At 45.5% G+C, this 72,089-nt stretch overlaps 5 non-coding genes across 5 annotated transcripts; 2 read left to right on the top strand and 3 right to left on the bottom strand.

Annotated features, from left to right (window-relative positions):
- Positions 1-22,865: 22,865 nt before the first annotated feature.
- trnah-gug (transfer RNA histidin (anticodon GUG)) lies at positions 22,866-22,937 on the top strand. The gene has a single exon. It is a non-coding gene; the product is annotated as a tRNA-His (tRNA).
- Positions 22,938-26,528: 3,591 nt separating this feature from the next.
- trnah-gug (transfer RNA histidin (anticodon GUG)) lies at positions 26,529-26,600 on the top strand. The gene has a single exon. It is a non-coding gene; the product is annotated as a tRNA-His (tRNA).
- An 8,658-nt stretch (positions 26,601-35,258) lies between these two features.
- trnah-gug (transfer RNA histidin (anticodon GUG)) lies at positions 35,259-35,330 on the bottom strand. The gene has a single exon. It is a non-coding gene; the product is annotated as a tRNA-His (tRNA).
- A 4,615-nt stretch (positions 35,331-39,945) lies between these two features.
- On the bottom strand, positions 39,946-40,017 carry trnah-gug (transfer RNA histidin (anticodon GUG)). Its single transcript has one exon. It is a non-coding gene; the product is annotated as a tRNA-His (tRNA).
- Positions 40,018-71,288: 31,271 nt separating this feature from the next.
- Positions 71,289-71,362, bottom strand: trnat-agu (transfer RNA threonine (anticodon AGU)). The gene has a single exon. It is a non-coding gene; the product is annotated as a tRNA-Thr (tRNA).
- Positions 71,363-72,089: the final 727 nt, after the last annotated feature.

Genomic DNA, 72,089 nt, shown 5'->3' with positions numbered 1-72,089 from the left:
CTCAAACAAGACCACGTTTAATAATCAGAATTCCTAATTGGAAGAAAAGAAAAATTGTTTATTGAATAGACGTATAGATGACAATCGAAATACCATCGACTGTAAAAATTTTGCTACACCAATGATCGGACAAATGATGCAGTGTTAAGGGAAACATGTTACCTAAGCATTTTGGGATTGTAGTATTGGGGGTTGGCTTTGAAGATCAAAAGGGAAAGAAACAAATGCAGTTTATTATGCATCGAAGTGGGAACCGAAAACAGATTACTGCAATATGTGGCGATCAACATTAATCTTTGGTAAAATGGGTGTTCAACTCACTTGCCTCGTACAAACACTGCTGAGAGCCCGAACCATGAATAGAAACATAGAAACATAGAACATAGGTGCAGGAGTAGGCCATTCGGCCCTTCGAGCCTGCACCGCGATTGAATATGATCATAGCTGATCATCCAACTCAGTATCCTGTACCTGCCTTCTCTCCATACCCCCTGATCCCTTTAGCCACAAGGGTCACATCTAACTCACTCTTAAATATAGCAAGGGAGTTAGATGGGGGTCTTGAGGGCCACATCTAACTGAGGGGATGCAGTGGCGTTTGCTCGCAGGTTAGTGATTCCTTCGAAAGGAGAAGCAATAATCTTAATTCAGATTCAAATTCAAACTTTATTGTCATTGTGCAGTGTACAAGTACATAGACAACGAAATGCATTTAGCATCTCACCCAGAAGTGCGAATACAGAATAATGGAACAGTAATATATATATATATAACCTATCAAGAGAGGCAAAGTGTTAGCTCATTTAAAATCATTGAAAATAGATATAATATTTCTCCAGGAGACACATCTTAAAAAGGAAGCACAACACAGATTGAAAGCAAAATGGATTGCTAAAGCGTACCATTTCATTCTCACATAAATCTAGAGGTGTTGCAATATTAATTCGTAAAGGTATACCCTTTAAACATATATCAACGATAGAAGATATTGAAGGCAGATATATTGTAATAATAGGGGAGTTATACTTAAAAAAGGTGACTCTCCTCAATGTGTATGGACCAAATTTTGATAGCCCTCTGTTTTTAAGAGAATTCTTAACAATATCCCGGAATGCGCACAACAAAACTTAATAATCGGTGGAGATTTAAATTGTACATTGGATGCTTGTTTGGATAGATCATCAACTCAAAGAAAACTAAAATCTCGATCAAGTGAATTTTTAAACTCATTCATTAATACTACTAATATTAAGGATGTTTGGAGAATTGAAAATCCATCGGGCCGAGAATATTCATTTTCCTCACCAGTACATAAAACTTACTCAATGATAGACTATGTTTTAGTAGATTCAAAACTTATCCCATTTACCTATAACTCGCAATATCATAACATCATAATCTCAGACCACGCTCCACTAACATTTATGATCAAACTAAACGGAATGGTAGAGACGCAGTCACAATGGAGATTTAATCTCCAAATCTTAAAAGATAAGTTATGTAATGAATACCTAGTAAAACAAATTAAAATGTTTTTTGAAGCTAACGATAGCCCTGAAATCTCTGCTTCCCTTCTTTGGGAAACATTTAAAGCATTTGTACGAGGAGCATTAATTTCTTCCCAATCATTTTTTAATAAAGAGAATAGGGCCAAACAACAGAAACTGGAAATGGAAATAAAGCAATTAGACACAGAAAATGCAGCAGCACCATCCACGATAAAACACAATACAATTGCAATACTGAAATATAAATTAAACAAGATATATTCAGACCAAGTTATATAACTTTATCAACATACAAAACATTTAAATGTTGAATTTGGTGATAAACCACAAAAACTATTAGCGCGTCAACTTCGTAAATTGGATGGGGGAAAAACAAGATACAAAATTAGAACAGACAAGGGAGAAACATTAACACTGCCTAAAGATATTAATGATTTATTTCTACAATACTACCAAAAATTGTAGTTATCTAAAATAACAGAACAATCAACGGGAATGGAAACATTTTTGCAGAATTGTAAGCTTGCGGGTCTAGATCAGAAAGAGAGAGAATTACTAGGGACTGAAATTACGATAAAAGACATCGAAGAGTCAATCAAACCTTTAAAAAAAAGGAAAGGCTGCAGGCCCCGATGGTCTAAATTCTGAATTTTATTTAAAAAATATATGATTTGCTTCCCCCACGCCTACTGACAATGTACAAATACGCTTACACTCAACAGAAACTCCCAGAAACTCTAAATGAATCTACAATCATACTCATACCAAAAACGGACAAGGATCTTGAAGACCCAGGTTCATACAGAGCTGTAGCCCTCTTAAATACTGATCAGAAAATATTAACTAAAATTCTATCTAATAGATTGAGCTTAGTGATCAGCAAATTAATACATCCTGACCAAACAGGGTTTATCCCAAAGCGTTATTCATTTTATAATCTGAGAAGATTATTTAATATTATATACTCCAATAGAATTCCTAATGCAGATCTAGCAATTATTTCGTTAGATGCTGAAAAAGCATTTGACCAGGTAGAATGGCCATATTTATTTTCGGTGATGGAAATTTTTCAACTAGGAGAGAAGTACTGTACATGGTTTAAATTGTTATATTCTAATCCAACAGCCAGAATATTAACAAACAAAATGTTATCAACTAAATTTAATCTCTCTAGAGGCTGTAGACAAGGATGTAATTATCCGTACTATTATTTGCTCTTGCAATCGAACCCCTAGCATAAATCGTTAGGAACCATCCAGGAATATATGGATACAACACAAGAGACACAAGGAATACAATTTCCTTATATGCAGATGATGTACTAATATATATTACAAAGTTAGAAACTAGTATTCCAAACCTATTAAATCTAATAACTCAATTTGGTCAGTTTTCGGGATATAGAATTATTTGGAATACAAGTGAAATCATGCCATTAACAAAATTCAATTTACATACAATACAACAATCCCCTTTTAAAATAGTTAAAGATAAATTTAAATACTTAGGAATCTATGTAACTAAGACATATACCTTTTTATTTAAATTAAATTTCCCACCCCTACTGAATAAACTACATAAGAATATTCAATACTGCAAAACACTCCCCATTTCTATGCTTGGGAGAATTAATGCTATAAAAATGTTTTTTTTTTTACCGCAACTGCTGTAGCTATTTCAATTAATTCCGATATATATCCCAAAAACCTTTCTCGATTCCATTGTTACAAGTTTTGTCTGGGATTATAAGAATTATAGAATAAGTAAAAACATTTATGTAAGTCAAGGATAAATGGAGGTTTGGCTTTGCCAAGTTTCTTATTTTATTTTTTATTTTTGAATTTCTGGCTGGAAGAAATGGATCGACAGCCAGATTGGTTAATGATGGAAAAGGAAGACTCTCTACCGTTTGAAATAGGTCCGATCATATTTGCCACCACAAAACTGCACAAAAAAACCTATAAAGAAAACCCCATAATACATAGTGGTATACGAATTTGGAAACAAATAAAAAAAGATTTAAAATTGAATAACACCCCACTATGCCTTCCCATTGTAAATAATCCTTTGTTCAAATCATCCTTTATGGACAAAGGTTTCACACAATGGAAAAATTATGGAATCAAAAATATTGGACATCTTTATGGGAAAGGCACTTTTCTTTAATTTCAAGAGTTACAACAGAATTATGGACTGCACACAAATAATTTCTTTAGATATCTACAAATTAGAGATTATGTTAAATCTAATACACAAGTCTACAGGAGTAGGGAATCAGAAATTCTTGATGAATGTTTGAACAAGCATCCTAATACTGAAAAACTAATAGCTTATACTTATAACACCCTACTAAACAACGAAGTACCACCGACCGAACCATATAGATACAAATGGGGAAATGAAATAGGTCAACCTATAACGAAAGGTATGTGGGACGAAAGTTTACAACAAATACATCAATGTTCATTAAATGCCAGACATACTTTAATACAATTCAAGGTATTACATAGTATTACTACACTGCTCTAAAATAAAACTAAATAGAATCTTCCCACAAATCTCTCCTATTTGTGATAAATGTTTACATCTAGAGGCTAATTTAACACATACGTTTGCAAACTGTATGACACTTAAACATTTCTGGACTGATATTTTTGAAACAATTTCAGAAGTTATTAATACAAAACCGGACCCAGACACAAAATTAATAATACTTGGAATATCAGAACAAAGTTTAACACTCACAACAAACCAAAGAAATTTCCTCGACTACAGTATAATAATCGGGAAAAAAATAATATTAAAATTTTGGAAAGGCCCTACAACCCCCACAATTCAAATGTGGATTACGGAAATGTCGGAGACCCTATACTTAGAAAGAATTAGACTCGTCTTAGTGGAAAAACAAGATATTTTCGATAAAATCTGGGCTCCATTCATTAACTATCTGAAGGGATAGATTGGCACAGCACGAGGACCCAACTGAAACTTGAACTCAGGATTAGATGAAAAGCTATATTTTATAATCTACGAACCTATCTCCATTGACGTGTTATAGGCAACCCATTCCACCTCTTCCGTTTGTAACTTTCTACCGTCTCTTTCTCTCTCTTTCTATAAAAAATAAAAATACTAGAAGAAGAAGTAATTGATAATTGAAAATTTTAACAATGTATGATTGATGTAGGTGAAAAGTCTTTTAACTATAATATGTAACTATACTTTATAATATGTCTACTAATAAAAATATTAAAAAATAAAAAAATAAAAAAATATCACACACGTTACTAAATGGCATCACATAAAGTATTACATTAAAACATTATTGTAAGAGATTAATCTTATTTGATATTTTTCTACTTACAGAACTATAATGCATGTCTGCTAAATATATGAACATTCCAGCTTTTTAAAAATCACAGTTTGTCAGGACCATTCTCTGGAAAGTGAACCAAATGTCATACACGTTTCCAAATGGCACTACATAGTAATACATTAGAAAATTATTGTAAGATATTAATGCATTAATTCCTGTTTCCTACCATCAAAACTATAATGCTAAAAATATCTGCAAAAGATATGAACATTCTAGATTTTAAAAGTAAGAGCTTGAAAGATAAAACTGACATGAGAAAATGCTACTGTGTGAGTTGACACACGTGACCAGTCATGTTTGACATTTGACCCAAAACAAACCTTGTCAGCATAACATAAATATTTCACTTGATAAACAAAATTAGATCATATTTACAGGACAATAGCTATGACGAGATCCTGGAACATACACATCCTATGATATGGACGTAAAAAAAATGCAGTGCCAACAGCCCAGATTCCGACAGTAATCAGGACGATCCATAAATACATAGAAAATAGGTGCGGGAGTAGGCCATTCGGCCCTTCTAGCCTGCACCGCCATTCAATATGATCATGGCTGATCATCCAACTCAGTATCCCGTACCTGCCTTCTCTTCATACCCCCTGATCCCTTTAGCCAGAAGGGCCACATCTAACTCCCTCTTAAATACAGCCAATGAACTGGCCTGAACTACGCGCTGTGACAAGGTGTGGTCTCACCAAGACCCCGTACAACTGCAGTAGAGCCGCCCTCCTTCTATACTCAAACGATACGGGGACAAATTACACAGACAGAATGTGAAGAACTTAGACAGCCTCACAGAAACAGAAAATGTTAAATGAATGTTAGTTCAAAAGAAAAATGAGAAGTAATGCAGGCTCATGGGCCTCTAATGGTGATATCAGTAGGCCCCCACCTACAGTCAGGGGGCCTTTGCCAAATAATGACAGATGCAGGTCGTGGATTATACCACAAGGATAAACTAATGACCGGAAGTTTGAAGTTTTCCAGAAAACTGTAAAAATAGGCTTGGAATTGTGACACGAAATTGAGCCAATATAACTCTTGTTAAAAAGAAATCAAGGAGAAAATTAGAAGATTATGCAGAAACATAGTCCGCGGCTTACACTGAACATTCAGGAAAGGCAAATCCTAATCGATGAAAAATAAAAGACATTGATGTTTAAAAAATGGTGAGATTCTCTCTCCTGCCAATCACGCCATGAAGGCCACGCCCCTTCGGGTGGGAGGAGATGGGCTATAAAAGCCGGATGTGAGGGCGTTGGGGATAGGGGAGAGGGTCACGACTCTCAGTCTGAGCTGGAATTCGACAGAATACTGAGAATACTGACCAGTGAGTGCCCATTAGGTGTTTTAAACTGTGTATTTTCCATCTGTGCGGCTGTCGCAATGAATGCAGTTTGCCTTTCGCAATTGTGTGCCTTTTGTATTGGAGTGGATTCAATTTTATTGTCATTGCACTTTTCAGTGCAACGAAATGGTTCAGCCTGCAGTCATAACATAGAGTAATAACAAAACAAACACTCAACACAGTTTAAAGTCCCAAAGTCATGGCCTCTTCCCTCCTTGCTCTCCCTCTTCGCCGAGGCAATCCAAGCCTCCGATGTTGCGACCCCGCCGGGTGATGGTGTGCAGGTCCCGCGGCTGAATCCGAGCTCCGAAAACGGGCCGGTTCAAACTCCGCGGCCCAGGGCGGTCGAAGCTGCCGGGGTTGCCTTCTGCAACCGTGAGCCTTTAGAAACTGTGTGCCTTTTGCAACTGAAAAAAAAAGATGAAAATGTCTAAAAAATTGATTGTCCACCCTCTGCCCCTCCTCTCTCGCAATCTCTGACCGTTTTCGGCAGAATTTCAGGCAGCTTCTGATCTACCAGCCTGCCAGGCCTGAGTTATGAGCTGCCAGGCCTGAGTGACTGAGATACCAGCCCAAGAATCCATTCGGCCCGTAATGTCCATACTAGCCCTCTGGAAACCGGTCCCTTTGGTCCACAACACCCATGCTACCGCTCCTGAGAGCACCCCCCCCCCCACACCCACACACACACATACACTCACACTGACCATTTTGGAATTGGTGGAAAGGGGGAATATTGCGTTAGTGACAAGCCCTCCCGTGTGAACATGGGACCCAACGGGTAGGTATCTACATAATTAAAACTCTAATCTTGACAACATCCGGATTTCGCTCCATATTGATTTTTGAAGAAAGCTACCACTCACTGCTGTGCGTTTTGACCCATCTTACTGAAAGTCCGCTTCCGCTCATCAGGGCCAGAGGACTTTTCATATCGATGAAAATTAAAGACTTTTTAATGATTTAAAAATGTTGAGATTCTCTCTCCTATCAATCACGCCATGAAGGTCACGCCCTTCCGGTGGAAGTGGGAAGAACTACAAAAACCGGAGGTGTGAACGTGCCTCAGTCTCTGTAAGATGGAGAGGGAGAGGTCACGACTCTAAGTCTGAGCTGTGAATTTGGTTGCCTTGCACCCTGCTTGCAGTGGTAGGAAACTGCACCTCAATGTGGTGGCCTTGCACCCTGCTTGAAGTGGTAGGAAACTGCACTTGAATGTGTTGGCTTGCACCCTGCTTGCAGAATTAGGAAACTGCAGTTGAATTTGGTGGCCTTGCACCCTGCTTGAAGTGGTAGGAAACGGCACTTGAATACCGTGGCCTTACACTCTGCTTGAAATGGTATGAAACTGTACTTTAATTTGGGAGTCTTGCACCCTGCTTCAAATGGTATGAATCTGCACTTGAATTTGCTGCCCTTGCTCGCTGCTTCAAGTGCTATGAAACTGCACTTGAATTTGATGGCCTTGCACACTGCTTGAAGTGGTATGAAACTGCACTTGAATTTGATGCCCTTGCATCCTGCTTGAAATGGTATGAAACTCCATTTGAATTTGGTAGCCTTGCACCCTGCTTGAAATGGTTTGAAAATGCACTTATATTTGGTATTCTTGCACCCTGCTTAAAATGGTATCAAACTGCATTTGTATGAAACTGCACTTGAATTTGTTGGCCTTGCTCGCAGTTTCAAGTGCTATGACACTGCACTTGGAGTTGATGGCCATGCACACTGCTTGAAGTGGTATGAAACTACACTTGAATTTGGTGGTCTTGCCCCCTGCTTGAAGTGGTAGGAAACTGCACTTGAATTTGCTGGGTTTCGGCCTGAAACGTTGCCTATTTCCTTCGCTCCATAGATGCTGCTGCATCCGCTAAGTTTCTCCAGCTTTTTTGTGTACCTTGAATTTGCTGGCCTTGCTCGCAGTTTCAAGTGCTATGAAACTGCACTTGGATTTGATGGCCTTGCACACTTGAAATGGAATTTCAAGGAATAGCCGTTACTCAACTGCCAGCACACCAGCCGCGAATGAGTGAGCTGCCACCCGAAGAATCCACTCAGCACACAATGACCATACTTGCCCCCTGGAAATCAGTCCCTTCAGCCCCCAAACCCTATACTAGCGCTCCAGAAACCCCCCCCCCCCCCCTCCACCCAAACCACAGGCCACCAATATTGGAATTGGTGGAGAGGTGGAATATTGGGGAGCAACCCTCGTGTGAGCATGTGGCCCAACGGGTCGAGTTCACAGGACCCGATAGATTTCACTGGACCCTTGCCACAGTCACGAAATAGGATGTATTGTTTAGTGGCAGTTGATCGCTTTATCCGTTCGGTAGAATCTTTCACATGTCCGGATTTAACAGCCGGAAACTTGGCGCGAATTCCAGCCGATGAAATGATACCTAGATGGTGGGTTATCCTCGGGATAGATTTTAATAGAGGAAATGACGAGGAAAGCGTATCATGTTATGCATAAACCCGCGATTTCACATTCTAGAATGGAGGGTGGGGGCAAATGAACAAGACACGAATGAACAGTCTGACGGAAAGCTTGACCGAGATTGGACAGGGATGGGTTAATATGCTCCAGCCTTTCTGATGTGCTGAGCAACCCTAGATGGAAGAACAGGATTAACATTGTTTGTGCAGATGACAGGGCGAGTATTGGACCAACCAAAAGGTGTGATAAACGGAGGAGCCAACATCCCTAACGGAAGAGATAACGTTTTCAGGTGCATCCGGGAGTTAACAAGAGACATTGTTTGAACTTATGAATGGGGTAATTCATCGGTAAATGATCACAGATTGTGAAAAACTGAAAGCATTGTAGCTAATATGACGAAAGATGAAGATTAAAATTCTCCCGGAGTTGGACAGGCTAGATGCAGGAAGATTGTTCCCGATGTTGGGGAAGTCTTGAACAAGGGGTCACAGTTTAAGGATAAGGGGGGAATCTTTGAGGACCGAGATGAGAAAAACATTTTTCACACTGAGAGTGTTGAATCTCTGGAATTATCTGCCAAAGAAGGTAGTTGAGGCCAGTTCATTGGCTATATTTAAGAGGGAGTTAGATGTGGCCCTTGGGGCTAAAGGTATCAGGGAGTATGGAGAGAAGGCAGGTACAGGGTCCTGCATTTGATGATCAGGCATGATCATATTGAATGGCGGTGCAGGCTCGAAGGGCCGAATGGCCTACTCCTGCACCTATTTTCTATGTGTCTATGTTTCTATGTCTCCAGCCCGGATGGGTGAGACCATTATGCGCGCTCAAACGAGACCCTGTTTAATAATCAGAATCCCTAATTGGAAGAAAATAAAAAATGTTAATTGAATAGAAGTATAAATGATAATGGAAATACCATCGAATGTACAAATTTGGCTACACTAATGATCGGACAAATGGTGCAATGTTACTTAAGCATTATGGGATTGTAGTATTAGGGGTTGGCTCCGAAGATCAAAAGGGAAATAAAGAAATGCAGTTTATTATGCATCGAAGTGGGAAACGAAAACAGCTTACTGCAATATGTGGCGATCAACATTGATCGTTGGTTAAGTGGGTGTTCAACTCACTTGCCTCGTACAAACACTGCCGAGAGCCCGAACCATGAATGAAGGTATTGCAGTGGCGTTTGCTCGCAGCATAGTGATGACTTCGAAAGGAGAAGCAATAATCTTTATTCAGATTCAGATTCAAACTTTATTGTTATTGTGCCGTGTACAAGTACAGAGACAACGAAATGGAGTTAGCATCTCACCCAGAAGTGCGAACACAGAATAATTGAACAGTAATATATATATATATATATATATATATATATATATATATATATATATATATATATATATATATATATATATATATATATATAAGGATATACAGTAGCAGTAGTGCAATTTTCCGTCACATGCAGGTTATGTCTAACCTTAGAGGGTTGGACATTCTGGAATGGTGTTCCACACCCACAAGGGACTCATTAAAATATTTGCTACGGGACCAGTTACTGGGAAAAGGGTAAATGTAGAACTCGAAGATGATTTGCAGTAGGCATAGCCACAATAAATACCTAGATGTAGCAGCACTTAACACACATTGATTCTTCATTGAAATATTAGGAAATTGGCGACGAGGACGGAATAGTGTTTGTGAACTAATAATTTATAACCATATAACCATATAACAATTACAGCACGGAAACAGGCCATCTCGGCCCTACAAGTCCGCGCCGGACAATTATTTTCCCTTAGTCCCACCTGCTTGCAGTCATACCATAATCCTCCATTCCCTTCTCATCCATATGCCTATCCAATTTATTTTTAAATGATACCAACGAACCTGCCTCCACCACTTCCACTGGAAGCTCATTCCACACCGCTACCACTCTCTGAGTAAAGACGTTCCCCCTCATGTTACCCCTGAACTTCTGTCCCTTAATTCTGAAGTCATGTCCTCTTGTTTGAATCTTCCCTGTTCTCAAAGGGAAAAGCTTGTCCACGTCAACTCTGTCTATCCCTCTCATCATTTTAAAGACCTCCATCAAGTCCCCCCTTAAACTTCTGCGCTCCAAAGAATAAAGGCCTAACTTATTCAACCTTTCTCTGTAACTTAGTTGTTGAAACCCAGGCAACATTCTAGTAAATCTCCTCTGTAGGTTCCCTATTTTGTTGACATCCTTCCTATAATTGGGCGACCAAAATTGTACACCATACTGCCTTGTACAATTTTAACATTACATCCCAGCTTCTATACTCAATGCTCTGATTTATAAAGGCTAGCATACCAAAAGCTTTCTTTACCACCCTGTCTATATGAGATTCCACCTTCAAGGAACTATGCACGGTTATTCCCAGATCCCCCTGTTCAACTGCATTCTTCAATACCCTACCATTTACCATGTACGTCCTATTTTGATTTGCCCTGCCAAGGTGTAGCACCTCACATTTATCAGCATTAAACTCCATCTGCCATCTTTCAGCCCATCTTTCCAAATTGCCTATCACTGTAGTCTTTGGAAATCCTCTTCATTGTCCACAACACCCCCTGTCGTGGTATCATCTGCATACTTACTAATCCAATTCACCACACCTTCATCCAGATCATTGATGTACATGACAAACAACAAAGGACCCAACACAGATCCCTGAGTCACCCCAATAGTCACCTGCCTCCAGCCCGACAAACAGCCATCCGCCATTACCCTCTGGCGTCTCCCATTCACCCACTGTTACCATATAACCATATAACAATTACAGCACGGAAACAGGCCATCTGGGCCCAACTAGTCCGTGCCGAACAATTTTTCCCCTTAGTCCCACCTGCCTGCACTCATACCATAACCCTCCATTCCCTTCTCATCCATATGCCTATCCAATTTATTCTTAAATTATACCTATGAACCTGCCTCCACCACTTCCACTGGGAGCTCATTCCACACCGCTACCACTCTCTGCGTAAAGAAGTTCCCCCTCATACTACCCCTAAACTTCTGTCCCTTAATTCTGAAGTCATGTCCTCTTGTTTGAATCTTCCCTATTCTCAAAGGGAAAAGCTTGTCCACATCAACTCTGCCTATCCCTCTCATCATTTTAAAGACCTCTATCAGGTCCCCCCTTAACCTTCTGCGCTCCAGAGAATAAAGACATAACTTATTCAACCTATCTCTGTAACTTAGTTGTTGAAACCCAGGCAACTTTCTAGTAAATCTCCTCTGTACTCTCTCTATTTTGTTGACATCCTTCCTATAATTGGGCGACCAAAATTGTACACTATACTCCAGATTTAGTCTCACCAATGCCGTGTACAATTTTAACATTACATCCCAGCTTCTATACTCAATGCTCTGATTTATAAAGGCTAGAATACCAAAAGCTTTCTTTACCACCCTATCTATATGAGATTCCACCTTCAAGGAACTATGCACGGTTCTACCCAGATCCCTCTGTTCAACTGTATTCTTCAATTCCCTACCATTTACCATGTACGTCCTATTTTGATTTGTCCTGCCAAGGTGTAGCACCTCATTTATCAGCATTAAACTCCATCTGCCATCTTTCAGCCCATTCTTCCAAATGGCCTAAATCACTCTGTACACTTTGGAAATCCTCTTCATTATCCACAACGCCCCTTGGCCCCCTATCTTGGTATCATCTGCATACTTACTAATCCAATTTACCACACCTTCATCCAGATCATTGATGTACATGACAAACAACAAAGGACCCAACACAGATCCCTGAGGCACCCCACTAGTCACCTGCCTCCAACCCGATAAACAGCCATCCACCATTACCCTCTGGCTTCTCCCATTCAGCCACTGTTGAATCCATCTTGCTATTCCTGCATTTATACCCAACAGATGAACCTTCTTAACCAACCTTCCATGAGGAACCTTGTCAAAGGCCTTAGTAAAGTCCATATAGACAACATCCACTGCTTTACCCTCGTCAATTTCCCTAGTAACCTCTTCAAAAAATTAAAGAAGATTAGTCAAACATGACCTTCCAGGCACAAATCCATGTTGACTGTTCCTAATCAGACCCTGTTTATCTAGATGCTTATATATATTACCTCTAAGTATCTTTTCCATTAATTTGCCCACCACTGAAGTCAAACTAACTTCTGTTATTTGAATCTTTAATTCTGCTTCCCATTTTGTTTTTATGTAGAGCGTTGATTCTCCCCCGCATTCCACCAGAGCTTGGTAGGAAGCTGAGATGACCCGAGACACCTTCTGTTTATATGCAACCACAATCACCTTGATCACATTATTTGAAGTTTCATCTAGTTCTGGCCTTATCTCTTTGGTAAAGTAGTCTCTAAATTGCAAGTATCTAAAAAAAATCTTTGTTTTCGAGACCATACTTTGACTTGAAATCCTGGAAGCTCATAAACTCGCCATTTTTGAAACTGTATACATTGCCGTTATGCCTTATTGTGCCCATCCTTTGAATTTTGAATTATACACCCCCAGCTTAAACTTTGAGTGATATGCGAACCACTTCAATGCTTGCACCCCTCTTTTTAATTTATATTTTCCCACTATAACATTCCATATTTCTAACGTAAATGCTATTATTGGATCCATAGCATGTCTCAAAGCCCCTCTCAGATATTTGTCTCCCACCAAAATCTGGGTCTGGTAACCCTCTATCTCCCTTTCCATTTCTTTCCATCGAGATTCATAATCAGGTCTACACCAACAAGACAGGGGTCTGAGTTGACCTGCATAAAATTATTTCCTAAGATTTGGTAAAGCCATTCCACCCTTACTTTTCGGCAGTTGAAGTGTTGTTAGTTTTATTCTTGGTTTATTACTATTCTAAATGAATCTAGAGATCATTTTATCCCAGGCTATGAATTTATCTCGGGGGGCATTAATTGGGAGAGATTGGAATAAATATAGTAATTTAGGTAGGGTATTCATTTTTACCGTTTGTATTCTGGCACTGAAGTCTAGATGAAGGGTCGACCACCTCTCAACATCCCTTTTGATGTTTTCTTCAATTTTGTTATAATTAGTTTCAAACAAGTTGGAAAGTGTTTTGGTTATAGTTACACAAATATACTGGATCATTTTAGAGTTCCATTTCAGATTATATGCATCTCTGATTTGTTGAGATGGAGAATAATTGAATGAAAGAATTTGTGTTTTTGTTATATTCAATTTATACCCTGAGTAGTATCCATATGTTTCAAATAGGTCCATTAGATTTGGGAGACATATATCTGGTCGTTCAAGAAAAATAATGATATCATCAGCGAAAAGACCAATTATATGTTCTTTCCCCCCTATTTTGACCCCCTGCAGGTTTTCTCTCTGCCTTATTGCTTGTGCTAAGGGTTCAATATACAAAACGATGAGAGTAGGAGAAAGACAGCATCCTTGCCTTGTGCTCCTCTCTAACTGGATCCATTTTGATATGTTTCCATTTACCTTAATCCTAGCTGTAGGCTCCTGATATATTGTTTTAATACACCGAATTGCATCTTCATTGAAACCAACTCTCCTCAGTACTTCATATAAGAATACCCAACTAACACTATCAAAGGCTTTTTCTGCATCTAAACTGACCAGGACCATATTTGTATCCTTTTTTGGCATTATCCACAATGTGGAGGGTTCTTCTAATATTATCCTGTGTTTGACGCCCCCGAATAAATCCAGTTTTGTCTTCATTAATCAGATCTGGTACAAAAGTCTCTAGTCTTTTGCAAATGATTGAGGTAAATAGTTTGTAGTCTACCTTTAAAATTGAGATTGGCCTGAAATGTTTACATTGCTCTTTGTCTTTGCCTTCCTTGGGTAAAATTGTAATAATTGCTTCCTTCCATGATGGGGGACCCTGCCCTCTTTAAGGATCCAGTTAAAGCAAGACAGGAGCAGCGGTGTTAGCTCTTTCTTAAAAGCCTTGTACCATTCTGGTGGAAACCCATCGCTGCCTGGTGATTTACTAGCCTCGAGTCTACTGATTGCAGCTTCCAGCTCATTAACCGTAAATTTTGAACTAATGGTAATTAGTTTCGTGTCTCACCAATGGATGGCGGATCAAGTGAGTTAGGAAAACTTCTCATTGTCCTTTCGGCAGCTGATGGTGGTTTAGAATAGAGTTTCTTATAGTATTCTTCAAATATTCTTTCTATGTCATCTGGTTCATGTGATAATTTATTGGTTTTAGGATCTCTTATTTTATAAATTGTATTAGAGACCTGCTGTTTACGCAGGCGTCTGGCCATGAGTCTAGTTGCTTTTGAACCTGCTTCATAATAGGTCTGCTTTACGAATCTTGCCCTTTTTTCCATATCTCCCCTGAGGATCCCATCTATCTCCCCCATTTTTTCCTTAATCTGTTTTAGTCCCAACTGATCCTGTATGTTTCTATGTTTTTTCTCCAATTCTTTCAGTTTTTATACTTTATATTCATACGTAGCTAGCCGGGCCTTTTTTGTGAAGATGTCACGGCGATCAGCTATACATTGATCAGTGTCACGACTTTGTTTTCCAACTTTCCTTTAACTAATACATACCTTCCCTCTTTGTCCCGGACTTCTTTATGGCATTCAAATTGGACTGCATTTGTAATAAGGATAGCCACTCCCCTCTTTTGGCTAGTTTTATAGGAACAATAAAATGCATTTCTAAAGTCAAAGTGTTTTAATTTCTCATGTTCTTGTTGAGGCAGGTGAGTTTCTTATAAAACTAGTAACTGGGCCTTTTCTTTTTTTAGTTTAGCCAGGACATTGTTCCTTTTAACTGGAATATTCATCCCATTATCATTGAGTGACACCAATTTGATAGTATTACGTGACATTTAATGTATCTACTCCTGTCTTGCATTCATAAATCTCCACATAACTTGAACCTGTGCAGGTCTGAAAATCTGGACAACATGTGCCAAATAAAAAAAAGAAAAGAAAAGAAAAAAACAGTTGACTTCCAAGTAAGGGTGATTCCTTTCCACCCTGAGTCCCCGTTGGCAGGTATAGGGGAACGCCACCTGCCAGAGTCCCCCTCACTAGAGGTGAAACACCCCATTTCACGCATTCTAGTATCGTCCAACATCGTCCGATAGCACTTATTTTTTAGTCCAAAAGAATTTGTGACACAATAAAAGCTAGTTGGGTGGGGTCTGCTCAGACTCCTGTAGTCGCTTTCTTGCTGTCTCACTCCCATCTTCGCTCCTCTTTCCAACTCTCTGCCATGTCAAAGCCAGGAGAAGACGCTCCATCTCTGGGTCTGCTAGCTCCTCAGCGCTGTAATCAGGTGTCTCCACGGAGTAGCCTCTTCTCCTCAATTCCTGCGCTGCGTCTTGTGCACTATGATATGTGCATGTTCCTGAGTCCCAGTGAATACGTATCTTGTCCAGCGGTGTCTGGAAGCGGACACCTCTCTCCTTCAGGGCCCTCTTTATTCCCTTATATGCCTTGCGCTTCTGGACAACCTCCGTTGTATAGTCGTGGTCAAATGATAGACGTCGTCCGTCAATCATTATCTTCTTTCCCCAGGCCGTTTTCAATACCATTTCTTTGGTATTAAACTCCAGGAAATTTACCACTATAGACCTAGATGGTGAATTACCTTCCGGTTTGCGAGCCAAAGCTCTGTGCGCGCGCTGGATCCGTACGGTGGTGTACGTTGTTATTACGAGTTCAGTTTTTTAAAGATGCTCCACAAATTCAGACATAGATTTGCCTTCTTTCTCTTCAGGTACGCCGTAGATGCGAATGTTATTTCGTCTAAACCGTCCTTCCAAATCAGTCATTTTTTCTTGCATGGCTTTCTGTTTTTTCATACATTTAAAGAGCACGTTTCTCACAGCTATGTCTCAGCCTCTTCAATTCGTACTTCAGCTTTGTTTAGTCTAGTTTTATGGGCGTGGATTTGTTTGGCATTTGTAGACAGTTTATGATAAATTTCTTGCTTCAGTACTCTGAGTTCGGTTTGCATGTCTTCTTTGATTTCTTCTTTAAATTTATGCAAGTCAACTTTATATCCTGTCCTGAAGTCATGTATTTCCTTACTGATATTGTGGAGCAGTGAGCGCACGGTTTTTGCAGAGTCATCTTTTGGGCTTTGAGCTTTGTCCATCTCCGGTGAATTCTTTCTTTCTCGTCCGTCACGTTTCTTTTGACTTCTAGTTGTCGCTCTCCCACTCATTCCAAAACAGAAAACTGTAAATTATGTGGCAATTACTGAATTAAGGGAGGCTAGTTTTAAACTTGCTATCGGGAGCTCGAAATTAAGCAGCCATCTGCTCGCGTCGCCACCGGAAGTGGGGTTTGATACAATTTCAAGCAGGGTGCAAGACTACCAAAATCAAGTGATGTTTCATACCACTTCAAGCAGGGTGCATAGAAACATGGAAACATAGAAATTAGGTGCAGAAGTAGGCCACTCGGCCCTTCGAGTCTGTACCGACATTCAATATGATCATGGTTGATCATCCAACTCAGTATCCTGTACCTGCCTTCTCTCCATACCTCCTGATCCCTTTAGCCACAAGGGCCACATCTAACTCCCTCTTCAATATAGCCAATGAACTGGCCGCAACTACCTTCTGTGGCATAGAATTCCAGAGATTCCCTGTGTGAAAAATGTTTTCCTCATCTCGGTCCTAAAAGATTTCCCCCTTATCCATAAACTGTGACCCCTTGTTCTGGACTTCCCCAACATCGGGAACAAACTTCCTGCATCTAGCCTGTCCAACCCCTTAAGAATTTTGTAAATTTCTTCATATGAAAATCCTGACATCCCAGCAATCAGTCTGGTGAACTTCTCTGTACTCCCTCTATGGCAAGAATGTATTCCCTCAGATTAGGAGACCAAAACTGTACGCTACACTCCAGGTGTGGTCTCACCAAGACCCTGTACAACTGCAGTAGAACCTCCCTGCTCCTATACTCAAATACTTTTGCTATGAATGATAACATATCATTCGCTTTCTTCACTGCCTGCTGCACCTGCATTCCTACTTTTAATGACTGGTGTACCATGACCCCCAGGTCTCGTAGCATCTCCCCTTTTCCTAATCGGCCACCATTCAGATAAAAGTCTACTTTCCTGTTTTTGCCACCAAAGTGAATAACCTCACATTCACCCACATTATACTGCATCTGCCATGCATTTGCCCACTCACCCGGCTTATCCAAGTCACCTTGCAGCCTCCTAGCATCCTCCTCACAGCTAACACTGCCACCCAGCTTCGTGTCATCCGCAAACTTGGAGATGATGCATTCAATTCCCTCGTCCAAATCATTAATATATATTGTAAAAAGCTGGGGTCCCAGCACTGAGCCTTGCGGTACCCCACTAGTCACTGCCTGCCATTGTGAAAATGATCCGTTTACTCCTACACTTTGCTTCCTGTCTGCCAGGCAGTTCTCTAATCACATCAATACTGAACCCCCAATACCGTGTGCTTTAAGTTTGTATACTAATTTCTTATGTGGGACCTTGTCGAAAGCCTTCTGAAAGTCCAGATATAACACATCCACTGGTTCTCCATTATCCACTCTACTAGTTACATCCTCGAAAAATTATTTAAGATGCGTCAGACATGATTTACCTTTCATAAATCCATGTTGACTTTGTCCAATGATTTCACCACTTTCCAAATGTGCTGCTATCGCATATTTAGTAACTGATTCTAGCAGTTTCCCCACTACCGATGTTAGACTAATGGTTTGTAATTACGCGTTTTCTCTCTCCCTCCCTTTTGTGGGGTTACATTAGCTACCCTCCAATCCTCAGGAACTATTCCCGAATCTAAAGAGTTTTGAAAAATTATCACTAATGCAGCCACTATTTCTGGGGCTACTTCCTTAATTACTCTGGGATGCAGCCTATGTGGCCCTGGGGATGTATCGGCCTTTAATCCATTCAATTTACCTAACACCACTTCCCGGCTAACCTGGATTTCACTCAGTTCCTCCATCTCATTTGACCCCCGGTCCACTGCAATTTGCGGCAGATTATGTATGTCTTCCTTAGTGAAGACAGAACCAAAGTAGTTATTCAATTGGTCTGCCATGTGATTGTCCCCATTGTTCACCTGTTTCTGACAGCAAGGGACCTACATTTGGTTTAACTAACCTTTTTCTCTTCACATATCTATAAAAACATTTGCAGTCAGTTTTTACGTTCCCTGCCAGTTTCCTTTCATAATCTATTTCCATTTCCTAATTAACCCATTTGTCCTCCTCTTCGGGACTCTGAATTTCTCCCAGTTCTCTGGTAGGCTGCTCTTTCTGGCAACTTTTGTTTTGATACTATCCCTAATTTCTCCTGTCATCAACGGATGCACTACCTTCCCTGATTTATTATTTTTCCAAACTAGGACGAACAATTATTGTAGCTCATCCATGCAGTCTTTAAATGCTTCCATTGCATATCCACTGCCAACCCTTTAAGAATCAATTGCCAGTCTATCTTGGCCAAATCACATCATACCTTCAAAGTTACCTTTCTTTAAGTTCAGGACCCTTGTTTCTGAATTAACCATGTCCCTCTCCATCCTAATGAAGAACTCAACCATATTATGGTCACTCTTGCCCAAGGGGCCACGCACAACAAGAATGCTAACTAACCATTCCTCATTACTCAATACCCAGTCTAGAATAACCTGATCTCTCGTTGGTTAATCTACATGTTGGTTAAGAAAACTATCCCGCATACATTCCAAGAAATCCTCTTCCTCAGCACCCTTGCAAATTTGATTTACCCAATCTATATGTAGATTGAAGTCACCCATTATTACTGTTTTACCTTTGTTGCACGCATTTCTAATTTCCTGTTTGATGCCATCCCCAACGCCACTTCTACTGTTAGGTGGCCTGTACACAACTCCCACTAGCGTTTTCTGTGCCTTAGTGTTTCGCAGCTCTACCCATATCGATTCCACATCCTCCAACCTAATGTCCTTCCTTTCCATTGCGTTAATATCCTCTCTAACCAGCAACGCTGCCCCACCTCCTTTCCCTTTCTGTCTATCGCTCCTGAGTATTGAATATCCCTGGGTGTTCAGCTCCCAGCCTTGGTCACCCTGGAGCCATGTCTCCGTGATCCCAACTATATCTTAGTCATTAATAGCTATCTGCACATTCAACTCATCCACCTTATTATTTTTGCATTGAGATATAAAGCCTTCAGGCTTGTGTTTACAACACTCTCACCCCTTATACAATTATGTTGAAAAGTGGCCCTTTTTGATTTTTGCCCTGGATTTGTCTGCCTGCCACTTTTACTTTTCACCTTGCTACTCATTGCTTCTACCCTAATTTTACACCCCTCTGTCTCTCCACTCACACATTTAAGAAACCCTTTCCATTTAACTCCATCCTCGAATATCCCATTTGACACCCCACCCCCCTTATTAAATTTAAAACCACCCGTGTAGCAGTGGCAAATCTGCCTGACAGAATGCTGGTCCCCCACCTGTTAACATGCAATCCGTCTCTTTTGCACAGTCCCCCTTACTCCAAAACAGACCTCAGTGATCTAAAAATCTAAACCCCTTCCTCGTGCACCAGTTCCTCCGCCACACATTCAGGTCCCGTATCTCCCTGTTCCTGCTCTCGCCAGCACGAGGAACTGGAAGCAAACCGGTGATAACAACCCTGGAGGTCCTACTTCTCAGCATTTTTCCGAGCTCTCTGAAGTCTCGCTGCAGAATATTCATCCCCTTCTTTCCGATATCGTTAGTGCCGACATGCACTACCACTTCCGGATGTTCACCTTCGCCGTAGAGGATTTTCTGTACTCTGTCCGTGACATCCTGGATCCTGGCACCAGGAAGGCAGCACACCATCCTTAAATCCCGTCTGTTGCCGCAGAAACCCCTGTCCGTACCTATCACAATGGAGTCTCCAACTACAATGGCGTTGCCTGACGTTGGCCTCTTTGGTTTTGGCTCAACAGCCCTTTTTGCTTCGCAAGCCAGTCCGCCGCTCGGTGTAATAACGTCTTCTGTCCCGATAGCTTCTAAGTGGGCGGACCTGTTCACAAGAGGTACAAGACCCGGGGACGTTTGCATTCCATGTTTCCCTCCCTTTCTCAGCGTCACCCGCATTCTCTCTTCCAGTACCTTAGGTGTAACAATCTTACTGTAGGACTTGTCGAGGAACGACTCCGTTTCCCGGACGAACCCGAGGTCATCCACTTGCTTCTCCAGTTCCCCAACACAGTCCTTCAGGAGCTGTACCTGGATTCACTTCTCACATTTGCAGCAGCAAGATGCACCAGCAGTGTCCTTGACCTCCCACATACTGCAAGCATCACACTGAATCAGCTTGCCTGACATCTCCTTCTTTCGTCTCTCCTTCTCCAGCGTTTTGCGTAGTCTCCTCTCCACAGCCTCCTCGCCGAACACTCTCAAGATGGGTCTGTCATGGCGTTCGGATGAAAGGCCAGCGTCTACCAAAGCAAACCTTCTACTCCCTGCTTAAAGAAGGCAAAAGAGGCGGACAAAATAAGAGATTGAAAGACACCTTAAAAGCTAGCATGATGAAATGTGAAATCGACATCGGCAATTGGGAAACCAATGCCAAAGACAGGAAACTCTGGCGAACCATCATCCAAGAATATAGCACTCTGTATGGGGCTCTGGTAATCCACATCACGAGTATTGTGTACAGTTTTGATCTTCTAATTTGAGGAAGGACATCCTTGTGATTGAGGCAGTGCAGCGTAGTTTCATGAGATTGATTCCTGGGATGGCGGGACTGTCATATGAGGAAAGATTGAAAAGACTAAGCTTGTATTCACTGTAGTTTAGAAGGATGTGCATGGATCTTACAGAAACATATAAAATTACAAAAGGACTCGACAAGTTATATGCAGGAAAAATGTTCTCAAAGTTGGGCGAGTTGAGAACCAGGGGACAATAAAGGGAAAGCAATTTAAGACTGAGGTGAGAAAAACGTTTTCACCCAGAGAGTTTTGAATTGGAGGAATTCCCTGCCACATAGGGCAGTGAAGGGCAAATCAATGGATGGATTTAAGAGTGAGTTAGAGCTCTAGGGGACAGTGGAATCAAGGGATATGGGGATAAAGCAGGCACGGGTTATTGATTGGGGCATGACAACAATGAATTGCGGCGCTCCACCTGTACCTATTTGCTATGGTTCTATGTTTCTCAGAAGGAACAGCGACCTTCGACGCCAAGAGATGCGCAGAAATGGAAGGAACGATAGGAACACGGAAAGAGGGGAGGCAACACACAAAGTCCGATCTGCCATCTGGAATTACCTGTCCTGAATGTCGAAGAAACATCAAAGCCAGGATTTTGACTGCCTGAGAGTCCATAAAAACTACAGAACGTAGACCATCATCCTCGACCTCGAGGGTTAGCCACGACGAATTCCCTGTTTTCTCTTTCCCTCCTGTCATAAAAAAGAGTGGGATTACATTTGCCACTCCCCAGACCATTGGAACTGCTCCAGTGTCCAGGGAATATTGGGAAATGATTATCAATGCATCCACAATGTCTAGGACCGCCTCATTAAATACGCTGGAATGCACACCATCGAGTTCTGGGGATTTATCTGTCGTAAATCAAAACATTTTTCGAAACTAATGCGGATTTCCTTCATTTCCTCTCTCCCACTAAAACCTCGGTCCTCTAGTATTTCTAGGTAGTCATAGAATGGGAAAGAAAAGTGCTAAAATGGGAACATATCATAGCCACTACATGAATACAGGTGGCAGTCAATAGCCTCGAGGGAAGCCCCCAAGATAAAAACAGCAAAGGAGCAAATATTTGTATGGCCAACAGATTCGCGTTGAGGTGCTACATAATTATATGATGGCGTGGGGACGAAGGCGAAATGGTATCTCCACGATAAACATGGAACGTAGGGAAGTTAATGAAGGGGGCTTCAGGCTTGTCAGGAGCGAACTACGGATTCCCCAGCATCCACGAAGTTCTGGATTGATGGAGCCAACAAACAGAGCACGTAAGAAAAATATAGCAAAAGCGTTGATCAGAAAGGGATGTGTTCAGGTGCAGTTGATGGAGTTCAAATAACCTAGAGCGAGCCGCTACTTTGACTTTGACACAGGAGCTTCTATAGGTGAGTCATATGAGTTTTAGTGGTTTTGGCGGCACAGTTAGCACACAGCTGAAGTGTGTGGCCGTGATCGTATAGTGGTTAGTACTCTGCGTTGTGGTCGCAGCAACCTCGGTTCGAATCCGAGTCACGGCAGGCCGTATCTTATAAATTCATATATCAGCTGCTCAGGGATATTCAACTCTCTCCTTTTACTGAAACACAGGTTGCCGTAAGCGGTTGAAGGTTCTCTGTCGCCTCCGCTTTCCCCTCGAGACATTCCATCTCGCATTCGAACATATAGAACTGGTGTGAATTTCGAAATGAACCGGGTCTATTGATTAATAGGTACGATAAAATAATCGGGATCTTCAGTGGGTGTAAGAGAGGGAATCACCCGGGTTGCATCGAAACATATATTGGAGCTCCGTTTACAGAACCAGCAGCTGGCCATGGAGGAGACCCAGGACAGAAAGGTCTGGTGGGGAATGGAGGGGGAGTTGAAGTGCTGAGCCACCGGGAGGTCAGGTTGGTTATTGCGGACTGAGCGGAGGTGTTCGGCGAAGCGATCGCCCAGCATCCGCTTGGTCTCACCGATGTAGATCAGCTGAAATCTAGAGCAGCGGATGGAATATATGAGGTTGGAGGACATTCAGGTGAACCTCTGTCGCACCTGGAACGACCGCTTGGGTCCTTGAATGGAGTCGAGAGGGGAGGTGAAGGGGAAAGCGCTGTATCTCTTGCGGTTGCAACGGAAAGTGTCCGGGGAGGGGGTGGTACAGGAGGGAAGGGACGAATTGACAAGGGAGTTACGGAGGGAGCGGTATTTGCGGAACGCAGACATGGGGGGAGATGGGAAGATGCCGAGTGGTGGGGTCACGTTGGAGGTGGCGAAACTGACGGAGGATTAGTTGTTGTATGTGACGGCTGGTGGGGTGAAAGGTGAGGACTAGGGGGACGCTGCCCTTGTTGAGAGTGGGGGGGGGGGGGGAGAGAGAGAGCAGTGTTGCGGGGTATGGAAGAGACCCCGGTGCGAGCCTAATGTATGGTGGAGGAGAGGAACCCCCGTTCCCTGAAGAATGAGGACATTTCAGATGCCCTGGTGTGGAACGCCTCAACCTGGGAGCAAATGCGGCGTAGACGGAGGAATTGGGAGTAGGGGATGGAGTCCTTACAGAAAGCAGGGTGGGAAGAAGCACCGATATAGATCTGCTAACATCTAGAGCGACGGATGCAATAGATGAGGTTGGATGAGATGCAGGCGAACCTCTGTCGCACCTGGAACGACTTATTGGGTCCTTGAATGGAGTCGAGGGGAGAGGTAAATGGACAAGGGACAAATGTATAACAGTGAGTGTGGATGAGATCAAAGGAACGGCCCATGTTCTGGGAACAAAGGAAATAGCATGTTGTCAATCTAATAGCATATTGCCCATTAATTAACTGGGCGGCAACCCAGATTAATATTTTGTCGGCGTCCTCGGTTAATCTATCTGACTGAATGCCTCGCTCTCTGTTACCGAGTGTAGCCATTCACATCCAACCGACTGGCCAGCTACCGGTAACCATGGAACGTCAGGCTATTGCGCGGAGTAATCCGATTTTCTGATACCGTGCTACCGCGCGTTGCCCTGGGCTGTTGCGGTGTCCGGGTTGTTTATACAGTTCCACTCACCACATTCCTCCCGCTAGTAGTTGGCCCGAGCGTAGGCAGTCGATGCTGTCCACCGGCCAGTGAAACTTAGTACCCCCGCCCCCCCCCCCCCTCTCCATTGCCAAGTTCTAAACAAATTTCTCATGATCCCTGGCGCCTGGACCTGAACATCGCCTCAATAGCTCTCAATGTCAGTAGCTAGAGCCACCAAAATAGTTGACGCGCACTGTCTCCCGGAATGTTCGCAGGCTGGGGCCTGTGAAGCAGACGGTTCACACTTCTCCCAGGAAGATCCCTGGGCGGGGACTTTGACTTTCCAGCTCTTACATACTTCCCGGCCACACGCGGGTACGGGCCGCTGACTGCACCCGTCCTAATCGTCTTCCCTTGTGCCCCAGAATGGGGCCGCCGACTTACCATGATTCGTCAGCGCTCCCGGTCGCTTCCCAGATACTAGAACATTTGTGTTTTGCAGAGGCCTTGTCTTTGTATTCCTTCGTACACGTTTCGAGGTGTACAAAACCCGCCATAATTCGAACTCCGTCGCCTGTGTCTCTCGGCCACTGATCCTACTCGCCAAACCTACATCACCCACATAACCATCTCCACTGTACTCTCCTCCCCTCCCTCCCTCCCTCCCTCCCTCCCTCCCTCCCTCCCTCCTCCCTCCCTCCCTCCCTCCCTCCCTCCCTCCCTCCCTGCCCCACATGATATCTGACCAAGTCCTCCTGGCTGCCATTCGCAGAGCCTGGTTCTGACCCATGTCCCAACCCTGTTGTTTTCACCCCGCTATAATCTAATAGACTGTACACAAAATGCTGGAGAAACTCAGCGGGTGAGGCAGCGTCTATGGAGGGAAATAATGGGTGACGTTTCGGGTCGAGTCCCTTCTTCTGGCTGCTGTGGTGGTGGGGGATGGGGCAGAAGAAAAGAAGAGGTGGAGACAGTAGGCTGTGGGAGAGCTGGGAAGGGGAGGGGAAGGATGGAGAAAGCAAGGACCACCGGAAATTGGAGAAGTCAATATTGATACCGCTGGTGTGTAAACTACCCAAGCGAAATATGAGGTGCTGCTCGAACAATTTGCGGTGGGACTCACTCTGGCCATGGAGGAGGCCCAGGACAGAAAGGTCGGATTCGGAAAGGGAGGGTACGTTGATGTGTTGAGCCACTGGGAGATTATGTTTTTTAAAGCGAACTGAGCGGCGGTGTTGGGTGGACAGTGGATGCAATAGATGAGTTTGGAGGAGGTGCATGTGAACCTGTGCCTCGCCTTGAAAGAATGTTTGGGTCTTTGGATGAAGTTGAGGGGTCGGTAAAGCGACTAATGTAGCATTTCTTCCGGTTGCAAGGGGACGCACCAGGGGAGTGGTGGTTTGAGTGGGAAGGGATGAATTGACTAGAGAGTTCTGGAGGGAGCAGTCTGTACGGAAAGCCGAAAGTGGAGGAAATGGGAAGATGTGGCCAGTGGTGGGATCCAGTTGGAGGTGGCGAACATTTCCAAGGATTATCTGTTGTATGTGACGGCTGGTAGGGTGGAACGCGACGACAAACGGGACTTTGTCCTTGTTACGAGTTGGGTGGATGGGGAGTGAGAGCGGAGCAACGGGATATACATTCGTCTGATAGAATGACCTCTACCGCGCTGATGCCGGGAGCCATTCCTTAGACACCTTCGCCTAGTCCATTACCCCACGTACAATCACCACGACGTCTTCGCCGTGGCCGGGGAAGTTATACAAGACAAGTTAGAGGTGAGAGGTGGGAGAGGTCGTGGGGGAGCGATTTGGGGGTGTGTGGGGGGGGGGGGGGGGGGGGGGTGATGCGGGGACTCAGCGTCTACAGAGGAGCGAATGAAGGAGGCTTCTGGTTTGTCAGGAGAGGAATACCGATTTCCCATTCCCCAGCGTCCACGAAGTTTTGGACTGATGGAACCAATAAAAAGAACACTTAAGACATATTATTAAAGCTTTGATCGGATCTAGACCGGGATGGGTTCAGACGCTGATTTGACTCTGCAACAGCAGTTTCAGTGAGTGACTCATACAAGTGTTAGGGGTTTTGATGGCGCAGTTAGCACACAGCTGAAGTATGTGGCCGTGATCGTATAGTGGTTAGTACTCTGCGTTGTGGCCGCAGCAACCTCGGTTCGAATCCGAGTCACGGCAGGCCGTATTTTATAAATCCTTGTTTTAGCTGTTCAGGGATATTCAACTACCTCCTCTACTGACACAAATTTTGCCGCGAGCGGTTGCATGTTTACTGTCGGGCCATTCCATCTCGCATTGAAATATATAGATCTGCTGGTCAATTTCAAAACGAACCCTTTTCAAAACAAACGAAAGATAGCAGATTGAGTTTAATGCTGATAAATGTGAGGTGCTACACCTTGGCAGGACAAATCAAAATAGGACGTACGTGGTAAATGGTAGGGAATTGAAGAATACAGTTGAACAGAGGGAACTGGGAATAACCGTGCATAGTTCCTTGAAGGTGGAATCTCAAATAGATAGGGTGGTAAAGAAAGCTTTTGGTATGCTAGCCTTTATAAATCAGAGCATTGAGTATATAAGCTGGGATGTAATGTTAAAATTGTACAAGGCATTGGTGAGACCAAATCTGGACTATGGTGTACAATTTTTGGTCGCCCAATTATAGGAAGGATGTCAACAAAATAGAGAGAGTACAGAGGAGATTTACTAGAATTTTGCCTGGGTTTCAACAATTAAGTTACAGAGAAAGGTTGAATAAGTTAGGTCTTTATGGCCTTTAGGTCTATAGGTCTTTAGGACATGACTTCAGAATTAAGGGACATAAGTTTAGGGGAAAAATGAGGGGGAACTTCTTTACTCAGAGAGTGGTGACGGTGTGGATTAAACTTCCAGTGGAAGTGGTGGAGGCAGGGTCGTTGGTATCAATTAAAAATAAATTGGATAGGCATATGGATGAGAAGGGAATGGAGGGTTATGGTATGAGTGCAGGCAGGTGGGACTAAGGTGAAAAGGTTGGTCGGCACGGACTTGTAGGGCCGAGATGGCCTGTTTCCGTGCTGTGATTGTTAGATGGTTATATGGTTAACAGAGTGGGTACACAAAATCGCTGGTGAAATTCAGCGCGTGCAGCAGCATCTATGGTGCGAAAGAAATAGGTAACGTTTCGGGCCGCAACCCTTCTTCAGACAGAGTCAACAGAGTAGCATGCACGATTATATAAACCTCTTGCCTCAGATTATCTCACTAAACTGAAATTCAGATTAGTTCCTTGGCGATGATGATTCTAAGGAACTTAAAATACTCCACAGATGTGACTGTTGTGTTGTTGATGATGAGTGGGTGGAAGGGAGGGACAGTACAATGGAAGTATCCAATCAATTCCCCTGTCTTAAGAGCATTGAACTCCGGATTGTTACGGTGGCATCAGGACCCCAGCTGCGTCACTTCGTGTATGTAGCCAGATTCCTCCCCATCTTGGATCATTCCAATCAGGGTTGTTTCGTCCGCTCTTGTGAAGCTTGGAGAGGCGCTGCGGACGTGCAGTTATTGGTGTAGAGAGAGTAAAGATGAGGAGATAGTACGCAGCCTTTCGGTGCTCCTATGTTGAGGGTCTGAAAGTCACCTCAACAAACACAATCATTGCATAGGTCCACTAACGGTCTAGGTGCTGGAGGATGAAATTCAGTCCTAGGATGACTGCGTTATGTACCGATCTATTAGCCTGGTATGCAAACTGCATATGGTTCAGCGGGATGTTCGTGATATTTTTCAGTTTGGCCAGCACAAGTCCTTCAAGGGTTTTCATGATTACAAACGTCAGTGTGACACGTCCGTCGTCACAAAGTCCACTAATCCTTTTCTTTTTGGGTACAGGGACAATGGTGGAGACGTTGAAGCACGCAGGGACAGTGCAGATTGTCAGGGACTGATTGAAATTACCTGTGTAGACTAGCGTCATTAGTGCGGCACAGAGGTTGAGGGTGGGTGTGGGGGGGGGGATATTACCCCGTCCTGGAGCTTTTCTGTCTTCTGAAAAGCCTCTCCACCTCCATATATTATATAGTAGTCAAAAATGCTGGAGAAACTCAGCGGGTCAGGCAGCATCCATGGAGCGAAGGAACAGATGCCGTTTCGGGTCGATACACTTCTTCAATTTCTATTGTTAGTGATGGAGAAGCGGCCTGATTGATGTCGGGAAGCAAGGAGGGCGTGGGTGGTGGACGAAGACTCGGTCTTTTCAGACTTAAGTCAGGCTGTCGTTTGGTGTAAAGTGGCGATTGGAGAGTAGTGAGAGGGAGACTGCTGTCAATAGACAATAGACATTAGTCAATAGGCGCGGGAGCAGGCCATTTTGTCGCTTCGAGCCAACACCGCCATTCAATGGGAGTTTGGGTAATTATCCGCAATCAGTACCCCGTTCCTACCTTCTCCCAATATCCCCTGACTGCTATTTTAAGAGCTCCATCTAGCTCTCTCTTGTAAGCATCTAGAGAACCTGCCTCCACCGCCCTCCGAGACAGAGAATTCCACAGACTCACCACTCTCTGTGAGAAAAAGTATCTTCCTCGTCTCCATTCTAAATGTCTTACTCCTTTTTTCTTAAACTTTGCCCCCCTGGTTCTGCTCCCCCCCCCCCTGCCCCCCCCCCCCCCCCCCCCCCCCCCCCCCCCCCCCCCCCCCCCCCCCCCCCACCAACATCGGGAACATGTTTCCTGCCTCTAGTGTACCCAAGCCCTTAACAATCTTGTATGTTTCAATGAGATCTCCTCTCATCCTGCTAAACTCCGGAGTGCACAAGCCCTGCTGCTCCATTCTCTCAGCATATGACAGTTCCGCAATCCCGGCAATGAACTTGTAAACCTACGCTGCAATCCCTCAATAGCAATAATGTCCTTCCTCAAATTAGGGGACCAAAACTGCACATAATACTCCAGGCTTTAAGTAGGTATGCATTGGTGTTTGGGGAAGAGTGAGTTGGGAACGCTCCAGTCTTTGCAAACTGGAGTCAGGTTGTGAGTAGGTGCGAAGTGTTGGTTGGAGAGGGTGGGTGGGGGGGGGGGGGGGGGGGGGGGGGGGGGGGGTGGAGGCTTACCAGGATTCAGTATCTGTGTATCGTACCTGCAGTAGCACTCATTCAGGTCGTTGGTCGGTTGACGGGGCGAAAACCCAGATTCAGATTGTGTCGATGTCCACGGTTTATTCGTATGACTGAATGCCTGCGTCATTGTCCTGCTCACTGTCCCTGTCAAATCCATCATCCCACCGTGCCTGAAGTCTGCCACAATCATCCCACTACCAAAAAAATGCCTGCTTTCAGCGCCCTCAACGACTACCGACCGGTCGCTCTCACACCAGTCATCATGAAGTGTTTCGAGAGGCTGGTCCAGCAGCATATCAAAGCCAGCCTCCCGCCCACCTTCGATCCACACCAGTTTGCCTCCAGAGCAAATAGGTCCACTGAGGATGCCATCGCCACTGCTCTTCACACTGCACTGACCCACCTCGAACACCAGGGGAGCTATGTGAGGATGCTTTCCATTTACTTTAGCTTCGCCTTCAATACCATCATCCCCAGCAGACTGGTCACCAAACTCATGGATTTAGGATTCTCCCAACCCATCTGCCTCTGGATCAAGGACTTTCTGTCTAACCGCCCCCAGACCGTCAGACTGGGCCATCACCTCTCCACCCCCATCACACTCAGCACCGGCTCCCCACAGGGCTGTGTGTTGAGCCCCCTCCTCTACGCCCTCTACACCCACGATTGTGCCCCCCGCCCACTCCACCAACACCATCGTCAGGTTTGCGGACGACACGACTGTGGTTGGGCGTATCTCAGGAGGAGATGAGACAGCCTGCAGGGAGGACGTCCAAAGATTGGCAGCGTGGTGTTCAGACAACAACCTCATCCAAAACACCACAAAAACAAAGGAAATTATCATAGACTTCCGTAAGAACAGTGCCGCCCCCAAACCCCTATTCATCATTGGGGACTGTGTGGAAAGGGTCTCGGACTTCAGATTCCTGGGCACACAAAATGCGGAGGATCTCCCCTGGACTACAAACACCACCACAATAGTCAAGAAGGTCCAGCAGCGACTCTACTTTCTGAGGATCCTCAGGAAAAACAACCTGGAGGAGAAGCTGCTGGTGTCCTTCTACCGCTGCTCCATCGAGAGTGTGCTGGCGTACAGTATAACCACATGGTATGCCAGCTGCTCTGCAGCGGACAGGAGAGCCATTCAAAGGGTCATCAACAACGCACCAAAAAATCACTGGCTGCCCACTGCCCTCCTTGAAAGACATCTTCAGCTCTCGCTGCCTTGGCAGGGCAGCCAACATCCTGAAGGACCCTTCCCACCCTGGACACAACCTGTTCCACCTGCTGCCCTCTGGCAGACGGTACAGGTCTTTCAAACCTCGCACAAACAGACTCAGAGACAGCTTCTACCCCATAGCCTTACGTGAACTTAACAATGGAAAATAAGAAATAACACTCACATTCAACTGAATGGCTCTACCTCAGCTGCTATTGTTATTTATCTGTAATTTTGTTTTATATGTATATATTTTTACCTTTTCTTATATATTTAAAATTGCTCTTGTGAATCGCACCGTGGGATTGACTTTTACGTTTCGTTGTACCATGTGCAATGACAATAAAGAGATCCATTCATTCAAAACTCTTGGAATATGTAACATTTTCACCGTGTTTTCGAGGAGATGTGACGCAAATACACGAATAAATCCACGAATAAATCCACAACCAAGATTCCAGTTGTGATATCACGCGATTACCTTTTTTTTAACACTTGAGATATGAAAGTGAATTAGGTGTCAAATTAAACTTCTTTTTATGCTTTATCTGATGGAATAAATTGCAGACTTGATTTTAAAAATCTAAAAATGTTGTAACATTGCTAAACATAGGCCCTTCCTTTGACCTCATCCACACTCAGTGATATACACTTGCGTGCACTCCAATCAATATTGACCGGATCCACAGAACTGAGTGCTTTGCATTGGGAACGTGCAACAGGACGAAATATTTATTAATATGACGATGACGATATATTATTTACCAGCAGGCATGCACTTAGCTAATCAAGGTTTAACGTCGCGAGCGTGTGAGCAGACGAGTCTTGAGTCAGCATGTCAGCCGCCCCAACATTTTCAGTTTAATGAAGATAATCTGCGGCCGGCTGTTTCTATTAACCTGCCTGCTACTCTGTTGACACGGTTCACTTTGAAATTCACCACCAGTTCTAAATATTTGAATGCGAGATGGTATGTCCCGAGGGGAAAGCGGAAGCAACAGTGAACGTTCAACCGCTTACGGCAAACTTTGTGTCAGTAAAGGGAATGAGTTGAATATCCCTGAACAGCTAATATATGCATTTATAAAATACGGTCTGCCGTAACTCTGATTCGAACCGAGGTTGCTGCGGCCGCAACGCAGAGTACTAACCACTATACGATCACGGCCACACACTTCAGCTGTGTGCTAACTGCGCCGTCAAAACCCCGAGCACTCATATCAGCCACCCACTGAAGCTGCTGTTGCAGCGGCAAATCCGCGGCAGAACCAATCCCTATCTATATCCGATCAAGGCTTTAGCGCGGCACTTTGCAACAGTGAGCAGGACAATGACGCAGGCATTCAGTCATACGAATAAACCGTGGACATCGACACAATCTGAATCTGGGTTTTCGCCCCGTCACCTGACCAGCGACCTGAATGAGTGCTACTGCAGGTACGATACACAGATACTGAATCCTGGCAACCCTCCCCCCCACCCTCCCCCCCCCCCCCCCCCCCTCTCCAACCAACACTTCGCACCTACTCACAATCTGACTCCAGTTTGCAAAGACTGGAGCCTTCCCCACTCAATCTTTCCCAAACACCAATGCATACCTACTTAAAGCCTGGAGTATTGTGTGCAGTTTTGGTCCCCTAATTTGAGGAATGACATTGTTGCTATTGAGGGATTGCAGCGTAGGTTTTCAAGTTCATTGCCGGGATGGCGGAACTGTCATATGCTGAGAGAATGGAGCAGCTGGGCTTGTGCACTCTGGAGTTTAGAAGGATGAGAGGAGATCTCATTGAAACATACAAGATTGTTAAGGGCTTGGACACAATAGAGGCAGGAAACGTGTTCCCGATGTTGGGGGGGGGGGGGGGGGGGGGGCAGAACCAGGGGGTTGGGGGGGGGGGGCACAGTTTAAGAATGAGGAGTAAGACATTTAGAATAGAGACGAGGAAAGACTTTTTTCTCACAGAGAGTGGTGAGTCTGTGGAATTCTCTGCCTCGGAGGGCGGTGGAGGCAGGTTCTCTAGATGCTTACAAGAGAGAGCTAGATAGAGCTCTTAAAATAGCAGTCAGGGGATATTGGGAGAAGGTAGGAACGGGGTACTGATTGCGGATAATTAGCCAAACTCCCATTGAATGGCGGTGTTGGCTCGAAGCGACAAAATGGCCTGCTCCCGCGCCTATTGACTAATGTCTATTGTCTATTGACAGCAGTCTCCCTCTCACCACTCTCCAATCACCACTTTACACCAACCGACAGCCTGACTTAAGTCTGAAAAGACCGAGTCTTCGTCCACCACCCACGCCATCCTTGCTTCCCGACATCAATCAGGCCGCTTCTCCATCACTAACAATAGACATTGAAGAAGTGTATCGACCCGAAACGGCATCTGTTCCTTCGCTCCATGGATGCTGCCTGACCCGCTGAGTTTCTCCAGCATTTTTGACTACTATATAATATATGGAGGTGGAGAGGCTTTTCAGAAGACAGAAAAGTCGGAAAAGCTCCAGGACGGGGTAATCCCCCCCCCCCCCCCCCCCCCCCCCCCCCCCCCCCCCCCCCCCCCCCCCCCCCCCCCCCCCCCCCCCCCCCACCCCCCCCCCCCCCCCCCCCCCCCCCCCCCCCCCCCCCCCCCCCCCCCCCCCCCCACCCCCCCCCCCCCCCCCCCCCCCCCCCCCCCCCCCCCCCCCCCCCCCCCCCCCCCCCACCCACCCTCAACCTCTGTGCCGCACTAATGACGCTAGTCTACACAGATAATTTCAATCAGTCCCTGACAATCTGCACTGTCCCTGCGTGCTTCAACGTCTCCACCATTGTCCCTGTACCCAAAAAGAAAAGGATTAGTGGACTTTGTGACGACGGACGTGTCACACTGACGTTTGTGATCATGAAAACCCTTGAAGGACTTGTGCTGGCCAAACTGAAAAATATCACGAACATCCCGCTGAACCATATGCAGTTTGCATACCAGGCTAATAGATCGGTACATAACGCAGTCATCCTAGGACTGAATTTCATCCTCCAGCACCTAGACCGCTAGTGGACCTATGCAATGATTTTGTTTGTTGAGGTGTCTTTCAGACCCTCAACATAGGAGCACCGAAAGGCTGCGTACTATCTTCTCATCTTTACTCTCTCTACACCAATAACTGCACGTCCGCAGCGCCTCTCCAAGCTTCACACGAGCGGACGAAACAACCCTGATTGGAATGATCCAAGATGGGGAGGAATCTGGCTAGAGACACGAAGTGACGCAGCTGGCGTCCTGATGCCACCGTAACAATCCGGAGTTCAATGCTCTTAAGACAGGGGAATTGATTGGATACTTTCATTGTACTATCCCTCCCTTCCACCCACTCATCATCAACAACACAACAGTCACATCTGTGGAGTATTTTAAGTTCCTTAGAATCATCATCGCCAAAGAACTAAACTGAATTTCAGTTTAGTGAAGATAATCTGCGGCAAGAGGTTTATATAAACGTGCATGCTACTCTGTTGACTCTGTCTGAAGAAGGGTTGCGGCCCGAAACGTTACCTATTTCTTTCGCTCCATAGATGCTGCTGCACGCGCTGAGTTTCTCCAGCAATTTTGTGTACCCACTCTGTAAACCATATAACCATCTAACAATCACAGCACGGAAACAGGCCATCTCGGCCCTACAAGTCCGTGCCGACCAACTTTTTCACCTTAGTCCCACCTGCCTGCACTCATACCATAACCCTCCATTCCCTTCTCATCCATATGCCTATCCAATTTATTTTTAATTGATACCAACGACCCTGCCTCCACCACTTCCACTGGAAGTTTATTCCACACCGTCACCACTCTCTGGGTAAAGAAGTTCCCCCCTCATGTTACCCCTAAACTTCTGTCCCTTAAATCTGAAGTCATGTCCTAAAGACCTATAGACCTAAAGGCCATAAAGACCTAACTTTTTCAACCTTTCTCTGTAACTTAATTGTTGAAACCCAGGCAAAATTCTAGTACATCTCCTCTGTACTCTCTCTCTATTTTGTTGACATCCTTCCTATAATTGGGCGACCAAAATTGGGCGACCATAGTCCAGATTTCGTTTCACCAATGCCTTGTACAATTTTAACCTTACATCCCAGCTTCTATACTCAATGCTCTGATTTATAAAGGCTAGCATACCAAAAGCTTTCTTTACCGCCCTATATATTTGAGATTCCACCTTCAAGGAACTATGCACGGTTATTCCCAGTTCCCTCTGTTCAACTGTATTCTTCAATTCCCTACCATTTACCACGTACGTCCTATTTTGATTTGTCCTGCCAAGGTGTAGCACCTCACATTTATCAGCATTAAACTCAATCTGCTATCTTTCGTTTGTTTTGAAAAGGGTTCGTTTTGAAATTGACCACCAGATCTATATATTTCAATGCGAGATGGAATGGCCCGACAGTAAACATGCAACCGCTTGCGGCAAAATTTGTGTCAGTAGAGGAGGTAGTTGAATATCCCTGAACAGCCAAAACAAGGATTTATAAAATACGGCCTGCCGTGACTCGGATTCGAACCGAGGTTGCTGCGGCCACAACGCAGAGTACTAACCACTATACGATCACGGCCACACACTTCAGCTGTGTGCTAACTGCGCCATCAAAACCCCTAACACTTGTATGAGTCACTCACTGAAACTGCTGTTGCAGAGTCAAATCAGCGCCTGAACCCATCCCGGTCTAGATCCGATCAAAGCTTTAATAATATGTCTTAAATGTTCTGTTTATTGGCTCCATCAGTCCAAAACTTCGTGGACGCTGGGGAATGGGAAATCGGTATTCCTCTCCTGACAAACCAGAAGCCTCCTCTGTAGACGCTGAGTCCCCGCATCACCCCACCCCCCCACCTCACACACCCCCTCCCCCACGACCCTCCCCCACGCCCCCCCACCTCTCACCTCTAACTTGTCTTGTATAACTTCCCCGGCCACGGTTCCAGAAAATTAGTATGGGCATATGTAAATGCATCAGCCCAACGTGTAAGGTGGTCATTCGGTATTCAATAGTACCTTTTATTTTGTAAATACAGTAAGAGTCCAGTGTAATCTATCTGCAAACATCCACGCGGTCCCATTGATCGGTGTTGAGTCCCATTCGTATATGTGGCACTTTCCCCAGTTCGCATTGCGCACAATTTCTCAGCAGTTGGTATATTTCTGCCTAACACATTCCACCACCACCAAAGATTACCCTATCTCTTCCGACACATACTCTTGGGTGTTCGTTGGCTTCTCTACCAAATTGGTTATTTTACTGATGACAATCTGTGTCCATTTAATTTTCCCTCCGAGTTTGAAGCTCTACACTCTTTATCTGTACAAACATTCCCTATCTGATGTTGAGTCTGAATCCTTTTGTGGACAATTCCCGTGCAATGTAATTCCAGAGGGAAGGATATGGGGCGAAGACGTCGTGGTGATTGTACGTGGGGTAATGGACTAGGCGAAGGTGTCTAAGGAATGGCTCACGGCATCAGCGCGGTAGAGGTCATTCTATCAGACGAATGTATATCCCGTTGCACCGCTCTCACTCCCCATCCACCCAACTCGTAACAAGGACAACGTCCCGTTTGTCGTCGCGTTCCACCCTACCAGCCGTCACATACAACAGATAATCCTCGGAAATTTTCGCCACCTCCAACTGGATCCCACCACTGGCCACATCTTCCCATCTCCTCCACTTTCGGCTTTCAGTACAGACTGCTCCCTCTAGAACTCCCTAGTCAATTCATCCCTTCCCACTCAAACCACCACTCCCCTGGTGCGTCCCCTTGCAACCGGAGGAAATGCTACATTAGTCGCTTTACCGACCCCTCAACTTCATCCAAAGACCCAAACATTCTTTCAAGGCGAGGCACAGGTTCACATGCACCTCCTCCAAACTCATCTATTGCATCCACTGTCCACCCAACACCGCCGCTCAGTTCGCTTTAAAAAACATAATCTCCCAGTGGCTCAACACATCAACGTACCCTCCCTTTCCGAATCCGACCTTTCTGTCCTGGGCCTCCTCCATGGCCAGAGTGAGTTCCACCGCAAATTGTTCGAGCAGCACCTCATATTTCGCTTGGGTAGTTTACACACCAGCGGTATCAATATTGACCTCCAATTTCCGGTGGTCCTTGCTTTCTCCATCCTTCCCCTCCCCTTCCCAGCTCTCCCACAGCCTACTGTCTCCACCTCTTATTTTCTTCTGCCCCATCCCCCACCACCACAGCAGCCAGAAGAAGGGACTCGACCCGAAACGTCGCCCATTATTTCCCTCCATAGACGCTGCCTCACCCGCTGAGTTTCTCCAGCATTTTGTGTACAGTCTATTAGATTATAGCGGGGTGAAAACAACAGGGTTGGGACATGGGTCAGAACCAGGCTCTGAGAATGGCAGCCAGGAGGACCTGGTCAGATATCATGTGGGGAGGGAGGGAGGGAGGGAGGGAGGGAGGGGGAGGGAGAAGTACAGTGGAGATGGTTATGTGGGTGATGTAGGTTTGGCGAGTAGGAGCAGTGGCCCAGAGGCAGAGGCGACGGAGTTCGAATTATGGCGGGTTTTGAACACGTCGAAACGTGTACGAAGGAATACAAAGACAAGGCCTCGGCAAAACACAAATGTTCTAGTATCGTGGAAGCGACCGGGAGCGCTGACGAATCATGGTAAGTCGGCGGCCCCATTCTGCGGCACAAGGGAAGACGATTAGGACGGGTGCAGTCAGCGGCCCGTACCCGCGCGTGGCCGGGAAGTATGTAAGAGCTGGAAAGTCAAAGTCCCCGCCCAGAGAGCTTCCTGGGAGAAGTGTGAACCGTCTGCTTCACAGGCCCCAGCCTGCGAACATTCCGGGAGACAGTGCGCGTCAACTATTTTGGTGGCTCTAGCCACTGACATTGAGAGCTATTGAGGCGATGTTCAGGTCCAGGCGCCAGGGATCATGAGAAATTTGTTTAGAACTTGGCAATGGAGAGGGGGGGGTGACGGGGGTACTAAGTTTCACTGGCCGGTGGACAGCATCGACTGCCTACGCTCGGGCCAACTACTCGCGGGAGGGATGTGGTGAGTGCAACTGTGTAAACAACCCGGACACCGCAACAGCCCAGGGCAACGCGCGGTAGCACGGTATCAGAAAATCGGACTACTCCGCGCAATAGCCTGACGTTCAATGGTTACCGGTAGCTGGCCAGTCGGTTGGATGTGAATGGCTACACTCGGTAACAGAGAGCGAGGCATTCAGTCAGATAGATTAACCGAGGACGCCGACAAAATATTAATCTGGGTTGCCGCCCAGTTAATTAGATGGGCAATATGCTATTAGATTGACAACATGCTATTTCCTTTGTTCCCAGAACATGGGCCGTTCCTTTGATCTCATCCATACTCACTGTTATACATTTGTCCCTTGTCCATTTACCTCTCCCCTCGACTCCATTCAAGGACCCAATAAGTCGTTCCAGGTGCGACAGAGGTTCGCCTGCATCTCATCCAACCTCATCTATTGCATCCGCCGCTCTAGATGTCAGCAGATCTATATCGGTGCTTCTTCCCACACTGCTTTCTGTAAGGACTCCATCCCCTACTCCCAATTCCTCCGTCTACGCCGCATTTGCTCCCAGGTTGAGGCGTTCCACACCAGGGCATCTGAAATGTCCTCATTCTTCAGGGAACGGGGGTTCCTCTCCTCCACCATACATTATGCTCGCACCGGGGTCTCTTCCATACCCCGCAACACTGCTCTCTCTCCCCCCCCCTCCACTCTCAACAAGGACAGAGTCCCCCTAGTCCTCACCTTTCACCCCACCAGCCGTCACATACAACAACTAATCCTCCGTCAGTTTCGCCACCTCCAACGTGACCCCACCACTCGGCATCTTCCCATCTCCCCCCATGTCTGCGTTCCGCAAAGACCGCTCCCTCCGTAACTCCCTTGTCAATTAGTCCCTTCCCTCCTGTACCAAGCCCTCTCCGGCCACTTTCCGTTGCAACCGCAAGAGATACAACGCTTTCCCCTTCACCTCCCCTCTCGACTCCATTCACGGACCCAAGCAGTCGTTCCAGGTGCGACAGAGGTTCACCTGCATGTCCTCCAACCTCATATATTCCATCCGCTGCTCTAGATTTCAGCTGATCTACATCGGTGAGACCAAGCGGATGCTGGGCGATCGCTTCGCCGAACACCTCCGCTAGGTCTGCAATAACCAACCTGACCTCCCGGTGGCTCAGCACTTCAACTCCCCCTCCCATTCCCCACCCGACCTCTCTGTCCTGGGTCTCCTCCATGGCCAGCGGCTGGTTCTGTAAACGGAGATCCAATATATGTTTCGATGCAACCCGGGTGATTCCCTTTCTTACACCCACTGAAGATCCCGATTATTTTATCGTACCTATTAATCAATAGACCCGGTTCATTTCGAAATTCCCACCAGTTCTATATGTTCGAATGCGAGATGGAATATCTCGAGGGGAAAGCGGAGGCGACAGAGAACCTTCAACTGCTTACGGCAACCTGTGTTTCAGTAAAAGGAGAGAGTTGAATATCCTTGAGCAGCTGATATATGAATTTATAAGATACGGCCTGCCGTGACTCGGATTCGAACCGAGGTTGCTGAGACCTAACTTATTCAACCTTTCTCTGTAACTTAATTGTTGAAACCCAGGCAAAATTCTTGTAAATCTCCTCTGTACTCTCTCTATGTTGTTGACATCCTTCCTATAATTGGGCGACCAAAATTGTACACCATAGCCCAGATTTGGTCTCACCAATGCCTTGTACAATTTTAACATTACATCCCAGCTTCTATACTCAATGCTCTGATTTATAAAGGCTAGCATACCAAAAGCTTTCTTTACCACCCTATCTATTTGAGATTCCACCTTCAAGGAACTATGCACGGTTATTCCCAGTTCCCTCTGTTCAACTGTATTCTTCAATTCCCTACCATTTACCACGTACGTCCTATTTTGATTTGTCCTGCCAAGGTGTAGCACCTCACATTTATCAGCATTAAACTCAATCTGCTATCTTTCGTTTGTTTTGAAAACGGTTCGTTTTGAAATTGACCAGCAGATCTATATATTTCAATGCGAGATGGAATGGCCCGACAGTAAACATGCGACCGCTCGCGGCAAAATTTGTGTCAGTAGAGGAGGTAGTTGAATATCCCTGAACAGCTAAAACAATGATTTATAAAATACGGCCTGCCGTGACTCGGATTCGAACCGAGGTTGCTGCGGCCACAACGCAGAGTACTAACCACTATACGATCACGGCCACACACTTCAGCTGTGTGCTAACTGTGCCGCCAAAACCACTAAAACTCATATGACTCACCTATAGAAGCTCCTGTGTCAAAGTCAAAGTAGCGGCTCGCTCTAGGTTATTTGAACTTCATCAACTGCACCTGAACACATCCCTTTCTGATCAACGCTTTTGCTATATTTTTCTTACGTGCTCTGTTTATTGGCTCCATCAATCCAGAACTTCGTGGATGCTGGGGAATCCGTAGTTCACTCCTGACAAACCTGAAACCCCTTCATTAACTTCCCTACGTTCCATGTTTATCGTGGAGATACCATTTCGCCTTCGTCCCCACGCCATCATATAATTATGTAGCACCTCAACGCGAATCTATTGGCCATAGCACTATTTGCTCCTTTGCTGTTTTTAACTTGGGGGCTTCCCTCGAGGCTATTGACTGCCACCTGTATTCATGTAGTGGCTATGATATGTTCCCATTTTAGCACTTTTCTTTCCCCTTCTGTGACTACCTAGAAATACTAGAGGACCGAGGTTTTAGTGGGAGAGAGGAAATGAAGGAAATCCCCATTAGTTTCGAAAAATGTTTTGATTTACGACAGATAAATCCCCAGAACTCGATGGTGTGCATTCCAGCGTATTTAATGAGGCGGTCCTAGACATTGTGGATGCATTGATAATCATTTCCCAATATTCCCTAGACACTGGAGCAGTTCCAATGGTCTGGGGAGTGGCAAATGTAATCCCACTCTTTTTATGACAGGAGGGAAAGAGAAAACAGGGAATTCGTCGTGGCTAACCCTCGAGGTCGAGGATGATGGTCTACGTTCTGTAGTTTTTATGGACTCTCAGGCAGTCAAAATCCTGGCTTTGATGTTTCTTCGACATTCAGGACAGGTAATTCCAGATGGCAGGTCGGACTTTGTGTGTTGCCTCCCCTCTTTCCGTGTTCTTCTCGTTTCTTCCATTTCTGCGCATCTCTTGGCGTCGAAGGTCGCTGTTCCTTCTGAGAAACATAGAACCATAGCAAATAGGTACAGGAGGAGCGCCGCAATTCATTGTTGTCATGCCCCAATCAATACCCCGTGCCTGCTTTATCCCCATATCCCTTGATTCCACTGTCCCCTAGAGCTCTAACTCACTCTTAAATCCATCCATTGATTTGCCCTTCACTGCCCTATGTGGCAGGGAATTCCTCCAATTCAAAACTCTGGGTGAAAACGTTTTTCTCACCTCAGTCTTAAATTGCTTCCCCTTTATTGTCCCCTGGTTCTCAACTCGCCCAACTTTGAGAACATTTTTCCTGCATATAACTTGTCGAGTCCTTTTGTAATTTTATATGTTTCTATAAGATCCATGCACATCCTTCTAAACTACAGTGAATACAAGATTAGTCCTTTCAATCATTCCTCATATGACAGTCCCGCCATCCCAGGAATCAATCTCGTGAAACTACGTTGCACTGCCTCAATCACAAGGATGTCCTTCCTCAAATTAGAAGATCAAAACTGTACACAATACTCGAGATGTGGATTACCAGAGCCCCATACAGAGTGCTATATTCTTGGATGATGGTTCGCCAGAGTTTCCTGTCTTTGGCATTGGTTTCCCAATTGCCGATGTCGATTTCACATTTCATCATGCTAGCTTTTAAGGTGTCTTTGAATCTCTTATTTTGTCCGCCTCTTTTGCCTTCTTTAAGCAGGGAGTAGAAGGTTTGCTTTGGTAGACGCTGGTCTTAAATCCGAACGCCATGACAGACCCATCTTGAGAGTGTTCGGCGAGGAGGCTGTGGAGAGGAGATTACGCAAAACGCTGGAGAAGGAGAGACGAAAGAAGGAGATGTCAGGCAAGCTGATTCAGTGTGATGCTTGCAGTATGTGGGAGGTCAAGGACACTGCTGGTGCATCTGGCTGCTGCAAATGTGAGAAGTGCATCCAGGTACAGCTCCTCAAGGACTGTGTTGGGGAACTGGAGAAGCAAGTGGATGACCTCGGGTTCGTCCGGGAAACGGAGTCGTTCCTCAACAAGTCCTACAGTAAGATTGTTACACCTAAGATACTGGACGAGAGAATGCGGGTGACGCTGAGAAAGGGAGGGAAACATGGAATGCAAACGTCCCCGGGTGTTGCACCTCTTGTGAACAGGTCCGCCCACTTAGAAGCTGTCGGGACAGAAGACGTTGTTACACCGAGCGGCGGACTGGTTTGCGAAGCAAAAAGGGCCGTTGAGCTAAAACCAAAGAGGCCAACGTCAGGCAACGCCATTGTAGTTGGAGACTCCATTGTGAGAGGTACGGACAGGGGTTTCTGCGGCAACAGACGGGATTTGAGGATGGTGTGCTGCCTTCCTGGTGCCAGGATCCAGGATGTCACGGACAGAGTACAGAAAATCCTCAACGGCGAAGGTGAACATCCGGAAGTGGTAGTGCATGTCGGCACTAACGATATCGGAAAGAAGGGGATGAATATTCTGCAGCGAGACTTCAGAGAGCTCGGAAAAATGTTGAGAAGTAGGACCTCCAGGGTTGTTATCACCGGTTTGCTTCCAGTTCCTCGTGCTGGCGAGAGCAGGGACAGGGAGATACGGGACCTGAATGTGTGGCTGAGGAACTGGTGCACGAGGAAGGGGTTTAGATTTTTAGATCACTGAGGTCTGTTTTGGAGTAAGGGGGACTGTGCAAAAGAGACGGATTGCATGTTAACAGGTGGGGGACCAGCATTCTGTCAGGCAGATTTGCCACTGCTACAGGGTGGTTTTAAATTGAATAAGGGGGTGGGGTGTCAAATGGGATATTCGAGGATGGAGTTAAATGGAAAGGGTTTCTTAAATGTGTGAGTGGAGAGACAGAGGGGTGTAAAATGAGGGTAGAAGCAATAGATAGCAAGGTGAAAAGTAAAAGTGGCAGGCAGACAAATCCAGGGCAAAAATTAAAAAGGACCACATTTCAACATAATTGTATAAGGGGTGAGAGTGTTGTAAAAACAAGCCCGACGACTTTATATCTCAATGCAAAAATAATAAGGTGGATGAGTTGAATGTGCAGATAGTTATTAATGACTAAGATATAGTTGGGATCACGGAGACATGGCTCCAGGGTGACCAAGGCTGGGAACTGAACATCCAGAGATATTCAATATTCAGGAGCGATAGACAGAAAGGGAAAGGAGGTGGGGTAGCGTTCCTGGTTAGGGAGGATATTAACGTAATAGAAAGGAAGGACATTAGATTGGAGGATGTGGAATCGATATGGGTAGAGCTGCGAAACACTAAGGGACAGAAAACGCTAATGGGAGTTGTGTACAGGCCACCTAACAATAGAAGTGGCGTTGGGGATGGCATCGAACAGGAAATTAGAAATGCGTGCAACAAACGTAAAACAGTAATAATGGGTAACTTCAATCTACATATAGATTGGGTAAATTAAATTTGCAAGGGTGCTGAGGAAGAGGATTTCTTGGAATGTATGCGGGATAGTTTTCTTAACCAACATGTAGAGTAACCAACGAGAGAGCAGGTTATTCTAGACTGGGTATTGAGTAATGAGGAATGGTTAGTTAGCAGTCTTCTTGTGCGTGGCCCCTTGGACAAGAGTGACCATAATATGGTTGAGTTCTTCATTAGGATGGAGAGGGACATGGTTAATTCAGAAACAAGGGTCCTGAATTTAAAGAAAGGTGACTTTGAAGGTACGATGTGATTTTGCCAAGATAGACTGGCAATTGATTCTTAAAGGGTTGACAGTGGATATGCAATGGAAGCATTTAAAGACTGCAAGGATGAGCTACAACAATTGTTCGTCCTAGTTTGGAAAAATAATAAATCAGGGAAGGTAGTGCATCCGTTGATGACAGGAGAAATCAGGGATAGTATCAAGACAAAAGTTGCCAGAAAAGGCAGCCTACCAGAGAACTGGGAGAATTTCAGAGTCCCGCAGAGGAGGACAAAGGGGTTAATTAGGAAATGGAAATAGATTATGAAAGGAAACTGGCAGGGGACATAAAAACTGACTGCAAATGTTTTTATAGATATGTGAAGAGAAAAAGGTTAGTTAAAACAAATGTAGGTCCCTTGCTGTCAGAAGCAGGTGAACAATGGGGACAATCACATGGCAGACCAATTGAATAACTACTTTGGTTCTGTCTTCACTAAGGAAGACATAAATAATCTGCCGGAAATTGCAGTGGACCGGGGATCAAATGAGATGGAGGAACTGAGTGAAATCCAGGTTAGCCGGGAAGTGGTTTTAGGTAAATTGAATGGATTAAAGGCCGATACATCCCCAGGGCCACATAGGCTGCATCCCAGAGTAATTAAGGAAGTAGCCCCAGAAATAGTGGCTGCATTAGTGATAATTTTTCAAAACTCTTTAGATTCGGGAATAGTTCCTGAGGATTGGAGGGTAGCTAATGTAACCCCACAAAAGGGAGAGAGAGAGAAAACGCGTAATTACAAACCGTTAGTCTAACATCGGTAGTGGGGAAACTGCTAGAATCAGTTATTAAATATGCGATAGCAGCACATTTGGAAAGTGGTGAAATCATTGGACAAAGTCAACATGGATTTATGAAAGATAAATCATGTCTGACGAATCTTAAATATTTTTTTCGAGGATGTAACTAGTAGAGTGGATAATGGAGAACAAGTGGATGTGTTATATCTGGACTTTCAGAAGGCTTTCGACAAGGTCCCACATAAGAAATTAGTATACAAACTTAAAGCACACGGTATTGGGGGTTCAGTGTTGATGCGATTAGAGAACTGCCTGGCAGACAGGAAGCAAAGTGTAGGAGTAAACGGATCATTTTCACAATGGCAGGCAGTGACTAGTGGGGTAACGCAAGGCTCAGTGCTGGGACCCCAACTATTTACAATATATATTAATGATTTGGACGAGGGAATTGAATGCATCATCTCCAAGTTTGCGGATGACACGAAGCTGGGGGGCAGTGTTAGCTGCGAGGAGGATGCTAGGAGGCTGCAAGGTGACTTGGATAGGCCGGGTGAGTGGGCAAATGCATGGCAGATGCAGTATAACGTGGGTAAATGTGAGGTTATCCACTTTGGTGGCAAAAACAGGAAAGTAGACTATTATCTGAATGATGGCCGATTAGGAAAAGGGGAGATGCTACGAGACCTGGGGGTCATGGTACACCAGTCATTAAAATTAGGCATGCAGGTGCAGCAGGCAGTGAAGAAAGCGAATGATATGTTAGCATTCATAGCAAAATGATTTGAGTATAGGAGCAGGGAGGTTCTACTGCAGTTGTACAGGGTCTTGGTGAGACCACACCTGGAGTATAGCGTACAGTTTTGGTCTCCTAATCTGAGGAAAGACATTCTTGCCATAGAGGGAGTACAGAGACGTTCACCAGACTGATTGCTGGGATGTCAGGATTTTCATATGAAGAAATTTACAAAATTCTTAAGGGGTTGGACAGGCTAGATGCAGGAAGTTTGTTCCCGATGTTGGGGAAGTCCAGAACAAGGGGTCACAATTTATGGATAAGGGGGAAATCTTTTAGGACCGAGATGAGGAAAACATTTTTCACACAGGGAATCTCTGGAATTCTATGCCACAGAAGGTAGTTGCGGCCAGTTCATTGGCTATATTGAAGAGGGAGTTAGATGTGGCACTTGTGGCTAAAGGGATCAGGAGGTATGGAGAGAAGGCAGGTACAGGATACTGAGTTGGATGATCAACCATGATCATATTGAATGTCGGTACAGACTCGAAGGGCCGAATGGCCTACTTCTGCACCTAATTTCTATGTTTCCATGTTTCTATGCACCCTGCTTGAAGTGGTATGAAACATCACTTGATTTTGGTAGTCTTGCACCCTGCTTGAAATTGTATCAAACCACACTTCCGATGGTGACGCGAGCAGATGGCTGCTTAATTTCGAGCTCCCGATAGCAAGTTTAAAACTAGCCTCCCTTAATTCAGTAATTGCCACATAATTCACAGTTTTCTGTTGTGGAATGAGTGGGAGAGCGACAACTAGAAGTCAAAAGAAACGTGACGGACGAGAAAGAAAGAATTCACCGGAGATGGACAAAGCTCAAAGCCCAAAAGATGACTCTGCAGAAACCGTGCGCTCACTGCTCCACAATATCAGTAAAGAAATACATGACTTCAGGACAGGCTATAAAGTGGACTTGCATAAATTTAAAGAAGAAATCAAAGAAGACATGCAAACCGAACTCAGAGTACTGAAGCAAGAAATTTATCATAAACTGTCTACAAATTCCAAACATATCCACGCCCATAAAACTAGACTAAAGCTGAAGTACGAATTGAAGAGGCTGAGACATAGCTGTGAAAAACGTGCTCTTTAAATGTATGAAAAAAACAGAAAGCCATGCAAGAAAAACTGACTGATTTGGAGGACGGTCTAGACGAAATAACATTCGCATCTACGGCGTACCTGAAGAGAAAGAAGGCAAATCTATGTCTGAATTTGTGGAGCAACTTTAAAAAACTGAACTCGTAATAACAACGGACACCACCGTACGGATCCAGCGCGCGCACAGAGCTTTGGCTCGCAAACCGGAATGTAATTCACCATCTAGGTCTATAGTGGTAAATTTCCTGCAGTTTAATACCAAAGAAATGGTATTGAAAACGGCCTGGGGAAAGAAGATAATGATTGACGGACGACGTCTATCATTTGACCACGACTATACAACGGAGGTTGTCCAGAAGCGCAAGGCATATAAGGGAATAAAGATGGCCCTGAAGGAGAGAGGTGTCCGCTTCCAGACCCCGCTGGACAAGATGCGTATTCACTGGGACTCAGGAACATGCACATACCATAGTGCACAAGACGCAGCGCAGGAATTGAGGAGAAGAGGCTATTCCGTGTAGACACCTGATTACAGCGCTGAAGAGCTGGCGGACCCAGAGATGGAGCGTCTTCTCCAGGCTTTGACATGGCAAAGAGTTGGAAAGAGGAGCGAAGATGGGAGTGAGACAGCAAGAAAGCGACTACAGGAGTCTGAGCAGACCCCACCCAACTAGCTTTTATTATGTCACAAATTCTTTTGGACTAAAAAATAAGTGCTATCGGACGATGTTGGACGATACTAGGATGCGTGAAATGGGGTGTTTCACCTCTAGTGAGGGGGACTCTGGGAGGAGGCTTTCCCCTATAACCTGCCAACGGGGACTCAGGGTGGAAAGGAATCACCCTTACTTGGAGTGAACTGTTTTTTTCTTTTCTTTTCTTTTTTTTATTTGGCACATGTTGTCCAGATTTTCAGACCTGCACTGTTTCAAGTTATTTGGAGATTTATGAATGCAAGACAGTAGATAAATTAAATGTCACGTAATACAATCAAATTGGTGTCACTCAATGTAAATGGATGAATAATCCAGTTAAAAGGAGCAAGGTTCTTGCTAAACTAAAAAAAGAAAAAGCCCAGGTACTAGTTTTATAAGAAACCCACCTGCCTCAACAAGAACATGAGAAATACTTTGGCTTTAGAAATGCATTTTATATCATATCTATTAATATATAAAACTCAAATCAGTCCGCCTGCAGTACGGATCCCTTCCTGCCTTTCGATTCGTTCCCGTCGTGTGATGTCACAATGCCCAATGCTCGCAGATGTCCAATCGGGATGGATCATTTACATATGCCTTTGCACCAGCCCCAGCCCCTGGTGACCGTGTCATCGTGTGATGTCACAATGCCCCAAGACATTATTGCCATAGAGGGAGTACAGAGACGGTTCACCAGACTGACTCCTGGGATGGCAGGACTTTCATATGAAGAAAGACTGGATAAACTCGGCTTGTACTAGCTAGAATTTAGAAGATTGAGGGGTGATCTTATAGAATCTTATGTTTCTATGTTTCCCTCTCCTCACCCCTCTCCCTCTACCAACCACCCCTCTCTCTCCCCCACCCCCTTCACTCTCTACCCCACCCCCCTTCCCTCTCCCCCGCCCCCTTCCCCTATCCCTCTGTCCCTCTTCCATCACTCCCGCTACCCCTCTCCACCTCCCTCCCCACTCTTCCACTTCTCTCCCCCTTCACCTCCACTCTTCCTCCCGACTCTTTCCCCTCTTTCTAATCTGAATGGAGCTGTGTATTGCATGCTCATCAATTGAAATTATCAACAATAGGATTTAAAGTTTTGGAGTTATGCTGCAAGCAAACAGGGCCGTCGGCTGAACTTGCTTATGGCGACCAAGTTGCCCCGTTTACCCATATCCTACCTACCTGCATTTGGTTCATCTATCTATCTATCTATCTATCTATCTATCTATCTATCTATCTATCTATCTATCTATCTATCTATCTATCTATCTATCTATCTATCTATCTATCTATCTATCTATCTATCTATCTATCTATCTATCTATCTATCTATCTATCTATCTATCTATCTATCTATCTATCTATCTATCTGTCTATAGATATGCCATTTATTGTCACTATACATGTACAGTGAAACTGAAAGCTGCTCGTACTCAGTGCATACATACAATTTAGCACAAAAAAACAAGATGCAGAAAAAACAAAAAAACAGAAGGGAGATGGGGGGGGGGGGGCGGGGGGAATAGGTGCACAAATTCTGCGGCGCTACATACATATATACACATATACAGATGGAAGTCCGTGTTGGGCGGTGCAGTCAGTGCATGTGTGAATTTAACCATATAACCATATAACAATTACAGCACGGAAACAGGCCATCTCGGCCCTACAAGTCCATGCCGAACAATGTTTTTCCCCTTAGTCCCACCTGCCTGCACTCGTACCATAACCCTCCATTCCCTTCTCATCCATATGCCTATCCAATTTATTTTTAAATGATACCAATGTACCTGCCTCCACCACTTCCACTGGGAGCTCATTCCACACCGCCACCACTCTCTGCGTAAAGAAGTCCCCCCTCATATTACCCCTAAACTTCTGTCCCTTAATTCTGAAGTCATGTCCTCTTGTTTGAATCTTCCCTATTCTCAAAGGGAAAAGCTTGTCCACATCAACTCTGTCTATCCCTCTCATCATTTTAAAGACCTCTATCAGGTCCCCCCTTAACCTTCTGCGCGCCAGAGAATAAAGACCTAACTTATTCAACCTATCTCTGTAACTTAGTTGTTGAAACCCAGGCAACATTCTAGTAAATCTCCTCTGTACTCTCTCTATTTTGTTGACATCCTTCCTATAATTTGGCGACCAAAATTGTACCCCATACTCCAGATTTGGTCTCACCAATGCCTTGTACAATTTTAACATTACATCCCAGCTTATATACTCAATGCTCTGATTTATAAAGGCTAGCATACCAAAAGCTTTCTTTACCACCCTATCTATATGAGATTCCACCTTCAAGGAACTATGCACGGTTTTTATCCAGATCCCTCTGTTCAACTGTATTCTTCAATTCCCTACCATTTACCATGTACGTCCTATTTTGATTTGTCCTGCCAAGGTGTAGCACCTCACATTTATCAGCATTAAACTCCATCTGCCATCTTTCAGCCCATTTTTCCAAATGGCCTAAATCACTCTGTAGACTTTGCAAATCCTCTTCATTATCCACAACACCCCCTATCTTGGTATCATCTGCATACTTACTAATCCAATTTGCCACACCTTCATCCAGATCATTGATGTACATGACAAACAACAAAGGAATTTGAATTTATAGTAGTTATAATTCTCGGAAAGCAACTATTCCTGAGTCTGTTTGTCCTGGATTTGATGCACCTATAGCGCCTTCCAGAGGGCAGCAGGTCGAACAGTCCAAACGCAGGATGGGAGCTGTCTTTGATGATCTTCTTTGCCCTGCTAAGGCAGCGGGAGGTGTAGATGTCCATCAGGGAGGGGAGAGGGCAGCCTATGATCCTCTGCGCTGTCCTGGTTACCCTCTGAAGCCTCTCCCTGGCTGCCATGGTGCAGCTGCCATACCATGCTGTAATGCAGTATGTCAGCAGGCTCTCGATGGACGAGCGGTAGAAGGTCAGCAGCAGGTTAGAGTCCAGGTTGTGCTTCCTGAGGACCCTCAGGAAGTGCAGCCGCTGCTGAGCCTTCTTGATGACCGCTGTCGTGTTGTCCGTCCAGGAGATGTCAGCAGCGATATGGACGCCGAGAAACCGGAAGGTGTTGACCCTCTCCACACACTCGCCGTTGATGTGTAGGGGGGCTAAGTCGGTGCTGTGCCTCCTGAAGTCGACAATGAGCTCTTTTCTTTTCCTGGTGTTCAGAGCCAGATTGTTTTCTGAGCACCAGGTTGTCAACTTCAGGACTTCCTCTCTGTAGGCTGCCTCGTCTCCCCTCGAAATAAGTCCGTCCACAGTAGTGTCGTCAGCAAATTTGACGATGCGGTTGTTGTTGTGGGCCGGACTACAGTCGTAGGTGTAGAGACAGTATAAGAGGGGGCTTAGCACACAGCCCTGTGGGGAACCGATACTCAACCTGCGAGTGGAGGAGAGGTGGGGGCCGAGTCTCACAGTCTGGGGCCGGTTAGTGAGGAAATCCTTTATCCAGGCACATGTGACAGTGGGGAGGCCGAGAGTGACCAGTTTACCAATGAGAATGTCCGGAATGATTGTATTAAAGGCTGAACTAAAATCCACAAAGAACATCCGGACGTAGCTCTGCCCCTGCTCCAGATGGCTCAGCACAGAGTGGAGAGCTACGGTAATGGCGTCTTCTGTGGATCTGTTTTGGCGATAGGCGAATTGGTGGGGGTCGAAGTAGGTAGTCCTTGATGTGCTGGAGGACCAACCTCTCGAAGCACTTCGTGATTACCGGAGTGAGGGCCACAGGACGGTAGTCATTAAGGCTGGTGATGGTAGACATCTTCGGCACAGGGACGATTGTGACTGATTTTAGGCAGGACGGAATAACTGCCTGGGCCAGGGAGAGGTTGAAAATTCTGGTGAAGATGGCAGTGAGCTGGTGGGCGCACGCTTTGAGCACCTTACCAGGGACTCCATCTGCGCCGGTAGCCTTCTCGGGGTTCACTGCCAGGAGCACCCGTCTGACATCGTGTTCCCTGACAGTGAGTGGAGTAGTACAGGAGCCAGGTGAGGGTGGAAACAGGGCTGTAGCAGGTGAGTGCAGGTGGTCCAAGATGGCGGCGCGCACGGTCGCAGCGGCTCACGGCTCCCGGACTCGGTGCTCTTTTTTGTTGTTTGTGTACGTTGTGTTGTCCGTGTACGTCTTTGCAGTCGGTTCTGCGAACACCCGCTACACCCGCTACTCCCGACAGAACCTCGTGGATATCGGGGATATCGGTGACCAGCGCCAGACTGCGGTTTCGGGTGTCTTCCATCGCAAGTATAACATCCCGGGCGACATAGCAAGACCACCGGGGTCCCCGTGGATTGTTGTCGGGTCTAGGAGGCGGCGCAGACGGAGGAGGGAGAGGAAGCAGAAGCGAGGCCGCAGGTCCGGTGCTTTGCTAAGGCTAAGGAATCGACCACACAAGCCACCTCTACCGAGCCTGTATCTCTCCAACGCCAGATCCCTGGTTCACAAAATGGATGACCTGGAAGTACAACTCGCCGGAAATCGATATGTCCGCGACTGCTGTGTTATGATCATCACCGAAACCTGGCTTCACCCGGGGATACCTGATGCTAGCATGCAGCTAGCAGGTCGCTTTCTGCTCCGCGGGGACAGGACTATAGACTCCGGTAAGAGCAGGGGAGGGGGTCTCTGTATATACGTGCATGAGAATTGGTGCAACAACGGGACAATCATAGCCAATCATTGTTCCCCTGACCTCGAGTACATGTCCGAAAGATGCCGGCCTTTTTTTCTTCCGAGAGAACTAACAGTCGTGATTGTCACGGCTGTGTATATTCCACCTGACGCCAATGTAAACAAGGCCCTCTCTCTCCTGCTGAACACCATTAACGAACAGCAGCGGGATCACCCTGAAGGTGTTCACATAATCGCAGGGGACTTTAATAAGGCCAACTTGAAGACTGTACTGCCGACATTCTACCAACATGTCAAGTGTTCTACTTGGGGGGTGAACACGCTGGATCATGTCTACACCAATATCAAGCACGCGTATAGAGCCATCCCCCTCCCCCAACTCGGCCAGTCAGATCATCTCTCCCTCCTGCTCTCTCCAGCCCACACCCCCCTCAGACGCAGTGCCAGGCCCACTATAAGATCTGTTACAACCTGGCCTGAAAATGCACTCTCCAATCTACAGGACTGCTTTACTCAGACAAACTGGGACATATTCGAACACCAGGATCTGGAAACTCTCACAGAATCGGTGCTGGACTATATCAAGTTCTGCATCGGAAATGTGACTGTAGAGAAAAACATACGGGTTTTCCCAAACCAGAAACCCTGGATGTCCAGCCAGGTCTGCACACTCCTCAGAGCCCGCGATGCTGCCTTCAGGTCAGGTGACAGAGCTCTGTACAGGGCTGCTCGAGCCGATCTGAAAAGTGGTATTAAAAAAGCCAAGGCGGATCATAAGAGGAGCATAGCGTCGCACTTGTCCAGCAATAATACACGGGAGGTATGGCGGGGCATACAAGACATTGCCAACTACAGAGGCTGTGCCACAAAGTCAGAAGACCTGAGTGCGCCGCTGGCAGAAAAGCTAAATTGCTTCTTCTACCGCTTTGAAACATCACAACTGTTGTGATGCTTCAAAGCGGGAGAAGAAGCAATTTAGCTTTTCTGCCAGCGGCGCACTCAGGTCTTCTGACTTTGTGGCACAGCCTCTGTAGTTGGTCTATCTTGATCTATCTATCTATCTATCTATCTATCTATCTATCTATCTATCTATCTATCTATCTATCTATCTATCTATCTATCTATCTATCTATCTATCTATCTATCTATCTATCTATCTATCTATCTATCTATCTATCTATCTATCTATCTATCTATTAATATATAAAACTCAAATCCGTCCGCCGTCCGCCTGCAGTATGGATCCCTTCCTGCCTTTTGATTCGTTGACGGCTGCTCCTTCCTATCAGCTTCCAACACACTTCGAAACAAAGTTGCAAGACAGGAACACTGAACTTTTCACTGCTGCAGCAGGCAGGGGAGGTGCAATTGAGGGAGGCAGGGGAGTGCTGGAAACTTACATTTGGCAACGGCTTCAATTCCATTGGAGGAGACGGGTGCATGGTGGAATATTGGGTTGGGGGAATCACACCATTGGGGGAGCAGACCCAACGGGTCTGCACTTGGTCTAGTAATATATAAAACTCAAAATAGTCCGCCTGCAGTACGGATCCCTTCCTGCCTTTCGATTCGTTCCCGCCGTGCGATGTCACAATGCCCGATGCTCGCGGACGTCCAATCGGAATGGATACATTTGCATGTACGGCTTTCCGGCCGCGTTTCTTCCTTTGATGCTCCGCAACTCCGAAACCGGACGCAGAATCGCCGACGTCTTTTCCATTTCGGTAGAGATTTCGCTTTTCTTTCTAAGTATCCGCTCCTCATTACATTTCGTCGTGTTTAGGTACACTTTTTAAATCAAATCCTTCACCCCCCCCCCCCCCCCACCACCTCAATATTTCAAAAAGAAACTGGATTCTCACCCACACAAGCAGAACCAGCCCATGGTGAATGTTCCATCGTGTGATGTCACAATGCCCAATGTTCACATATGTCCAATCGGAATGAATTAATTTACATATGCCTTTGCAGGAGCCCCGCCCACGGTGAACGTTCCATCGTGTGATGTCACAATGCCCAATGCTCAAATACATTGTTGCCTTAGAGAACGCTCAGTGATTATTCAAATTCTTCACTAACTGTCATTCTGGTTTTGCTTGTGAAGTGAAAAGCCCTGAATTGCATTTGTCTGATGCAGGAAGATTGTTCCAGATGTTGGGGAAGTCCAGGACACGCGGGACACAGTTTAAGGATAAAGGGGACATCCTTTAGTACTGAGATGAGGGAAACATTTTTCACACAGATAGTGGTGAGTCTCTGGAACTCTCTGCCACAGAAGGTAGTTGAGGCCAGTTCATTGGCTATATTTAAGAGGGAGTTAAATGTGGCCCTTGCGGCTAAAGGGATCAGGGGGTATGAAGAGAAGGCAGGTACGGGATACTGAGCTGGATGATTAGAGTAAAGAGTGCAAAGGGTAGGAGTAAACGGGTCCTTTTCACAATGGCAGGCAGTGACTAGTGGGGTACCGCAAGGCTCAGTGCTGGGACACCAGCTATTTACAATTTATATATTAATGATCTGGATGAGGCAATTGAAGGCAATATCTCCAAGTTTGCGGATGACACTAAGCTGGGGGCAGTGTTAGCTGTGAGGAGGATGCTAGGAGACTGCAAGGTGACTTGGATAGGCTGGGTGAGTGGGCAAATGTTTGGCAGATGCAGTATAGTGTGGATAAATGTGAGGTTATCCATTTTGGTTGCATAAACGGGAAAGCAGACTATTATCTAAATGGTGGCCGATTGGGAAAGGGGGATATGCAGCGAGACCTGGGTGTCATGGTACACCAGTCATTGAAGGTAGGCATGCAGGTGCAGCAGGCAGTAAAGAAAGCGAATGGTATGTTAGCTTTCATTGCAAAAGGATTTGAGCATAGGAGCAGGGAGGTTCTACTGCAGTTGTACAGGGTCTTGGTGAGACCACACCTGGAGTATTGTGTACAGTTTTGGTCTCCAAATCTGAGGAAGGACATTATTGCCATAGAGGTAGTGCAGAGACGGTTCGCCAGACTGATTCCTGGGATGTCAGGACTGTCTTATGAAGGAAGACTGGATATACTTGGTTTATACTCACTAGAATTTAGGAGACTGAGAGGGGATCTTATATAAACTTACAAAATTCTTAAGGGGTTGGACAGGCTAGATGCAGGAAGATTGTTCCCGATGTTAGGGAAGTCCAGGACAAGGGGTCACAGCTTAAGGATAAGGGGGGAATCCTTTAAAACCGAGATGAGAAGAACTTTTTTCACACAGAGAGTGGTGAATCACTGGAACTCTCTGCCACAGAGGGTACTTGAGGCCAGTTCATTGGCTATATTTAAGAGGGAGTTAGATGTGGCCCTTGTGGCTAAGGGGATCGGGGGGTATGGAGAGAAGGCAGGTACGGGATACTGATTTGGATGATTAGCCATGATCATATTGAATGGCGGTGCAGGCTCGAAGTGCCGAATGGCCTACTCCTGCACCTAATTTCTATGTTTCTATGTTTGTATCAGCCGTGATCATATTGAATGGAGAATGGTGCAGGCTCGAAGGGCCGAATGGCCTACTACTGCACTTAATTTCTATGTTTCTACGTGTCCCTCTCCTCACCCCTCTCCCTCTGACACCCATCTCTCTCTCCCCCACCCGCCATCCCTCTCTACCACCACCCCCTTCCCTCTCTACCACCACCCCCTTCCCCCTACCCCTCTGTCCCTCTTCTACCACTCCCGCTGCCCCTCTACCCCTACCTCCCTCCCCACTCTTCCACTTCTCTCCCACTCTCTCCTCCCCCTCTCCTCACCCCCTCTCCCATCCCTCTCTCCCCAGCCCCTTCCCTCTCTACCCCCCCCCCTACCTTCTCTCCCCCACACCTTTGCCCTATCCCTCTGTCCCTCTTCCATCACTCCCGCTACCGCTCTCCTCCTCCCTCCCCACCCTTTCCCCTCTTTCCCCCAGCCCTCTCCCCATCCCCCACCCTCCCCTCCCTCCCTCCCTCCCCATCCCCCCTCCCCCAAAGCTCTCTCCCCATCCCTCACCTCCTACCCCGCTCTCCTTTCCCTCCCAAATCTATCCCATTTCCTCTCCTCCCTCCCCTCTTCTCACCCCCCCCCCCCCCCCCGCAAACGCCGTTGGTGAAACAGACCATAGAGGGAGTACATAGAAGGTTCAACAGACTGATTCCTGGGATGTCAGGACTGTCTTATGAAGAAAGACTGGATTGACTTGGTTTATACTCTCTAGAATTTAGGAGATTGAGAGGGGAACTTATAGAAACTTACAAAATTCTTAAGGGGTTGGACAGGCTAGATGCAGAAAGATTGGTCCCGATGTTAGGGAAGTCCAGGACAAGGGGTCACAGCTTAAGGATAAGGGGGAAATCCTTTAAAAAACCGAGATGAGAAGAACTTTTTTCTCACAGAGAGTGGTGAATCTCTGGAACTCTCTGCCACAGAGTGTAGTTGAGGCCAGTTCATTGGCTATATTTAAGAGGGAGTTAGATGTGGCCCTTGTGGCTAAGGGGATCAGGGGGTATGGAGAGAAGGCAGGTACGGGATACTGAGTTGGATGATCAGCCATGATCACATTGAATGGCGGTGCAGGCTCGAAGGGCCGAATGGCCTACTACTGCACTTAATTTCTATGTTTCCCTCTCCTCACCCTCACCCTCTCCCTCTCCTCACCCCTCTCCATCACCCCTCTCTCCCTCACCCCCCTTCCCTCTCTACCCCACCCCTTCCCTCTCTCCACCCGCCCCCTTCCCCCTACCCCTCTCCTCCTCCCTCTCACTCCCCACTCTTTCCCGTCTCTCCCTACACCCCTCTCCCCCTCCTCCCCTCCCCCCCCCCCCCCACCCCCCCTCCCCATTCCCCCCTCCCCCGCATCTCGCTCCCCATCCCCCTCTCTAACCCCCTACCCCGTTCTCCTTTCCCTCCCAAATCTGTCATGTTTCCTCCTCCTCCTCTCCCCTCCCTCCCCTCTTCTCACCCACCCCCCCCCCCCCCCCCCTCCTCCCACCTGTGAGTTTGGGGGGTGGTTAATTTGAGTGTGATGTCGCAGCCCCTACTCCCCCTCCCCTCCCCCCCCCCCCCCCCCCCCCCCCCCCCCCCCCCCCGCAAACGCTGTTGGGGAAACAGACCTAACGGATCTGCACTTGGTCTAGTTTCCTATAAAACTAGCCAAAAGAGGGGAGTGGCTATCCTTATTACAAATGCAGTCCAATTTGAATGCCATAAAGAAGGCCGGGACAAAGAGGGAAGGTATGTATTAGTTAAAGGAAAGTTGGAAAACAAAGTCGTGACACTGATCAATGTATATGTCCCCCCCCCCCCCCCCCCCCCCCCCCCCTCCCCAGAGACTACCAATGTTTTTTTCAAATATGTGTTTGACATTATTGCTTTACAGACTGGAGCTATTTTGATATGTGGAGGGGACAAATCATAATTTGGATACAACAAGCTTAAAAAAAACAAGATGCATCTGACCAAGTGTATGAACACATCAGTACAGGAAATGGGCCTAATTGATGTTTGGAGAGAACGTCACCCTATAGAAAGGGACTGCACACACTATTCAGTACCTCACTCAGTCTACTCCAGGATTGACTACTTTTTAATGAATACGGGTGAAAGTCACAGGATCACAGAATGTAAAATCGGGGTGGCAGATGTATCTGATCACAGTGCGATCAGCTTGACAGTACACCTGAATAGTAGAAAAATAAATACTGTTTGGAGGGTCAATGTGGGTATTTTGAATAATAAGGCAAATGTGGAACAAATAAGGGAAGAGATAAAAAGGTAAATAGAAGATAATGATAACGGGGATGTGGATCCTGTAATACTGTGGGATGCTATGAAGGCAGTTATACGTGGAAAGCTGATCGCCGTGACATCTTCACAAAAAAAGGACCGGCTAGCAACATATGAACATAAAGTAGAAACGCTGAAAGAATTGGAGAAAAAACATAAAAACATACAGGATCAGTTGGGACGAAAACAGATTAAGGAAAAAAATGGGGGAGATAGATGAGATCCTCAGGGGAGATATGGAAAAAAGGGCAAGATTCGTAAAGCAGACCTATTATGAAGCAGGTTCAAAAGCAACTAGACTCCTGGCCTGACGCCTGCGTAAACAGCAGGACTCTAATACAATTTATAAAATAAGAGATCCTAAAACCAATAAATTATCACATGAGCCAGATGAGAGAAAGAATATTTGAAGAATACTATAAGAAACTCTATTCCAAACCACCGTCAGCTGCCGAAAGGACAATGAGAAGTTTTCTTAACTCACTTGATCCGCCATCTATTGGTGAGACACGAAACTAATTACCATTAGTTCACAATTTACGGTTAATGAGCTGGAAGCTGCAATCAGTAGACTCAAGGCTAGTAAATCACCAGGCAGCGATGGGTTTCTACCAGAATAGTACAAGGCCTTTAAGAAAGAGCTAACACCTCTGCTCCTGTCTTGCTTTAACTGGATCCTTAAAGAGGGCAGGGCTCCCCCATCATGAAAGGAAGCAATTATTACAATTTTACCCAAGGAAGGCAAAGACAAAGAGTAATATAAACATTTCAGGCCAATCTCAATTTTAAATGTAGACTACAAACTATTTACCTCAATCATTTGCAAAAGACTAGAGACTTTTGTACCAGATCTGATTAATGAAGACAACACTGGATTTATTCGGGGGCGTCAAACACAGGATAATATTAGAAGAACCCTCCACATTGTGGATAATGCTCAAAAAAGGATACAAATATGGTCCTGGTCAGTTTAGATGCAGAAAAAGCCTTTGATAGTGTTAGTTGGGTATTCTTATATGAAGTACTGAGGAGATTTGGTTTCAATGAAGATGCAATTCGGTGTATTGAAACAATGTATCAGGAGCCGACAGCTAGGATTAAGGTACATGGAAACATATCAAAATGGATCCAGTTAGAGAGGGGCACAAGGCAAGGATGCTGTCTTTCTCCTACTCTCTTCGTTTTGTATATTGAACCCTTAGCACAAGCAATAAGGCAGAGAAATAGGGGGGGAAAGAACATATAATTGGTATTTTCGCTGATGATATCATTATTTTTCTTGAACGACCAGATATATGTCTCCCAAACCTAATGAACCTATTTGAAAAACATATGGATACTACTCAGGGTATAAATTGAATATAACAAAACACAAATTATTTCATTCAATTATTCTCCATCGCAACAAATCAGAGATGCATATAATCTGAAATGGAACTCTAAAATGATCCAGTTTCTTGGTGTAACTATAACCAAAACACTTTCCAACTTGTTTGAAACTAATTATAACAAAATTGAAGAAAACATCAAAAGGGATGTTGAGAGGTGGTCGACCCTTCCTCTATGAACATGAACATCCTACCTAAATTACTATATTTATTCCAATCTCTCCCAATTAATGTCCCCCGAGATAAATTCATAGCCTGGGATAAAATGATCTCTAGATTCATTTGCAATAGCAATAAACCAAGAATAAAACTAACAACACTTCAACTGCCGAAAAGTAAAGGTGGAATGGCTTTACCAAATCTGAGGAAATACTTTTATGCAGCTCAACTCAGACCTCTGTCTTGTTGGTGTAGACCTGATTATGAATCTCGATGGAAAGAAATGGAAAGGGAGATACAGGGTTACCTGACCCAGATTTTGGTGGGAGACAAATATCTGAGAGGGGCTTTGAGACATGTAATGGATCCAATAATAGCATTTGCGTTAGAAATATGGAATGTGGAAAAGTATAAATTAAAAAGAGGGGTTCACGCATTGAAGTGGTTCGCATATGACTCAAAGTTTAAGAAAGGGTGTATAATTCAAAAGAATGGGGACAAAAAAGCATTACGTCAATGTATACAGTTTCAAAAATGGCGAGTTTATGAGCTTCTAGGATTTAAAGTCAAAGTATGGTCTCGAAAACAAAGATTTTTTTAGATACTTGCAATTTAGAGACTACTTTACAAAAGAGATAAGGCCAGAACTAGATGAAACTTCAAATAATGTGATCAAGGTGATTGTGGTTGCATATAAACAGAAGGTGTCTCGGGTCATCTCTGCTTCCTACCAAGCTGTGGTGGAATGCGGGGGAGAATCAACGCTCTAAATAAAAACAAAATGGGAAGCAGAATTAAAGATTCAAATAACAGAAGTTAGTTTGACTTCAGTGGTGGGCAAATTAATGGAAAATATACTTTGAGATAATATATATAAGCATCTGGATAAACAGGGTCTGATTGGGAAGAGTCAACATGGATTTGTGCCTGGAAGGTCATGTTTGACTAATCTTCTTGAATGTTTTGAAGAGGTTAGTAGGGAAATTGACGAGGGTAAAGCAGTGGATGTTGTCTATATGGACTTTAGTAAGGGCTTTGACAATTTCCTCATGGAAGGTTGGTTAAGAAGGTTCTACTATTGGGTATAAATGCAGGAGTAACAAGATGGATTCAACAGTGGCTGAATAGGAGACGCCAGAGGGTAATGGTTGATGGCTGTTTGTCGGGCTGGAGGCAGGTGACTATAGGGGTGACTCAGGGATCTGGGTTGGGTCCTTTGTTGTTTGTCATGTACATCAATGATCTGCATCAAGGTGTGGTAAATTGGATTAGTAGGTATGCAGATGATACCAAGATAGGGGGTGTTGTGGACAATGAAGAGGATTTCCAAAGTCTACAGTGATTTATGCCATTTGGAAAGATGGGCTGAAAATGGCAGATGGACTGAAAGATGGCAGATGGAGTTTAATGCTGATAAATGTGAGATGCTACACCTTGGCAGAACAAATCAAAATAGGACGTACATGGCAAATGGTAGGGTATTGAAGAATGTAGTTGAACAAGGGGATCTGGGAATAACCGTGCATAGTTCCTTGAAGGTGGAATCTCATGTAGACAGGGTGGTAAAGAAAGCTTTTGGTATACTAGCCTTTATAAATCAGAGCATTGCGTATAGAAGCTGGGATGTAATGTTACAATTGTACAAGGCAGTATGGTCGCCCAATTATAGGAAGGATGTCAACAAAATAGCGAACCTACAGAGGAGATTTACTAGAATGTTGCCTGTGCTTCACCAACTAAGTTACACAGAAAGCTTGAATAAGTTAGGCTTTTATTCTCTGGAGCGCAGAAGATTAAGGGGGGACTTGATAGAGGTCTTTAAAATGATGAGAGGGATAGACGGAGTTGATGTGGACAAGCTTTTCCCTTTGAGAACAGGGAAGATTCAAACAAGAGGAGAAGACTTCAGAATTAAGGGACAGAAGTTTAGGGGTAACATGAGGGGGACGTCTTTACTCAGAGAGTGGTAGCGGTGTGGAATGAGCTTCCAGTGGAAGTGGTGGAGGCAGGTTCGTTGGTATCATTTAAAAATAAATTGGATAAGCATATGGATGAGAAAGGAATGGAGGGAGTGCAGGCAGGTGGGAATAAGGGAAAATAATTGTTCGGCACGGACTTGTAGGGCCGAGATGGCCTGTGTCCGTGCTGTAATTGTTATATGGTCATATGGTTATAAATGATTAGTTCACAAAGACTATTCCGTCCTCGTCGCCAATTTCCTAATATTTCAATGAAGAATCACTGTGTGTTAAGTGCTGCTACATCTAGGTATTTATTCTGGCTATGCCGACTGCATATCCTCTTCGAGATCTACATTTACCCTTTTCCCAGTAACTGGTCCCGTAACAAATATTTTAATGAGTCCCTTGTGGGTGTGGAACACCATTCCAGGACGTTCAACCCCGTAAGATTAAACATAACATGCATGTGGCGGAAAATTACACTAATTCTACTGTATATATATATACATATATACATATATATATATACATAATATATTTATATATTACTGTTCCATTATTCTGTGTTCGCACTTCTGGGTGAGATGCTAACTGCATTTCGTTGTCTCTGTACTTGTACACTGCACAATGACAATACAGTTTGAATCTGAATCTGAATTAAGATGATTGTTTCTCCTTTCGAAGGAATCACTAACCTGCGATCAAATGCCACTGCATCCCCTCAGTTAGATGTGGCCCTCGAGACCCCCATCTAACTCCTTTGCTCCTTTAAGAGTGTGTTAGATGTGACCCTTGTGGCTAAAGGGATCAGGGTGTATGGAGAGAAGGCAGGTACAGGATACTGAGTTGGATGATCAGCCATGATCATATTGAATCGCGGTGCAGGCTCGAAGGGCCGAATGGCCTACTCCTGCACCTATGTTTCTATGTTTCTATTCATGGTTCGGGCTCTCAGCAGCATATGTACGAGGCAAGTGAGTTGAACACCCATTTTGCCAAAGACCAATGTTGATCGCCACATATTGCAGTAATCTGTTTTCGGTTCCCACTTCGATGCATAATAAACTGCATTTGTTTCTTTCCCTTTTGATCTTCAAAGCCAACCCCCAATACTACAATCCCAAAATGCTTAGGTAAATGTTTCCCTTAACACTGCATCATTTGTCCGATCATTGGTGTAGCAACATTTTTACAGTCGATGGTATTTCGATTATCATTTATACTTCTATTCAATAAACAATTTTTCTTTTCTTCCAATTAGGAATTCTGATTATTAAACGTGGTCTTGTTTGAGCGCGCATGATGGTCTCACCCATCCGGGCTGGAGACAGGCCCATTCCGGGAGAATTTTAACCTTCATCTTTCGTCATATTAGCTCCAACTGGTTCTTATCTCTGGTACATAGTCGCATTCTACAAGAAGCCAACACAAAATCCCCAATTGATCATCGACTCAACAGCTAAAGCAGTGAAGTTCGGCCCTGCAAACCGACTGTCACCTGAATGATCGTTGGCCAAAGCTAATGAAGTTGATCAGACCAAGGCGTTCGGGTGTAATGTGTTCTTACATATTCATGTGTAAGTAAATTAGATGGTGTATAATAAAGCAGGGAATGCTGGGAAATAAGTCTCTCTCTCGTGATGCAGGCAACCTGGACCATGAGAGAGAGACTTACGTCTGGTTCTTCATTGAAATATTAGGAAATTGGCGACGAGGACGGAATAGTGTTTGTGAACTAATCCTTTAAATAGAGTGCAGGACTGTTTTGCAAAATGCAGTCATGATTAACATTTAAAAACATCAAATACGGAATGTGCAAAGTTGTAAGTTGAAGAATTTCCTGAAGACCTCGGAGAGCTGGTCTGCACATTCCCTCTCCCCGAGAGCTGCCGGCCCCGTCCACGCCGCCCGCTCGCCGAGTTCACGTCCGCCCTCTCCCTCTCTCTCCCCCTACTCTTCCCTCTCCCTCCACCTCTCCGCCCCCTCATCCCTCAACTCCCACACTCCTCTCCCTCCCCCTCCTCTCCCCCTCTCCTCTTCCCTTCCTCTCCTTCTCCCCTCCACTCCCCCCCCCCCTACTTTACCCCCCCTCCTCCTTCCCCCCTCTCTCTCCCCGTACTGCCCCCCCCCTTCTGCGCCTCACCCTCTCCACCGTCTCCATTCCTCCTCCTCCCCCTCCCTACCCCATTTCCCCTCCCCTCCTCCCCTCCCCTCTCCTCCTCTTACCTATCCATCCCCTATCCTTCCCCACCCTCCCACAGCGCCCCTTCTCCACCCCCCTCCCCAGTACACATCCCCTTTTCCCTCCCCTTCTCCCTACCCAGCACCTATCGCTTGGCCCTCTCCCCTCCACCCTCTCCATTCTTCCTCTCCCCCTCCCTCCCGCATATCCTCCTCCCCATCCCTCCCCTCCCTCCACTACCCCCTCCCATTCTTACTATCCCTCCCCTATCCCTACACCCCCCCTCTCCCCCTCCCCCTCGCCGATTCTCCACCTCCCTCCCCCGTACACCTCCCCTGCTACCTCCCCTCCCCCTATGTCCCCCACTCCTCTCCCTCCTCTCCCTCTTATCTCCCGTTCCTCCCTACATCTTCTCCTCCCCCCACTCCCCCTCTCCAACTTCCCTCTCCTACTCTCTTACCGCTCCTCCCCCCTCTGCCCCCCCCTATTCTCCTCTCCCGCCCCCCACAATTCGCCCCTCCCACCACACCCTCTTCCTCTCTCTCTTTCCAATGCCACACACTCTCTGCCGCTCGAGATAGAGCGGGGAAGGGGTAAAAGGAGCCAATAAATAATATTAATATCGTTTCAATGTGGTGGTCAGTGTGTGTGTGTGTGTGTGAGAGAGAGAGGGATGTTTAGTGTGTGTGTGTGTAATGCCGCAGGCCGCCCCCGCTCCGCAAGCGCGCTTTGAGGGGACGGGATCCAACGGGTCCCCCTTGGTCAAGGATACTTATAAAACTGTGATCTTGGATGTGTGTGAATATATATATATGTGTGTGCGTGTGTGTATAATCATACTGCTGGAAAAAAACGGCGCTCTAACGTTGAATAATCGTATTCCCTTAGAGTTTTATCCCGTGGTCAAAATCGCCTTATTTGAAAAAAAAACATGTATTATTTCTCCAGTTATTAATCAAAATGTTCATAATATTTAAATAACAAAGACATGTGGCTGCCTTAGGCTGATGACGTGATGTTCACGCGTTGCGAGTGACGTCGCTCCCTTTTCGCAGCTCTCTCTCTCTCTCTCTCTCTCTCTCTCTCTCTCTCTCTCTCTCTCTCTCTCTCTCTCTCTCTCTCTCTCTCTCTCTCTCTCTCTCTCTCTCTCTCTCTCTCTCTCTCTCTCTCTCTCTCTCTCTCTCTCTCTCCCCCCCCCCCCCCCCTCCACAGGTTTCCACTGCCCCCAGGCCTCTTTCGCCCTCCTGGGCTCCCCCCCCCCCCCGGTACCTAGGAACATAGAAACATAGAAAATAGGTGCAACAGGACGCCATTCTGCCCTTAGAGCCAGCATTCTGGATTCGCCCAACATAGGGAAACATATTTCCTGCATCTAGCTTGTCCAGTCCTTTTTATAATTTTATATGTTTCTATAAGATACTTCTAAACTCTTCATCCTTCTAAACTCCAGTTAATCCAAGCCTAGTCTTTTCAATCTGTCCTCAAATGACAGTCCCGCCATCCCAGGGATCAATCTCGTGAACCTACGCTGCACTGACTCAATCACAAGGATGTCCTTCCACGAATTAGGCGACCAAAACTATACACAATACTGCAGATGTGGTCTCACCAGAGACTTACACAACCGCTGAAGAACCGATCTACTCCTATACTGAAATCCTCTTGTTATGAAGGCCAGCATTCCATTAGCATTCTTGACTGCATGCTATACTTGTACGCCAACTTTCAATGACCAGTGTACAAAGACGCCCGTTACTCGCTGTACCTCCCCCTTACCTAATCTAACTCCATTGTGATAATAATCTGCCCCATTGTTTTTGCCACCAAAGTGGATAACCTCCCATTTATCTATAGAATGGAGTGGAGAAGAGTCATCAAGAAGACTACAAAGGCAGTGGACAAGTCCTCGAGATGGCTCTGAACCAGGAAAGGAGATCCTTGGGGAGGGGCGAATGCTCGTGGTCTGATGAACCACGGCTAGGTCGCCAGTGTGAGGATGACTAATGTTGAATGAACTGAAACCCCCAATTACCCCAGGTTATACCACTGATGGTGTGGCAGGAACATTAATGTATATATGTTTTATCAATCACGAGGATGTTGCCAGGACTAGAGAGTGTGACCGATCGGGAGAGGTTAAGTAGGCTGGTCTCTATTCAATGGAGCGTAGGAGGATGAGGGGAGATCTTACAGAGATAGACAAAATCATCAGAGGAATAGATTGGGTAGATGCACAGTGTTATGCCCAGAATCGATGGTATAGGTTCAAGATGAGCGGGAAAAGATTTAAGAATCGAGGATATAGGTTCAAGATGAGCGGGGTAAGATTTAAGAGGAATTCGAGAGAACACCTTTTCACACAGGTGTTTGGATGAAGCTGCCAGAGGAGGCAATTGAGACGGGGACTATACAACAGTTGGACAGATACTTGGATAGGGCAGGGTTGTTGCTATCGAACAAGCGCAGGCCAATTGGGCTCGGGTGCAACACTTTTGGCCGGTGTGGGCGAGTTGGCCGACGGGCCTGTTTCCACTCTGTATCAGTCCATGACTATGGCATCCTTGGGCGTCCTCCCACACACGAAAGACACGGGTGTGGTTTAATTGTCTATAAATTGTCCCTAGTGTGTAGCAAATAGCAAAGATTAAATATCGTACAATATTAATACGTGGGTGAGTTGTTAGATTTTAGATAGCTCTGTGGGTTGAAAATTATGAAATACATAGGAATGTCCTTCGCCCAACCGTTCTTTCGCGAGGAACGTACTTTACTGTATTGTCCCGCTTGCGTGTACTTGGCCAGATTTTTTGAACATATACAGTTATTCGCAAGACCCTCAACAGCATTGATGTGCAGACGGGACTTGGAGTCCAAGTTCATAGCTCACTGAAGGTGGCAGCACATGCAGATAGGTTGGAAAATAAATAAAATGGTACTGGACAAAGTGGGACACGTTGGGTCCCAGTCAACACGGCGGGTGTGGGGTGGGGGTGTGAGGTGAGAGAGGAAGTGTGTATACGGGCAGGAGGGATTTGCGAGGGGGTGGGAGGAGGAGGAGATATGAGGGGCGGTGTGGTGTGGGGGCGGAGGAAGAATGTGGGCGGGGAGAGATGGTGGTTTGGGGAGGGGTGTGTGTGGGCGGGGGTTGTGGGCGGAGGGGGTGTGTGTGTGGGCGTAGTTATGTGTGGGAGGGAAATCGTGGGGGAGGTGGTTGTGGGCTGGGTGTTGTGGGCAGGGGTGTTTGAAATAGGTGTTTGTGGGTGGGGAGGGGGTGTGTGGGCTGAAGGGGGGGGGGGTTTGTGGGAGAGAGGGGGTTGTGTAGCGGGGAGTGGTTGTGGGGATGGCGGTTGTGTGGGGATGGGGGTTGTGGGGAGGAGGGGGGTTGTGGTGTGTATGTGTGGGGGAGGGATGTATGTGGGCAAGGAAGGGCTGTGAGGTGTGTGTGGAAGGCAGGGATGTGTGGGAGGGAGAGGTGTGTGTGGAGGGTGGATTGGGGTGTGGGGGACAGGGGAATGGTGACGGGGAGGAGGGGTGTGAGGGTAGGGTGGGCAGGGGGGGGCAGAGCTCGGAGAAAAGTCGGGTGAAGAACCATGGGGGAGAGTGCGGTATTACAGGGAAGGGAGCAGGAGCCAGCAACGGGGACCAGAGGAGAAGGGGTCGGCGTTGCGATGGGGACTCACATCGGTCGCTGATCGCTTCGCTGATCGTTCTCCTCCGCCGGGGGTCTCCGCTTTCCATTTGGCGACATCGGCGTCACCTTCGCTCCGCGCAGGATGGGATTGTTGGGCTGGGACGGGCCACCCACAGCCACTCCCAGCTGCAGTAAAAACATAGAAACATAGACAATTGGTGCAGGAGTAGGCCATTCGGCCCTTCGAGCCTGCGCCATTCAATATGATCATGGCTGATCATCCAACTCAGTATCCCGTACCTGCCTTTTCTCCATACCCCCTGATCCCTTTCGCCACAAGGGCCACATCTAACTCCCTCTTAAATAACGCCAATGAACCGTAAAGACGTAGGGCGAGAGAGATCGGGTGTGTGTGGGCAGGAGGAGAGGTGTGTGGAAGGGGGGGGGCGTGTGCGAGGGAACGGTGTGTGGCGAGGGAAGGTGGGCTTTGGTTTGGGGGTGGGATGGGGGAAGGGGTGTGTGAGCAGGGCGCAGAGCTCGGAGAAAAGACGGAGAAGAGCCACGGGGACGTGAGCGCTATTACGGGGGAGAAGGGCAAGAGCCAGCGAGGGGTTCCAGGGGGAAGTTGTTCGGGTGCGATTGGGACTTACAGTGCGCGCTGGTCGCTTCGATGGCCGCTTCGCTGGTGGTTCGGCTGGTGGACTCCGCCCCGCCTCCGGGTGATTTTCTTCTCCTTGCCCCGCACAGTGATTATCTGCGGGCACCAGAAGCGGGCGCGGGTTAACTTCATGGTGACTATCAGGCGAGAAGACCATTCTGCTGATCTGAAGATTTTTTAAACCTTCATAAATTTTGTAATCTTCCGCCGATCGAAAGAAAACTTGCACTTGCAGCAGAAGGGAACGGAGAAATCCTAGCGATATAGGGTACCGTTTTTGTGCAAATTTAAATGAAGCGGAAGAGGACAAGATGAGAGTTTTAGTAACAAATAGACCAATGTCAGATCCGTTGGGTCTGCTCCCCCACCGCAGCCGTCCCGTACCCGGAGCCCCCACGGAAGACGTGGGCCTCGACCCTAATGTGCAATTGGGGGGGGGGGGGGGGGGGGAATTACACACACCAAGCACCCCCACACACACAGTTTTAAAAGGAGAACCCTCCAACGCAGCCGTTCCCTACTTCTAGCCCCCACGGGAGACGTGGTCGTCGATGTCGGGTCCCGGCTGTTATAAAATAGCGTCTCTTGAAGTCGCGAAGTCGGGTCCGTTTCGCCAACGCGCGATTGCGGGGGGGGGGGGGGGGGGGGGGGGGGGGGGGGGGGGGGGGGGGGGGGGGGGGGGGGGGGGGTCATTACCCACACACCAACCACCCACACACACACAGTTTTTAAAAGAATAACCCCCCAGCCGTTCCCTACCCACAGCCCCCACGAGACGTGGTCCTCGAACTGAAGCCGTTCTTGAAAGGCCGAATTAAATGGCGTCTCTTGAGGTTGAAATTCTTCTACCTATCTATATCTATCTATCTATCTATCTATCTAAGTTGAAATTGAAGGATTTGATTAAAAACGTGCACTTAAAGGCGCCGAAATGTAAAGACGAGCGGATACTTAGAAATAAAAGCGAAATCTCGACGGAAATGGAAAAGACCTGGGAGATTGAGCGTCTGGATTCTGCGTGGCAGTGAATCAAAGGATCCATTCCGATTGGACATCTGCGAGCATCGGCCATTCCGATTGGACATCTGCGAGTATTGGGCACGAATCAAAAGGCAGAAAGGCAGCCAGTCGTCAGGCACAGAGTTTTAAAGATAGATAGATAGACAGATAGATAGATAGATAGATATAGATAGGTAGATAGATAGATAGATAGATAGATAGATAGATAGATAGATAGATAGATAGATAGATAGATAGATAGATAGATAGATAGATAGATAGATAGATAGATACATAGATAGATAGATAGTTAGATAGATAGATAGATAGATAGATAGATAGATAGATAGATAGATAGATAGATAGATAGATAGATAGATAGATAGATAGATAGATAGATAGATAGATAGATAGATAGATAGATAGATAGATAGATAGATAGATAGATAGATATAGATATGTAGAAGATAGATAGATAGATAGACAGATAGATAGATAGATAGATAGATAGATAGATAGATAGATAGATAGATAGATAGATAGATAGATAGATAGATAGACAGACAGACAGACAGACAGACAGACAGACAGACAGACAGACAGACAGACAGACAGACAGCCAGACAGACAGACAGATAGACAGACAGCTAGATAGACAGATAGACAGATAGATAGATAGATAGATAGATAGATAGATATATAGATAGATAGATAGATAGATAGATAGATAGATAGATAGATAGATAGATAGATAGATAGATAGATAGATAGATAGATAGATAGATAGATAGATAGATAGATAGATGATATATAAAATATATATATAGATGCTTGCATTCTTTGCTGGCGACATGGAGTGCAAACATCACAAAGACACAATGCAGCTCTACACGGCTTTATTTAGGGCGCATTTGGGAGAACACGGGAGAATGGGGCGAGACAGAAAGACAGATCAGCCACGATTCAATAGAAGAGCCAAACTCGATGGGCCAAATGGCCACATTCTGCTCCTATTAATTAAGAACACGAACCTATTGCGTGCATTTCTGGTAGCCCCATTGGAGGAATGGCGTGGAGGTTTTGAAAAGGGTACAGCGCGGAATATTGTGTTGATTGGATGGTTGTCTGGAATGGAGGGTTCGATTAACGGACCACTTTCTCTGGGACATCGCAGGTCGACAGGAGATTTGATAGAAGTATGTACATTTATGGGGCCTTCTGGACATCTGAATTCCCATGAGGCGATCAAGAAAGTCATTATTATTATTATTATTATTATTTTTATTATTATTATTATTATTATTATTATTATTATTATTATTATTATTATTATTATTATTATTATTATTATTATTATTATTATTATTATTATTATTGTTATTATTATTATTATTATTACTAGTAAGACTGAATCTTTTTCCATGGTAGAAATGTCCAACACCAAGAGGCATAGCTATAAAATGAAAAGAAATGTTTGAAACAGGATGTGCGGTGCAGGTTTGACACTGACCATTGGGAGGGAGGGGGAGTGGAACGCATTCCTAACGGTGGCACTGAAGCCAACATTTTCATGGTAATGTCACCGTTTAAATTAAATTTAAACAATTATCACTTCCGGGTACCTTGGTAATTTTTGACCCTCCATTATATATTTGATTGCTGCTGTAGTTTCCCTCTCCTGAACTGGCACTGATATCCAATTTCACTGGGTTATATCCACTAGATTTTCCACATAGAACGTCCCGCATACACTGGGTTTCTTATGTTCTCTGGAAGACAAGGAAGGGATTGAATTTGATGGGTCAAGTGACTTAGCACTTAAACCTTTTTTTCTCCATGATCTTCCATGCGATACAAGTTCATAGAAACACAGGCTGGCTACGGCAAGAAATGGGCACGGTTTTCCAGACAGGTCCACAGCAGCTCTGTATGAGGCCAAGGGCCTGTCACACTGCAATAGGATGGAATAACCATTTAACGCTGCTCTCTCTGGTTTACTTTCAAGACGGAAAGTAAAGTAGAGAAGGAAAATGGGAAAGGTATCAAGCCTCAAATGCAATATCAGAGATTAAGAGTTTCAAACAACTCGAGAAATGACGAAGTATTCATTCAAACATCATCATTATGTAACTAAGTCATACATTCATGCGCGTTAGGATCATTTGATCCCCTCGACTGTAATAGTCTACCCTCTAAACATTTCCATTGACTGTGAGTAACCCGATCCTCATGCTTTTCCCCACGACAAAATTAGAAAGAAAATGTTCACTGAGAACCTCGCCCATCTCCTATGGCTCAATACAGTTTATAACGTAAATTCATATAACAACTCCCTTGTTACCCATTTTCGTTATGTCTTTAAACAATCTATTTGGATTATACTTAATATTATTCCACAGTGTTATCTACTGTCCCATTTTTACCCTCCTAATTTCCATTTCTAGTGTGTTCCTCAGTGTCTGATACTCGTCTATGGATATAGCTGATTCCAGCTGCCTACCGCTGCTCCACGTCTCAATTTTATCCTTTACAAGATCCTCAAATCCTCAAACGTTGTGTTTTCGTCTATCAGAATGATCAGGCCAAGTTCGTGTCCCTGTCCTTGCAATCGATTATCACCCTAAACTGAAACCATGCTGCAAAATCATTGGAATGGCCATCTATCGGAAATATGTGCTCTGTTTCCTTCTCCGCAGATACCCCTGGATCTGCAAGGGTGCATAGGGACGTTATTCCTTTATTACTTGGTTGCTGCTCTGTGTGTTATGATTAACTTTGTAAAGCGTAATTGCAAGTATCCTCGACTTCATCACAGCAAAAATCATTCAACAATAAGGCTCCGCTGGGATTTGAACCCAGGATCTCCTGTTTACTAGACAGGCGCTTTGACCAGTTCAGCCACAGAGCCTTGGTACCAACCTCCAGCTGACATAATGTGATCTGACCTGAATTCTTCCGCACTCCAGTGTGTCCTGGTGTGATTTTGCCGAGATTCGCTGTTCATTTACTTTTTTAACATGTCCATGAATGGATTATCCACAGCCAATCCCGCATGATTAAGCAACGTCTCACTCGAGTATTTAGCACAATCCCTGTTGCCATCGCACCAACTAATCAGGATATTTACGTTTAATATCGCTACGAACTTGCAGCAGATGAATCAAATGAAAACGGACAAAGTAATCATATGCTAGTGATTTTAAATGCCTCGGGTGGTTCCAACATTGAACTAAAAAGTCTATTTGTTCGCAAGAGTGATGCAGAGCACATTATTTGGTCAAATATAAGGGGGTGACGGCAAGACGTGCATTGACGTGCAGAAGGGTCTTTTGTTCCATGTCTATAGCGCCCTACACGTGGCAACACACGCGGCACGGGGGCGCAGCGGTAGAGTTGCTGCTTGGCTGTACGGAGTTTGTACGTTCTCCCCGTGACCTGCGTGGGTTTTCGCCGAGAACTTCGGTTTCCTCCCACGCTCCAGAGACGTGCAAATCTGTAGGTTAATTGTAGTGGTAAATGTAAGGTGTACAGGATAGCGTTAATGTGCGGGGGTCGCTGGTCGGCGCGGGCATGCTGGACCGAAGAGACTGTTTCGCGCTGTATATCTAGACACAACGAAACTAAAAAAATGCAAA

This window comes from Leucoraja erinacea, chromosome 34 (genome assembly GCF_028641065.1).
Source record: "Leucoraja erinacea ecotype New England chromosome 34, Leri_hhj_1, whole genome shotgun sequence".
Taxonomy (NCBI): Eukaryota; Metazoa; Chordata; class Chondrichthyes; order Rajiformes; family Rajidae; genus Leucoraja; species Leucoraja erinaceus.
Note: the sequence above shows the minus strand (reverse complement) of the source record. Positions and strands in the feature narration are given on the sequence as shown.